The 60948-nt window shown below is 41.6% G+C and overlaps 2 protein-coding genes across 2 annotated transcripts; both read right to left on the reverse strand.

Annotated features, from left to right (window-relative positions):
• Positions 1-24556: 24556 nt before the first annotated feature.
• On the reverse strand, positions 24557-26648 carry LOC311493259 (GTPase IMAP family member 2-like; the record flags this gene model as incomplete). Its single annotated transcript, XM_084551820.1, has 3 exons — positions 24557-25113; positions 25357-25413; positions 26636-26648. 3 exons carry the CDS (start codon positions 26646-26648, stop codon positions 24557-24559), a joined length of 627 nt encoding a protein of 208 aa, XP_084407946.1.
• A 1066-nt stretch (positions 26649-27714) lies between these two features.
• On the reverse strand, positions 27715-56112 carry LOC311493260 (GTPase IMAP family member 8-like; the record flags this gene model as incomplete). Its single annotated transcript, XM_084551821.1, has 8 exons — positions 27715-27725; positions 27842-27898; positions 34125-35279; positions 35648-36274; positions 36606-36662; positions 54081-54245; positions 54323-54399; positions 55949-56112. 8 exons carry the CDS (start codon positions 56110-56112, stop codon positions 27715-27717), a joined length of 2313 nt encoding a protein of 770 aa, XP_084407947.1.
• Between the last annotated feature and the right edge of the window lie 4836 nt (positions 56113-60948).

A 60948-nucleotide genomic window follows, 5' to 3' on the forward strand; every position in this document is an offset into this window, starting at 1 on the left:
TGGAAAACAGATAGGTAAGATAGAGACAGAGACACACGTATAGAAAGAGAGAGACATGAGCGAGGTAGAGATAAATAGAGAGACAAATACTTAACATTTTTATACTTAGTTTTAAGATTGTTTCTCTTGGACAGACGGAACTAGGGCTCACTCAGTTAGAGAGAAGTATCACTGCTTTTCAGTTTATGCTTGATATTTATCCTGATTTTGACCTTGTATTCAGACTATTACGCCACACATATGTCCAGTCCACATTTCTCATCAGCCTCTGTTTCCATCTTTGCCTCACCCAGATCCCACTTCGTGGCTTTATCTCAAGCTCTCATCTCTCTTTCTCCTCTGACATCCAAAGAAGAATGCAAAGGAATCCTGACTTTGAGAATTCAAGATTCAGATTCAGACACTCCTTTGGAAACAACAACACCTATGTCTGAAAGAGAAGTCAAGGGAGACGTCTATGTCAAACTGGAAAACCTCTCTCTGAACAGAGGAGGTTAACTGAGATATAATCTGCCATCAACACTGTCTGAACATCTAAGTCCAAAATATTTTAACCCAGTTCACTCTTTGAATCTTGGATTTCTGGCCATTAATTGGTTAGAGTACCACAACAGTGAAAAACACAGGTCATCACCAAGGTTCATCTCTAACACATTAACGTTCATGTGAGTTACAAATGGGAACCACACGCAGTAATTCTAAATAAAATTCTAAACCCTCCACCAATCATTTAGAGCTGAAGAAGCTGCCTGTCCAGTTGCTTTTAAGAATTGTTTTCAGAGGATCTTCAGACATACCCTCCATTGTTCTCTTTAACAATCTGTTCAAATCGTGTTAACAGCTCTCCAATGTGAAGGTCTTTCAGCCACAAGACTCTGTCTCTACACATCTTGATCATGTCTCTTATGGGTGGATGTTGTCGATACTTTTCCATGAAGCCTGGCTGCTCCTCTCTGGGTGTTGATATCAGAACCAGTGAATGATGAAATGACCGATCACTGAAGAGTTCCAGGACTCTGCAGAGTCTCTGTCTGTGTTCCTCAGTGAAGTCTTCAGGCTGTAGAAGCAGCAGGAACACATGAGGTCCAGGAGCAGAGAGTCTCTCACAGGTTCCTACATGTTCTCTAAGTTTATCTTCACAGATGTTGGGGAGCAGCAGATCTGGAAGCTTGATGACATCTATTACTTTGTCTTTAATCAGTCCACTGACTCTCACACAATGGTCTGGTTCTTCCTCAGTGTTGAACTTGTTCTCTCCCAGGATTAAGTTCCACACTGAACTCCTCTCAGAGCAGCTGTTCCCCAGAAGAACAACCCTCAGCTCAGACACTGAAAAGAAAAAGACTGGATTAACAATGAGTGAGGAGGTCGTCATTCTTTAAGAGGACATTTTGATCTGAAACTCATCATTTCATCCTGAACCTGCAAAGATGTTGAAATAAATAAATAAAGAGTAAATGTGAATCTAGAGCCTAGAAAAGCTGTAATCCTACATGTTAATGTGACCAAGAGGATTTCTGACTCAGTTCACTTTAACTTACTGTAGGGTGGAAGGCGTTCAATGCTGCTGCTGAGCTTCATAGATGACCTACGGAGACCTGCAGGGAGAGAGAACATGTAGATGCATTGACTGATGTATTCATGTGTGAGTTGATGCTTCAGCTTGTTTCTGGTCGTCTCTCTAACTCAGCTGCTCTGTCTGAGACCTTCTTGATTTCATCCACTTCCAAATGTCCCCATCTGTCATGACTGCAGTCAGAGACTTATTTGCTGTGTCACCAACAGCGTCGTCCTCTCCTATACCACCAGCCACTTGTGACTATTACAGAGCCCTCTCTCACCCTAGCATCAGACCAGTTAATCAGTGACTCACCTCACCTGCACTTTGGAAGCCCAGCTCAATGACAATCAACCAGAAACTCAGATCAAAGCTATCAGTCTACAAATGCAATCTCATTCAGACCGACTTCCGACCTTAGTGGTTGAAGATCCCATCATACATGTAAAGCTTCCTTCTGCTATCACATAGTGTCAGTCATATGGGAAAACGTTAAGTTGATTGTGTGGAAAAATGGGATGTACTGACATGTTCATCAACTGAAGCTCTAACAAGAGAAGGAGACTGATTACAAAGACAAGCACTGGTTTTACATATTGCTTCCTGTAGGGAGCTAGAGCAGCTCATGCATTTGGATGCATGACTTGTTTACACAAAGAAAGGATTGAGTAATGTATAACATACACAGAAAATACAGTTGGGGGCCCATTATTAAGAGTTTACAGCGTTTCAGACAATTTATTAAAAATGCTCCCAACTCATGAAATGAAGTCATTCCTGGACAATGACATGTTGTTCCTCTCCGTTTTCCCTCACCCCTCTGACTGCAGTGTTACTGAATATATTGGGTATACATGTTGAGAGAAGATTTAGGAGACACTTCACTTTTACTTACTAGAACGGTATAGTTCAGCTGAACCTGTAGAGAAACATAAAGTAGAATGATTGATTGATTGATTGATGTGAAGTGTGTAATCAGTGTGATAGATACAGTTTTCATATTTTTTATGCTCCTGTCAATATTAAACAGTTAGAAACCAGGAAAAAAGCCCAGCACAAACTTCTCAAACCATCCTGACCAGATATTTATAGATAGGCCACAAGTAATTAAGAAAAGAGGAAGAGGAGAAAAAGCTGAGTGTCTGTAACAGACTGCCACCAGTACAGCACCATCTTTAGATGGACATAACCTGACTCATCCAGTACAGAGACTAATATCAGCTATGTGTTGGATGAGATTAGAGTCAGCAGACATCAATCAAACATTCATCCTTATACGGATTTGATCTGTTTAAGGTGGAGCTGAACCCTGATTCATTTTATACTGAGAGAGTGGATGAGAACAACTGGACAAGACAACAGACACTTACCTGCAGCCTCGTATTGAAGCACTTCACGTTCCATTTCACGTCCTAGAAAAGATTCATAAAGAGAAACTGAATCAATGATGAATTAAACACAACTGCATCAACAACCTGGAATGAAGTCACTGAGGATTTAAGGTGGACTGAAGAGAATCTGTCAGTCATTATCAAGTGAAACTTTCTAACTCACCAGTCAACTTGGAAACATTTCAAGAAAATGTGACTTATTGTCTACAAACTGCTGGAATTCTACATGTTCATAGAAGATTTAGGAGACACTTCACTTTTACTTACTGAGAGATGATCGTAGAGCTGATTCTGTAGAGAAACATAAAGTAGAATGATTGATTGATTGATTGATTGATTGACTGATTGATGTGAAGTGTGTAATCAGTGTGATAGTCAGAACTAAACATCCTGTGATTGTTGGTGTCCACAAGCAGCTCAATAACTGATTTACTTCATCTGTGTCAACATCTAGCAGCTCCACCTCACTACCTGTGATAGTCTGTGTGGACTGAGGCAGACTGCAGGTGGAGACACAGAGTCAGGAGAACCACCTGGACAGAAAGTTACCACTAGAGGACGCTCTCTACACAATGTCTGTCCTCATGTCTAATCAAAGACTAGCTGAAAACAACAAGACAAAGAAAGAGAAGAGCAAGTGTCTAAATGTGAATCTAGAGCCTAGAAAAGCTGTAATCCTACATGTTAATGTGACCAAGAGGATTTCTGACTCAGTTCACTTTAACTTACTGTCAGGTAGCTGATATGGAAAGGTGCTGATGGGCTTCACTGATGAGTCAGAGAGCTCTGCAGGGAGAGAGAACATGTAGATGCATTGACTGATGTATTGATGTGTGAGTTGATGTTTCAGCTTGTAGTCATCTCTCTGGATTCTGTGTGTCTCTCTAACTTCTTGCTTTCATCCACTTCCAGAGCTGTGTTCAGTGACTTAGTTCTAAACTGCAGCTCTACAAATTGAACCGTGGCATCCCTAATACATTGTAGAGCCAAAGCTAGACTAATAACCAGGAAGCAGGCAGTGTTTGATTTGATTCTTTTCTACATTTTATCATTCATGTTAAAGCTAATATTGACTTCTCTTCAGACTTCATGTTGACTTATCAGCCAGTGCTGAATAACCCAGCAGATATCTTGTAGTAGATGGAAGCAGAAGAAAAGTGTTTTCAACGTCTGCTTTGACGTCCCTCATGAACTCTGAGCCCTCAGTGGCTATGACCTGATGTAACAGATGACTGCTTCAGATGCTGGATCAATAATATTATTCTTTAACAGTTAGTCTGTTAACAGAGGAAGTATTGTGGTTGATGGTGCTAGTCAGAGAGGCTGAATCCATTCATACAGTACAGATCACAGCCTGCATACATTGGACCAGTCTGACTCAGTTACTACTGATGGTATGTAGCATTGATCTCATCAGGTTATTGTTGCTTACTGTTCTATGACATCAGAGGATCACATGTGTGGATGTACTAAAGAGAACTAGAACTCTGATCACATGAGGACTCCTCCTTCACTTGAATCAACGTTCTTCAGTTTCCAAGCTTCCTGTATTAGGTCCATGCATGTTCAGCTAGCTTCTACAGAGCATGCTCAGTAGGATCCTTCTCAGTCCAGCTGGTGGAGAGCTTCCAAGACAGAGATTCACCCTAGCTAATACTTTATTAACTCTGACATTATCATTGACCTCAGCTTGATATCACAAACCAGCACCGATATAAGGTGGATTAACAACCTGGAATGAAGTCACTGAGGATTTAAGGTGGACTGAAGAGAATCTGTCAGTCATTATCAAGTTAAACTTTCTAACTCACCAGTCAACTTGGAAACATTTCAAGAAAATGTGACTTATTGTGACTTATTGTCTACAAACTGCTGGAATTCTACAAGTAGAATGATTGGTTGATTGATTGATGTGAAGTGTGTAATCAGTGTGATAGATACAGTTTTCATATTTTTTATGCTTCTGTCAATATTAAACAGTTAGAAACCCGGAAAAAAGCCCAGCACAAACTTCTCAAACCATCCTGTCCAGATATTTATAGATAGGCCACAAGTAATTAAGAAAAGGACTTCTGGTGATGCAGCTGAGTTAGGAAGACATATGCTCCAGTGCTCTTAAGGAAAGTTAGAAATCATTGCCTGCTGTACCTCAAACTTTATACAACTGGTGAAATATGGACTTGAGACCTCGAAGTAAGACCTCTAATGCTGAGAGGAGAGCGATTCCTGCACATCCTTTCCACAACTATCTAGTGACTCTTAAAGGGGAACTACTGTTTTTTTACAACCTGGACCTTATTTCTAGCATAAAATACCATCATTTACTCACCAATATCACTTTTGTTTAATTTGCACGTGTTCAGGAGATAATTAAATCAGCGAATATCCATATAGTGGGGGTGATCAGGACATTGAGACGCATTAACGCATTATCTTCTCCGAAACTCGTTAATTTCGTCAATATTTTATTATGGTACGCTAGTGCTATTCCCCGTTGAGTCCGGAGTTACCTGTTATCATCACCCAGGGTCTGTAGATCAATCTACAGCAGGGCGCTCACCTGCGACGGTCAGCTTGTTTACCCGTAATTTGCTGCTGCTATGGTTCGTCCACAACCTCGGAATCAGAGAAATATTCAGCCATGTTGCAAAAAACTAGCAGTAGTAAATTACAGGTAAACAAGCTGACCTCATGGGTGCAGGCGCCGCTCAGAGACGACATCGTCCAGGTCAGATGACATCATCCGGGGTCTGCAGGTCAATCTACAGAGCCCGGATGATGATAACAAGTAACTCTGGGCTCAACGGGGAACAGCACTAAAGTATCATAACAAAATATTAGTGAAATGAATGAGTTTTGCGGCAGATAATGTGTTATTTAGAGACTGTGTTTCGGTGTCCTGATCACTACCACTATATGGATATACGCTGATCTAAATATCTCCTGAACAAGTGCAAATGAAACAAAGTGATATTGGTGCGTAAACGATGGTATTTTATGCTAGAAATAAGATCCAAGTTGTACAAACAGTAGTTCCCCTTTAAGTGCAACAATATCTCCGCCACATTCCTTTTTTTATTATTATTAACTATTCATTTGTGGTCATTATTGACAAAAGGGAGCTTATTCTATTGTGAGATTGCACTTGAACTTTCATTAACTTCTGGTTAAAGCAGGTGTTACAATGTTTACACTTGAGGTTGTTTATTCTGAGTGAATACAGGTTTATATAGGCTACAAAAGAGCTCTGGGCCCAATAAGGTATTAGTTAGGCATGATAGTTTTAAGGAGCAGTCAACGGAGGTCCTGGTTGGTGATTGTGGATGGTTGATTGATTGATGTGAACATACACAGAAAATACAGTTGGGGGTCCATTATTAAGAGTTTACAGCGTTTCAGACAATTTATTAAAAATGCTCCCAACTCATGAAATAAAAGAGTCTGGCCTGAGTTCATTCCAGGACAATGACATGTTGTCCCTCTCCCTTTACCTTCACCCCTCTGACTGCAGTGTTACTGAATATATTGGGTATACATGTTCATAGAAGAGACACTTTTACTTACTGCGATGGTGTAGTTCAGCTGATTCTGTAGAGAAACATAAAGTAGATTGATTGATTGATTGATTGATTGATGTGAAGTGTGTAATCAGTGTGATAGTCAGAACTAAACATCCTGTGATTGTTGGTGTCCACAAGCAGCTCAATAACTGATTTACTTCATCTGTGTCAACATCTAGCAGCTCCACCTCACTACCTGTGATAGTCTGTGTGGACTGAGGCAGACTGCAGGTGGAGACAGAGAGTCAGGAGAACCACCTGGACAGAAAGTTACCACTAGAGGACGCTCTCTACACAATGTCTGTCCTCATGTCTAATCAAAGACTAGCTGAAAACAACAAGACAAAGAAAGAGAAGAGCAAGTGTCTCTTTTCAGGACAGAGTTGTGATTCTTTGTTGTTATTTATTCAGCAGATGTTTTATGATGGATAAAGGAACCCAACAGAGTTACAGCAAATACAGTGCCACTTGAATGTTTTTGCAACCTACATATCTGCAGCAAAGGATGCAAAACATCAGCAGATTATCACATAAGTTTCACACAATGCCTTGTTGTATTTAAAGAATCAGGGTTTTGTCTCAGTCTGATCTTCACAACACATGTTTGTGGAAGTGTATGATGGCAACGGACAAAGGAGCTTTCTGAGGAGCTCAGAAAAAGAGTTGTTGTTGCTCATCAGGCTGGAAAAGGTTCCAGAACCATCTCTAAAGAGTCTGGAACCCACAAATAATCCACAGTCAGACAGATTGAAGACGACTGTTCGCCTCCACAGGAGTGGTCCACCAACAAAGATCACTCCATAATAGTCTGAGAGGTCCCAGAGGAACCCAGGGGAACTTCTACAGCTAACAGCCTCTCTCACATTGGCTAATGTTAATGTTGATGAATCCATTCAACAACCATGGTGTGATGGACAAAGACACTGCTCTCCAAGAAGAATATTTCTAAACATCATGTGGACAAGACAGAAGACTATTGGGACAATATTTAGTGGACAGATGAGACCAAAGTAGAATAGTTTGGTTTAAATGAGATGAAACAACACTGCATCATTCCAGCATCAGAACCTCATCCCTCCATCAAACATGGGGGTGCTAATGTCCTGGTTTGGGCCTGTTCTGCTGCATCTGGACCAGGACGGCTTGTCATCATTGATGGACCAATGAATTGTGAATTCTACCAGTGAACTCTAAAAGAAAATGTCAGGACATCTGTCCATGAGCTGAATGTGAAGAGAAACTGGGTCATGCAGCAAGACAACGAGAACCAAGAACACAAGTGGTTCTACAAAAGAACGGTTAAAGAAGAACAAGATGAATGTTTAGGAACGGCCAAGTCAAAGTCCTGACCTTAATCCAATAGAAATGTTGTGGAAGGACCTGAAGCAAGCAGTTGATGTGAGGAAACCCACCAACATCTCAGAACTGAAGTGGTTCTGTTCTGAGGAATGGGCTAAAATTCCTCCAAGCTGCTGTAGACCACTGATCAGCAGTTACCAGAAACATTTAGTTACAAGGAGGTCACAGCAGATACTGGAAACAAGGAGGCTTTTAGATATGAACTTACAGCCATTTTCTATTGTCAAGGGCTCGAGAGCAACTGGACAAATTAACAATATAGTTTTCTCCACTGATCTGACTGTAAATGTTACCAAACTCTGTAAACCAAGAGAGAACGAAAAGGAAATTAAAAATGATAGTACTTACCTTTTATTTGAAGGTTCTCAGCCTGCAGTGAGCTGATCGTATCCATTTGGGAACGAGCAAAGGTGTATACTGTGTAGGAGTCAGGTTTGTCCTTAGTGAATCTCATCTGTTCCACAGTCTCCAACAGTTCTGGGATCTGCTGTTTGTTCTTAATGTTGAGAACAAAATATCTTCCTCCGCAACTCTGACAGATCTCCTGGATGTTCTGGTTTTGTTTTAAAAAGTTAACAACATCTGGATGAGTTGGATCTGAATCCACAGTGAACAGAATGATGGTGAAGTCATTGACTCTAGAGCTAAATGTGTTCTGGATGATCTCTAACTCTCCCTTGTCTTCATCAGTGAGGGGACCCACAGGTAGGACCAGGATGAAGGCATGGACGCCCTCAGGATCACAGAGGGAGATACACCTGAATGATTCCTCCATCACTGCCTCCTGAGGTTTTTCATACAAGGCAGGCAGCTCCACCAGGGAAACCCAACGTCCACACACCTCTCCCTGATTCTGAACACACTCTGATGAGTTGGAGACTGAATGAAGCTCTGTCTGACCTAAAATGGCCTTGGCTGCTGAAGTCTTCTCTGATCCTCTCCTCCCACACAGAACCAGGTTTAAAGACGGACAGTTGGTTCCTCTCATGGTTAAACCAGAATCGCGTTCTTCAAATCCACCACACCTCAGATGTTCTCCATTGTTCTCCTTTACTATTTGACCCAAGCGTGTTAACAGCTCTGAACGATCAATATCCCTCCTCTTCAAGTATCTGTATCTACATTTAATGATCAGTTCTTTTAATGGAGGATGCTTCGTGTAGTTTTCTACTGAGCTCTCCTCTCTGGGTGTTGATATCAGAACCAGTGAATGATCAAATGATCGATCACTGAAGAGTTCCAGGACTCTGCTGAGTCTCAGTCTGTGTTCCTCAGTGAAGTCTTCAGGCTGTAGAAGCAGCAGGAACACATGAGGTCCAGGAGCAGAGAGTCTCTCACAGGTTCCTACATGTTCTCTAAGTTCATCTTCAGAGATGTTGGGGAGCAGCAGATCTGGGGTGTTGATGACATCTACTTTTTTGTTATTAAATGTTCCAGTGATTCTCAGACAAGACTCAGGTTCTTGGTTGAACTTGTTCTCTCCCAGGATGAGGTTCCCCACTGAACTCCTCTCAGACCAGCTGCTCCCCAGCAGAACAACCCTCAGCTCAGACACTGAAAGAAGAAAAAGAACTACTATATTATTTATGTCAACATTATAGAGAATCTATTAGTGATCAACTTATCACATGCAGCTTCAGTTTTGTGTTTTAACGTGTGTATATAGTTTCTATAGGAGGTTTAACTGCTTATTTAAATCCTGTAATGTTCACCACCTGAACTGTAAAGTGTATCTCAACATTCTCCACTACCACAGGATCTTAGCAGAATGAATGAAACCGTATCATAAGACTCTATGAACTAATCTAGAGTCAGAATCAGTGTTTTCAGTGTGATATGATCAGATGTTCTATTAACCAATAGAAAAGTTCAGACTCAGTTAAACTCACTGTCAGGTGGAAGAATGTCAAGGCTGCTGCTGCGCTTTAGAGGCTGATCATCTGTGACTGTAAAGACAGACAGAGACACAAAGATTAATTTATAAAATCAGTGAATGAATTTGTTATTCATATATTATTGAGCACAGTAACAATATGAACCTATCTCCTAAATCTTACAGCTACAATATCTTCACTTTTACTTACTGGGATGGTCTATTTCAGCTGATCCTGTAGAGAAACATAAAGTAGAATGATTGATTGATTGATTGATGTGAAGTGTGTAATCAGTGTGATAGTTAGAACTAAACATCCTGTGATTGTTGGTGTCCACAAGCAGCTCAATAACTGTTACTCCACCCATATTCAGTGTAGGATCACTAAACTCATCTTACACATCCACTAGTTCCTGCTTCCTCAGGGTCCAACACAAGTTCTCAGCAGAAGTTACAATGCTGTCATCTCCTATTGTCTCAGTCTAGCTGCAGTCAGCGTACGGGACGATTATCATGCATGCACATCAAAACTATTCACCCTTTTACCTTTTCTTTCCATTAGTTTGCACAATTTATTTAAATAATTAAAAAAAGCTTGCCTGCAGATAGGTGACACTATAATAAGCAAATTTATTTGATTTAAAGCTACAAGCAGTTAGAGCACTAAATACTATAATGTTAAGCTTACGTTTAGTTTGTTGGGACTGCTAGCAGACGCGTCCGTGACGGCAATATCACTGGTATCATCATAATTTAGCTCCCTTGGTGCGGAAAGAGGTACGCAGCGCTTATTCCTATGTGTCAAATGTCTGATTGAATTTTAACAATCATCCCTCTTAAATTTAAAATCTATGTAAATTAATAAATTTTATATTAACTAGTTTAAGCACGGGGATTATACAGAAAATGTTTTATTGATATCTAATGGGAGTTTGCTCACAGATTTTGTTTGTTTGTAGTTCAGTTAACTCATTTTCTTATTTTTTGTATTAATTACTTACTAATTTTGGTCCCCTCTCTGAGTTTTTAATGTCTGCTCTAACACATTAAATACTTTATACAACAGTAAACCTCCTTAAGTAATTCCTAGAATGAAAATGAAAAGAGGCAGGGTTGTGTTCTTTAGCTGTCTTTAAGTACGCTGCTGGTCCAGTTACACAATGACCGTTCAAGTCCTTCTGGAGTCAAAGCTGAAAAGATCCTGAAGGTTTTATCAACTGAAACTTTCTAACTTTCTAAGAAAGTAAGACCTTCAAAATGCTGCTGTGATTAGACAGCTGAACACAAGGAAACTAAACTGACTCCATCAATCACAATCAACCTGTTTAAGGTGGAGCTGAACCCTGATTCATTTTATACTGAGAGAGTGGATGAGAACAACTGGACAAGACAACAGACACTTACCTGTAGCCTCGTATTGAAGCACTTCACGTTCCATTTCACGTCCTGGAAAAGATTCATAAACTGAATCAATGATGAATTCAACACAACTGCATCAACAACCTGTAATGAAGTCACTGAGGATTTAAGGTGGACTGAAGAGAATCTGTCAGTCATTATCAAGTGAAACTTTCTAACTCACCAGTCAACTTGGAAACATTTCAAGAAAATGTGACTTATTGTCTACAAACTGCTGGAATTCTGCATGTTCATAGAAGATTTAGGAGACACTTCACTTTTACTTACTGTGACGTGATCGTTTAGGTGAACCTGTAGAGAAACATAAAGTAGAATGATTGATTGATTGATTGATTGATTGATGTGAAGTGTGTAATCAGTGTGATAGTCAGAACTAAACTGACTGATTTACTTCAACTGTGTCAACATCTAGCAGCTCTCATCTCCAGTCATTTCAGACTGAAACATTTGGTCCAGCCTTTGAGACACATGTTAAACATGAAACACTTAAATAAGTAAATCAATACAACAAATATCAACCAACACTGCAGCTCCTATCAACAGCAGCCAACTACTGAGGCCAGTATATTATTATACCAAGTGGATGGACATTGTTATGAAAATGGATCGTTTAGTAACTCAACCAAAAAAGATAACAGGTATGTTTATGGATGACAGTGGCACTAATAGGCCATCACTCAGTTTAGTTTACACATTTACATTTAACATACAAACATCAATGTGAAGAGCTTAGTACTGAATGATATACGTCACTAGGCCCAGTTTAATATAAAACACTGTTTAATACTATATATACAGTAGGGGCTCCCTGATCCATCTCTCTATCAGTTTGGGGGTCCTTGGTCTAAAACTGACTGGGATCATAGAGGAATGACATTATTAGCTCAGCCCAATGGAGCAATATTCTAACTGATTTAATTAGGGGTCTATGGAAATGAAGTTGCAGGATCCCTGTTGATATTGTTGCGATTTTTATTCTTCTTTGCCTTTGTTTTTTTCTTTTTGCCTAAAAGCGTCCCAGGACAAACTGCAAAGGCGAAAGGCATCAATCCTGGGAACTTGGTAGAAGTCCTAGCATGTCACTTTTCCAAGGTGTCAATACACATGCCTACAGCTAGGTGGCGCTAACCTACACCTATTCCTGTTCTCTTTTCTCTTTCTTCTGTCTGTGCCCGGCTGGCCTTAGGCAGATGGGTCCCTCCATATGAGCTGGGTTCTGCTCAAGACGCATGTCTTTTAACAGTCCCCACAACGCGTCTTCGCTCCATGGGTGACAGGGCCTTCAGTGTGGCAGGTCCTAAACTGTGGAATGACCTGCCGCTCGTGATGCGCCAAAATACATGTATGTCCACTTTTAAAACTCAATTAAAAACACATCTTTTTAGCTTAGCTTACCTGTCAGCCCCCTGATCTCTACTTGCACCGCCTCTTTTATTTTATTTTATTTTCCTTGTTTTTTTATCTGTCCTCGCTTTGTGCTCAGTGTACTGTTGTGTGTGTCTGGGGGTGTTTTGTGTTTTGTGTTTTGTGTTCCTTGCCTATACCTACTTTGTACAGTGTCCTTGGGTACCTTGAAAGGCGCTTCTCTAAATAAAATGTATTATTATTATTATTAAGGTTTCTTTCTGTTAAAAGGGAGTTTTTCCAGCCACCATCACCTTCAGGCTTGCTCTGGGGGTTTCAGGCCAGGTTTGGTAAAGCGTCTTGAGACGATTTGTATTGTTATTGACGCTATATAAATAAAATTGAATTGAATTGAATTCTCTGAACAGAGGAGGTGCACTGAGATTTAATCTGCCATCTGTTTACAATACAGTTTTAACTTCTGTCTCCAAAAAGTTTCAACCTCATTCACACCTTGACACTGGAGCCTCTGACTGACAAGAGTCGTTAGAGCACCATTCATAGGGAAGAGGATGGGGACAAAAGTCCAGTTGCCTTTTTTGGATACAGTTTATATTTACTTATATTACTATTTTTCTTGCGCATCTACTTTTGTACTTACTTTCCCCAGGTGCTGGGGAAAGTCTAAATGCATGTCACAAAAAAAAACATGTTTATTTAATGGATTCTGTTTCAGATTTGAAAATTATGAAGTAAATGTTCTCCTTCATAAGTTTTAAACTTGAATCAGAATCCACAAAATAAACAGTTTTTATTGACAACTGGCGTCTCCCCGCACCTCTACCGTAAGTACTAAAGTAGTCGCGCAAGAAATCTTTAACTACAGCTGGCTTGACTGCAAATGACATAGTTCTGAAATGGCGCCTCTTGTTCTCGTCCTAAAGTTTTACATCTTGTTCTAAAGTTTGACATGAACCTGCAGGAAGAGACAGATCCTCTCATTTCAGGGAGATGTTAGACATTGAACGCACCATCAGACAGAAGCCCAGAAAGCAGTTCTTTAGACTGATACCACTGTGTTCTATTTAAATAAGGCCAGTAGAACTGGTGTGATGGCTGACAGACGGATCATATCACGAGTACAATTAATGATCCATCATGTCAGTGAGTGTCCTCATGTAGCTAGAGCATCATGTTTAACCCTCCACCACCACATCTACCACATACAAGACTTTTACTCACTTGATTCTTTCTCTTTAGTCCAGTTCAACCTTCACAGGAAATTCTTGCTGCAACACAACCATAGAGTGAAAGTGAAAACTAAAAAAAAGGAAGTCTGACGACTCCACACAACAGGAAATGATTTTCGGAAGACAGCGTCCTCTAACTTTACATGATTAGATAATAATACTAATAAATAAAATAAATACGTCTGACTGCAGAAAATGAGAAGAGAAATGAGATTTACAGTAGCTTTAAATGATCTGAAAAGACAAACAAAGCCATGCAGACAGATCTGAAAGGTATTTTAATGTTGGAGCTCCACCTGCTGGACAAAACTGTGAAGGTACGAGAGAAAGGAGGACAGAAGCAGGGAGCTGGTCTCAGACAGACATCAGCACAAATAGGATTAGATTCAGATTCAGATTCAGAAAACTTTATTTGTCCCCGGGGGGCAATTCAAGCTACAAATGAGCAGCATAACATGATAGTACAGACTTAAGGGGCAAAAACCAAAACTAGAACAAATACAAAGTATATACGAGTTACCATGCCATAAATGTTCTATGGTCAGGAATGAAAGGATGCCACATCGTTTGATGGAAATGAAATGATCAAACTACAGAGGGCTGAATTCAAATATTATTTTTTTCACTTTTTCATTGCAGCAACTCAGGATGGTTCTCAGTAGTTTGTATGGACTGCTGCCTGTGCAACCTCCAGGTTACGGCCTCATGCTACCAGCAGTGACACTAGTGACTCTAGCCAAATGTATAACTAGTGGAAAAGTCCTGTTTTTTTTTGTGTGTGCGTGTGTGTGTGTGTGTGGGTGTTAACTTTGTGCACGTTAATTAAATCGGCCTCATATATATATATATATATAAGGTAGGAAGAAATGGAGAGTGCAGAGATTAACATCTATATATTTTAATTCTACTGGAAAATAAATTTAAGCTGAGACGAGAAGAATGTAAAGTACCAGAGACAGATGCAGTGACTGTAGGGAGGAGATCAGTGGGTTTGGTGGGGACGGAGGTTTCTGTCTGTGACGCTGGACGCGATAGAGGGGACGTCCTAACGTTTGCAGAGGGGAACAACAGAGACCCTGAGCACCAGTTTGAGATTTTAATCAAACAAACAAACAGGAGGACGTACCAGTGGATGCAGAGACTGTTGCTGGAGACGGTTTGGTGTGGGAAGATGTTCGTGACGACGGAAGAGCTGCAAGAGAGAACGAATGAAGGAATCTGAAACATCAAGTAGAAGCTGGGAGCAGAGGAGCCACATGTACCAGTGTCAGATGAAGTTGTTGCGTTGGGATCGGGTGGTCTGGGCTGGACGGAGGTTTCTGTCTCTGATGTCGGCCGTGGTGGAGGAGACGGTAGAACTTTTACTGAAGGAAACAACAGAGATTGTAGGTAGAGGTTATTGATGTACAGTGATGATGAAACAAACAAAAGAGAGAGAAACTCTACAAGCCCAGTTGACTTTATTTAGTGTTTTTTGGATATACCATGACCTGGATGACTGAGAACCTCCATGAACATACACTGATCAGCCACAACATTATGACCACAGACAGGAGTAAGATGTAAATAACACTAACACCACAGGACACCCTCAGGAGGCCCATGTCCATTCTCTGATGAGTCACCACTCTTTTGGAGACCTACACAATATTACGAAGGTGGTTTTAATGTTGTGGCTGATCGGTGTATATCAGGTGATGACAGTATCCTGTAGAATAGAATTCCAGGTAATAAACAGAAGGTGATACGTACCAGTTGTGTGGCTGGATGCAGGGCCTGCTGTCGTCAGTGACGGTGGTTCTGGTGGAGACGACGTTGGACACACTGACACGTTCCACACAGGTTCACCCCTCAGAGACAGAGGAGTCTCACAGGTCACGTCCATTTCTCTGTCCAGCAGAGACCTCCTGTGCAGATCTGAGGACAGAACCAGGGTGAGATTTCTAAACGATCCGTAAACACACAGCTTGTGCTCAGTCGTACATTTTTCCAACCTTTTAAGAAGTCGACAGAGTCTGCAGCGCTGCAGGAGCAGTCCCAGGGGTTCCTGTCTAATCTGATCTTGGTGGAGCTGAGAGACCTGAAGACCTGCGGTGAGATCCAAGTCAACCTGTTCTCAGACAAGTCCAGCTAAGCCAGGCCGGTCTGGGACCTGAAACTGTTTGGATCCACGTCTCTGATCTTGTTCTTGTTCAGCATGAGCGTCCTGAGGCCAACGAGTCCGTTCAGCATGGACTCCTTCACCACTTCTATCAGGTTACCAGAGAGGCTGAGCTCACGGAGGACGGCGGGTTCTCCAAACCAGTCTGGGTTCATCTCTGACAGCATGTTCCTGTCTAAATGGAGCGTACTGAGATTGAGGAACAAGCTGAAGGCTGCTTCTGTGATTCCTGTGATTCCAGCGTTGTCGATGATCAGTTTCTCGATGGAGGCCAGGTTGTCACTGTGCAGCACGGTGGAGTTGATCTCTCCCACGTTGCTCAGGATCATCACCATAGTCAAACCGCCTGGCTCAAAATCTTAGAGCAGATAAATGTCAAAGTTTATTTCTAAAGCACATTTAAAAACAACTTTAGTTTACAAAATAGTGCTGTACAAGCAGAACAATTTAAATAAATCAGCCCAGTTTGATCTCAACTGGGCCGGACCAAATAACATAACAGATAATAACCAGATAATGACTCCAGATGTTTTAGAGCAAAGAACAAGTCCTAGTAATGAATTGTCCTTTTACAAAACATTTTATGAACAATCTGAAATGTCTCGAGAAAAATAAATTCAAATTCTGCACATTGCTGCCATCTGCTGTTGATTTCTGTCTCTCAGTTGTCTCTTATAAACAGTTTACAACTCTGACTACAACAGCGCGACTCCTAGTGGACAAATTAGGAATAGGAGGCAGATTTATTTCTAATTGCAGTTATGTCTTCTATGTCATTTTTGCACTTTTTCTCTTCCTCCTTTTTCTCCTTCTTTCCCATCTAATTCTTTCTCATCATTTCCTCTGATTTCCTCTCTCCCTTCATCATCTTCTCCTTGTTCCACATGTTCTCCTCTTCCTCCTTTTTCTTCTTCAAGTCTTCCTTGACAATCTACTTTTCCATCTCCTCATCCTCTTTTGTCTTCCTCCTTCTCATTCTTTCTCATTTCCCCTTTACTCCTTCCTCATCCCTTTACCTCTCCTCCACATTCCCCATCTACTTCTCATCATCATCATCCTCTACTTCCTCCTCCTCCTTCTTCCCATCATCTTCTACTCTCACTCCTCCTTCCCCATTTTCTTCTCCTCCTCCCTCTTCTTCCTCTCATCCTCTTTTCTCTCTTCCTTCTTCCCCATCTACTTCTCCTTTCTCCTCTTCTCTTTTCCCTGTGGCCACATGTTTGACACCCTGCTCTGAGGAGAAGCTGGAATAGATAATGGATGGATGGACTGTTGGAGAGACAAGGTGAAGGCATCCAGCAGCTAATGTGTGACCACTTCCTGTCCCTCTGCTTCCACCTAGTGGTTGAGAATCTCTCACGTGAGGAGTGTGAAACTCATGAACATTGACCTCTGCACCAACCACATCATCAACACTTCTCTGAAAACGTGTTATAAACAGTTTGATACTTGACATCTGCATCATGGTGAATCTTTTGAATTTAATATATAATATTAATTCTCATATCAAATATTTATCGGCAGTTACTCAATATATTCTCATATCCAAAAACTGTTTACAAAAAGGCAACTGGACTAAATAGGAAACTCTGTGAGTAACCAATCAGAAACTTACTTGTTTCTGTTAACAACCAGGAACTTTTCATTAACGCTTAGATACTAACCTGTCGTTGAGGGGGGACCATTTGACCCTGTCCTCTTTCCCTATGAATGGTGCTCTAATGACACATTGTCAGTCAGAGTCTCCAGTCTCAAGGTGTGAATGGGGTTGAAACTTTTTGTTGACAGAAATTAAAACTGTATTGTAAATTGATGGCAGATCAAATCTCAGTCCACCTCCTCTGTTTAGAGAAGCTTTTTCCAATCTGACATAGATGGCTGCCTTTACTCCTCTTTCAAACCATCGGTCTTCTCTGGCTAAGATCCGGACATTGTTATCTTCATTCACAAGAAACAAGTCAAGCAAATTTGAGATGGGTCACCCACAGAGTTTCCTATTTAAACCTCAAACTTCCCACCAGTCCCTTAGAACTGAAGAAGCTACTGTGGTGAGTGGTGAAACGTCTTCTCCAAAAAAAAAAAAAAAAAAAAACGTCTCCAAGTCCAGTTGCCTTTTATTTTTAAAGGCTTTGGATATACCATGACCTGGATGACTGAGAACCTTCACAGACATATCAATATATTCTCAGTCGTCACTCTCATGGTGGATCTATCTGTCTAAGACAAACGGACATGACTGACATTTCACCACTCGCATCAATGTTTTAGTTTTATCTTAGTTTTCAATGTTATAATCAACCTCACAAAACCATCAAGGAGACGTATATGACTGGCTCCAAATTCATCCTGCAGTGGGACAACGACCCCAGGACAAGAGGCACAACTACAGGTGGTTAGTCCTGCTTGGAACAACCTACATGTGAACTGGGTTTTTCTTTGTATGCACTTTGTATTAAATTCAGTTCTACTTTAAGGCATTAAATTGAATTAAATTAAAAGTGTAGTAATGAAAAGAAGTCCTCACGTGATGGGATGTCTGTGCAGATCATAACTGTGTTCTCTAAGACACAAGGACGACTCAAACGCACAAACACCAGCAACAGAGCGAGAGCAGCTTCTCCTGTGAGGGAAGGAAGAACAAACATTCATTAACGTTGCATCGTTCTCTAACTACATATGTCAACAGTGTCAAATTAATAAGAATAGTGTTGAATTGTTTCCTGGGTAAATATGTAAACATATCAACATCTGCATTACAACATCATGATCTGAATGTCTTACCCCTCATGGTGACCGGTCTGATCGATGCAGGATGCACGTCTACAACTTGAGACTGTGGAGTGAGGCTTTAGTTTACCAGATACAACGATGCTGTGGTCACCTTTAAAAACCACCAGGTGTGGAAAAAGAAACAGCGTTGCCGTGGCAGATCTGGAGCTCGCCATGGTTACGAGTGCCGGTTCCAGACGCTGTTCCGGTCGGTTGACAGAGCGCGAGGCAGTTTGCTCCAGGGGAGGCCACGGAGATCTTTTAAATTAGGAATGTGAGCATTTCTTCTCTGGACGGAGGAGATTCCACCGTTTGTTTAAAAAGATTCAGGAGAAAATAAAAATCAAAGCGTGATGTTTTGTCTCACGAATGAACAAATGAAGCCATGAGAAAATAGAAATGAAAATTGTGACTTTTATTCACTTTGAATGTTTTCCGTTTCAGTGTTTCCATTTCAAAATAAATAAATGGCATGGGACCAAAACAAGGTCAAAATCAACATGGATGAAAAGTAGTGTAACAAAAATAAAAAAAAATAAACGGTGAACAAATGCTGATACAGAGACAGAGAGTTAGAGATAGAGACATACAGTAACGGAGAGAGCGACAGAGATATGGACAGATAGAGATGGAGAGATAGAGACAGATAATGTGTCACTTACTATAACATAACGCCCATGGGGATCAGATATGATATGATCAGACGAGAACTGGATGCGTTTGTAAATAAGAATAGCAGCACCCCTGGATTTACTATTGAAAGCTGAATGGAATATTTGCCCAACCCATGGTTTGTGCGTTCTGAAATTATCATTTATACGCAAATGGGTCTCCTGAAGGAAAGCGATGTCAGTCTTAAGTCCCTTGAGGGACACTTTGGATCACTTTATCGGGCCCCCAAGTCCGCTAATGCTCCAACTCACAAGCCAAATACTAGACCCACTCAGTCCTCTCTGAGAGATACTTGGGTTAACCATTAATCACTGGCAAAAGATGAGATACATAGATATTGATAAGAATGGTAGGAAATAAATGAGCATCCTGGTTAGGAACCAGATGAGCATTACGGTAGCATCCACATGAAGTTAACTTTGAGAAAGAAACACAAAAAACCTCCCAGTAGATAAAGAAAAAACACACATTCCTCCAAAAACACATTGGCCACTGTTTAGACCGTAAACCATCCAGGAAGTTTCTTCCTAAGCTCGTCATAATGGAACAAGATGAGCTGCAGGACTGGAGCACACACAACCGGTTTACCATGCAGTAGGTTCTGCCTCCTGATGAACCAAAATAAACACCATATAAACATTTATAACAGTTATTTATGAAAACAATCTGGAGTGACACTGGAAGGCGGGAAAAGGGAAGGACCAGTATTTGTACCAGGCTGAAGATGTAATCACCCAGCTAAAATGTGCCGGCAAAGATAGGAGAGAATCCCTCTTTAGAATAACTAAGTGAATAAAAAAAAGGGAAAGAAAAATACATTTAAAAAAAAAAAGTAGTTTCGGGCCATAAAGTGGTGACTTCAAGCTGTATATAAAGTAAAGAGAATACCCACATGTTAGGAAATTAAGAGTTTCTCTGAAAATTTAAGATAATAGTCCCAAAAGAATCATAAGTTCACCTAGGTCAGTGATCGTTCCAGTCGCTCCCTCCCTCATGAGTGTTTTAGTAAGTGAACTTGCAGGTGATAACTCACAACATGACATAACATATGAAATGGCAATAAAATAAAAATGGGCCCTTTAAAATAATAAGTCTGGTCAGTCAAAAAGTCGATAAAGTCGGTACTGTGATCACAGTCACAATAAAATGTCTCTCAAATCCAATGTCTGGAGATTCCTTAGTATTTACGTGTCCAATGTTCTCATGAATGTTCCTGGGATGAGTGAACGCGTGTGAATGGGTGTGACCGTCCTGGCCGCTGGCACCACCCTACCACCAGGGGAGTATTCGATGAATCGGGTCTCAGTTCCAAGCAGAATCACGCTGGGAGGCTCGCCATCAATTGGATCTCCTGAAGAAGTTCTCACTCTATCCATAAGACCTGACCTGTTTAGTTTACAAACAGGAATTTAATATCTTATCTTATCTGTTTGTTGTACAACTATCACTACAAAGCATAATGTAACACTAAGCATAACATATAGCATAATACTTAATAATTACATATTAAGGCCTTTCATTACACTTCAGTTCAATAACTTTAAATCTCAATCAACTTCTCAATCATTTCAGTAGTATTATACAGTCAGCATACCTTACTGTATTTTACCGTACAGGTTATAAGCTGTAAACCTGCTATATATGTGGCTCTGCTGACATTTGCAATGCCCACTCTCAAGTGAAAATACAAATACATTTAAATAACTCACATCTCTCACAGTAAACTGTTTAAACATTCACGTCTTCAAAAGAATAACACAATAAAATGAACATGTTATGGTATTTCAATACCCTCTTCTCATATTATACTGTTAAGTTGACTAATTAGCAGCATTAAGTTTGCTGATGACACCGCTGTTGTAGGACTAATCTCCCACGACGACGAGGCAGCCTACAGGAGGGAGGTGTCCCACCTGGAGGACTGGTGCAGGGAGGACCACCTCCTGCTGAACGTCAGCAAAACAAAGGAACTGATTGTGGACTTCAGCAGGAAACAGCAGAGGGACTTCCATCCACTTATCATCTGTGGCTCAGAGGTGGAAAGAGTGGACACCTTCAGATACCTGGGAGTGACCATCTCACAGGACCTGTCATGGACTCACCATCTGAACACCACCGTGAAGAAGGCCAGACAGCGTCTCTACCTCCTCAGACGCCTCAGAGACTTTAAGCTCCCTCTCAAGGTGCTCTGGAACTTTTACACCTGCACCATCGAGAGAATCTTATGTGGGAGCATCACCACCTGGATGGGAAATTGTACCAGGCAGGACTTCCTGGCCCTCAAGAGGGTGGTCCGTTCAGCGGAGCGGACCATCAGAACCCCCCTCCCCAACCTGCAGGACATTTACACCAAACATTGCAGGTTAAGGGCCAAGAAGATCCTGAAACAGCCCAGTCACCCTGGACACTCTCTTCTCTCTACTGCCATCAGGCCTGAGGACAAAGACTAAGAGGCTGAAGAAGAGTTTCTATCCACATGTCATCCGCCTGCTCAACTCTGAGCCTTAACTGGACTTAAATACCACTGCACTTTATTCATGTAGCTGCTAAATACTAAATACTGTAAATTTATGTACATATACAACCCCCCCCCCCCCCCCCCCCAAGTTTACCAGTCTATATTTTTATTCTTATTTTTTATTTTTTTATATTCTATTTCTCTATCGCTGTACATTACACTTATATCGCTTACCTTGTGTGCAACTACTGTTTACTGTAGTACTTTTTTTACTACTGGCTGCAGGTACAACAATACATTTCACTGTGCATTGTACTATGTATAACTGTGCATGTGACAAATAAAACCTATCTATCTATCTATCTATCTATCTATCTATCTAACATTACCATTTCGCTTGACATTAGCAGCTAAGCCGCTTAACACAGCATACACGGTTAGCAACGTTAGCACAGCACTGCTGTCTTACCGAGATCGACCGAGGAAAAACCCAAGACTTTCCCACTCCGGACCGTCTCCAGGTAATTCACCGGTGTTTATATTGATTCACTAGCGTGCATAAACTATGCGTTTTAGCAACTATAACCTTAACTTGATAATTCTCTTTCCTTTTTTTCTCATGCTAAGTTCGCTATGAGTTCGTCTCCTTTCTTTCGTTCTTTTCCACACGCATCTAATCGTACAGGTGCGTCTTGATCTATCAATCACGCTCAGCCGGAGGCGGGGCTTGACCAACTCTATATTTTGACTGGCCTGTCATCTCTCGCTCTCTTAGCATAGAAATAGTGCATCTACATTGGCATATTATTACTTTTTACCTGTTTTTTATTCACTGGGTTACACAAGCAGAGGTGTAATTAATATTGATATATGGATTCCATCCAGGTGTGTGCATATGAAGTTCTTATTTCAACTAGTTTTTTCCACAACAGATCAGTTCTGTTCAAGTCATCTGACTCCTGGACGCAGGAAGAAAAGGTGGACAAAAGTAGATAGATAGATACTTTATTTATCATGTCCATTAGCATCATTACATAGAAACGGGAGGAATTACCGTCGGTAAAAAAGATCAAAAAATAAAATAAAACTGAGGTTGAGTGTAATTAATAGTGATTGAGAAACCGAACCTTTCTGAACCACTGAATCAATCTGAAGCAACTGTGTTGAAATGGTTCAGGTGTTTCGAAGCATTTGATAGAATGAGATGTGGCGACATCTGCTGGATAATATTATACATAGCATTCACATGAAACAAGGGGTTGTGAAACAGAAAGTTGTGTCTCCTTAACAATAAAGGATCAGTATGTGCATCTTGAAATGCTTGATTTTTTTTCTTTTATAGAAAATAATAATATACTTGAGTTTGCCATCATATAATACTGTATGTTTTAGATGCTTTTATAGGATTGATAGACATACAAAAATATATTTACAAAATAACTGAAATGCTTGTGCATCTGGGGATGGTGATGGCAGTAGTTGTATATTAGTAGTACATTAGTATATAGTAGTTGTATATCTATATCTATATCTATATCTATATCTATATATATGTATATATATATATATATATATATATATATATATATATATACGTCTATGGTCTCGAGCATAACATCTCTATTAATTAAAAGTATCAAACGTTTGTGAACTAGATCGTGACAAACAATCAGTGAGATTCAAATTTAACACCATGTAGCATGCAGTATGAGCCTCAAATACCACACAACAGATTACAAAGAAGACTGGGTTAATACTGTATACACATTTGTGACCCTCAGCTTGGCAGACTATTAGTGGAGGCTATAATGAGCAAGTGATTAAAAAAGTGAAAACACGTTGTCAATGAAGCAGAAATAAGTAAAAATATACCTGAGACTGGAGCAAGACAAAGTAAATCTACAGCAATTCAGATCAAAAACTGAAATTGAGATAAGAAAAGCTAGGACTTTATCCCAGATAGCAGCACCTCGAGTGAATGTATATGACAAATTTGAAATCATCTAAATCCAGATGCTGCATCATTCCAACCTCAACAAAGCTCTTCCCAGGTCAAGCCTGATGGCTACCCTTTGTCATAGTTTGCTATAACAACCATAAACCCCCTTAAACTGGCTGTGGATTCTGTGCATGCAAAATTAAACCCTATTTTCCATAACAAGTTTGAATTCTGCAGATGAGAGCTAGAGCTTTCACTACAACTACACAAACAAACAAAAATTCCACCATGGAGAGATAAGAAATGTGCAGCAGTGAAGCAAAACCACACTGCTCTGTCTGTCAGCAAGGATGAAGAACATGACACTTCAAGGTGCCCCACATTTGCACCAGACCTTTCATGGTGAAAAGTTATTCTGCCATGAAGATGTGTTGTCCTTTGGAATAAGAAAGTGACACACCACCAAAGATTGCTTATGGCAACACGAGAATTGTATAATATAGATTACATGTCCATAACGCATACTGGCTAAATCAAGAATCTGTGTAGCTTTGTATTTTTAACTTCAGTCCAACTAACTCAAAGATTGTCGGCACTGATTGGTATCGTGTGTCCTGATTGAGCTGGAAAGGAGTCCTGACTTTGAGAATTCAACACTGTCTGAACATCTAAGTCCAAAATATTTTAACCCAGTTCACTCTTTGAATCTTGGATGGATTTTTGGCCATTAATTGGTTAGTTCACCAATCATTTAGAACTGAAGAAGCTAACTGTCCAGTTGCCTTTGTTTTTTTAGAGGATCTTCAGACATGCCCTCCATTGTTCTCTTTAACAATCTGTTCAAATTGTGTTAACAGCTCTCCAATGTGAAGGTCTTTCAGCCACAAGAATCTGTATTTACACATCTTGATCATTTCTTCTATGGGTGGATGTTGTCGATACTTTTCCATGAAGCCTGGCTGCTCCTCTCTGGGTGTTGATATCAGAACCAGTGAATGATCAAATGATCGATCACTGAAGAGTTCCAGGACTCTGCAGAGTCTTTGTCTGTGTTCCTCAGTGAAGTCTTCAGGCTGTAGAAGCAGCAGGAACACATGAGGTCCAGGAGCAGAGAGTCTCACACAGGTTCCTACATGTTCTCTAAGTTTATCTTCAGAGATGTTGGGGAGCAGCAGATCTGGGGTGTTGATGAGAACTATTTCTTTGTCTTTAATGAGTCCACTGACTCTCACACAACGGTCTGGTTCTTCCTCAGTGTTGAACTTGTTCTCTCCCAGGATGAAGTTCCCCACTGAACTCCTCTCAGAGCAGCTGTTCCCCAGAAGAACAACCCTCAGCTCAGACACTGAAAAGAAAAAGACTGAATTAGAAAACACAGTAACACAGAAAATCCACAGTCAAACACTAGAACTGGATTAACAATGAGTGAGGAGGTGGTCATTCTTTAAGAGGACATTTTGATCTGAAACTCATCATTTCATCCTGAACCTGCAAAGATGTTGAAATAAATAAAGTGTAAATGTGAATCTAGAGCCTAGAAAAGCTGTAATCCTACATGTTAATGTGACCAAGAGGATTTCTGACTCAGTTCACTTTAACTTACTGTCAGGTCGAAGGCGTTCAATGCTGCTGCTGAGCTTCATAGATGACCTACGTCGACCTGCAGGGAGAGAGAACATGTAGATGCATTGACTGATGTATTCATGTGTGAGTTGATGTTTCAGCTTGTTTCTGGTAGTCTCTCTAACTCAGCTGCCTTGTCTGAGACCTTCTTGATTCCATCCACTTCCAAATGTCCCCATCTGTCATGACTGCAGTCAGAGACTAATTTGCTGTGTCACCAACAGCGTCGTCTTCTCCTATACCACCAGACACTTGTGACTATTACAGAGGCTTCTCTCACCCTAGCATCAGACCAGGTAATCAATGACTCACCTCACCTGCACTTTGGAAGCCCAGCTCAATGACAATCAACCACAAACTCAGATCAAAGCTATCAGTCTACAAATGTAATCTCATTCAGACCGACTTCTGACCTTAGTGGTTGAAGATCCAATCATACATTTTGTAAAACTTCCTTTTGCGATCACATAGTGTCAGTCATATGGGAAAACGTTAAGTCGATTGTGTGGAAAAATGGGATGTACTGACATGTTCATCAACTGAAGCTCTAACAATAGAAGGAGATTGATTACCAAGACAAGCACAATTTTGCTTACAAAATTTGACATCTGGTTTTACATATTGCTTCCCATTAGGATGCATGACTTGTTTACACAAAGAAAGGATTGAGTAATGTATAACATACACAGAAAATACAGTTGAGGGTCCATTACTAAGAGTTTACAGCGTTTCAGACAATTTATTAAAAGCTCCCAACTCATGAAATGAAGTAATTCCAGGACAATGACACGTTGTCCCGCTCCCTTTTCCCTCCCCGCTCTGACTGCAGTGTTACTGAATATATTAGGTATACATGTTCAGAGAAGATTTAGGACACACTTCACTTTTACTGTGACGTGATCGTTCAGCTGACACTGTACATCCCCAGTTGATGTCAGCAGCTCACCACCCCCACTGAGAACAGTGTGAGCGTGTTGCCGCCTACCACCCCTGAGGCGCCGGACGGTTTGTCAGAACCTCTTCGGAGCCGATCGATAGTCTTCTTCCATAGCCTCACCGAACTCCTCCCACGCCCGAGTTTTTGCCTCAGCGACTGCCCTCGCCGCGGACCGCCTGGCCATCTGGTACCGTTCAGCTGCTTCAGGAGACCCACAGACCAGCCATGCCCTGTCGGGCTCCTTCTTCAGCCTGACAGCTCCCCTCACCTCTGGTGTCCACAAGCAGGTTCAGGGGTTACCGCCGCGACCAGCACCAGTGACCTTGCGGCCGCATCTTGCAACAGCCGCCTCCACAATGGCGGAGCGGAACATGGCCCATTCGGACTCAGTGTCCCCCACCACCCCCGGGACGCGGTTGAAGCTCTGCCGGTGGGAGTTGAAGACCTTCTTGACAGGTTCTTCCACCAGGCGTTCCCAGCAGAACCTCGCTACTCATTTGGGCCTACCAGGTCTGCGTGGCGTCTTCCCCTGCCATCTGATCCAACTCACCACCAGCTGGTGATCAGTTGACAGCTCTGCTCCTTTCTTTACCCGAGTGTCCAGAACATACGGTCGCAGGTCAGATGATACGACTACAAAGTCAATCATCGACCTACAACCTAGGCTGTCATGGTGCCAAGAGCACCAATGAACAACTTTAGGTTCGAACATGGTGTTAGTTATGGACAAACTGACTCGCACAGAAGCCCAATAACTGAACACCACTCGGATTCAGATCAGGCAGGCCGTTACTCCCAATCAGGCTCCTGGAGCTGAACCCTGATTCATTTTATATTGAGAGAGTGGATGAGAACAACTGGACTAGAAAACAGTTACTTACTGAGAGAGAACCTGTCCTCTGTCACATGTTCCAGGTCGTGTCGTAGAAGGAAACAGATTGAAAAAAGAGAATCTGTCAGTCATTATCAAGTGAAACTTTCCAACTCACCAGTCAACTTGGAAACATTTCAAGAAAATGTGACTTATTGTCTACAAACTGTTGGAATTCTACATGTTCATACAAGATTTAGGAGACACTTTACTTTTACTTACTGAGACGTGATAGTGGAGTTGATCCTGTAGAGAAACATAAAGTAGAATGATTGATTGATTGACTGATTGAAGTGTGTAATCAGTGTGATAGTCAGAACTAAACATCCTGTGATTGTTGGTGTCCACAAGCAGCTCAAAAACTGATTTACTTCATCTGTGTCAACATCTAGCAGCTCCACCTCACTACCTGTGATAGTCTGTGTGGACTGAGGCAGACTGCAGGTGGAGACAGAGAGTCAGGAGAACCACCTGGACAGAAAGTTACCACTAGAGGACGCTCTCTACACAATGTCTGTCCTCATGTCTTATCAAAGACTAGCTGAAAACAACAAGACAAAGAAAGAGAAGAGCAAGTGTCTAAATGTGAATCTAGAGCCTAGAAAAGCTGTAATCCTACATGTTAATGTGACCAAGAGGATTCCTGACTTAACTTACTGGAAGGTGGCTGGACATCAATGCTGCTGCTGGGCTTCAGTATTAGGTCAGAGAAGTCTGCAGGGAGAGAGAAAATGTAGATGCATTGACTTATGTATTGATGTGTGAGTTGATGTTTCAGCTTGTAGTCATGTCTCTGGATTCTGTGTGTCTCTCTAACTTCTTGCTTTCATCCACTTCCAGAGCTGTGTTCAGTGACTTAGTTCTAAACTGCAGCTCTACAAACTGAACCGTGGCATCCCTAATACATTGTAGAGCCAAAGCTGGACTAATAGCCGGGAAGCAGGCAGTGTTTGATTTGATTCTTTTCTACATTTTATCATTCATGTTAAAGCTAATATTGACTTCTCTTCAGACTTAATGTTGACTTATCAGCCAGTGCTGAATAACCCAGCAGATTTAGACTTAGACTTAGATAAACTTTATTGATCCACAAGGGAAATTGCTTGGTCACAGTAGCTTAGGTGTACATAGAAAAAACACTTTTAAGAACCTCAGATAAAAAGAAAAAAGAAAGATTAAATTAAATAAAATAGAAATAAAAAATAAGTAGAATAAAATCTAGTAAGATAAAATAGAAATAGTATGAGCAAAAATGTACAAATTAGCATATTAGCATATGAACAAATGTACAAGAAATAGAGAAGGAGAATATAAATTATATATACAGGGTAAGGTGTAAGGTGCAGTAGTGTCCATTAACATTAATAACATTGAGTTATCTGTCACAGAAAGGTGAGTTGTTGTACAGCTGGACAGAAAATGGTATGAATGACATCCTGTAGCGTTCAGTGTGGGAGCGGAGCTGGATCAGTCTGTTGGAGAATGAGCTCCGCTGCCCCTCTATTGTCTGGTGTAGTGGATGTGACGGATTGTCCGTGATAGAGAGCAGTTTGTCCAGTGTCCTCCTGTCCCTCACTGAGACAAACGTCTCCAACTTACTGCCAATCACATGACCAGGCTTTCGGATCAATTTGTCGATCCTACTTATGTCCTTTTTGCTGGTGCTGCTCCCCCAACAAACCACAGCAAAGTACAGGGCATTCGCAACAACAGTCTGGTAGAACATCTCCAGCAACTTGCTGCATACATTGAAAGACCTAAGCTTCCTCAGGAAGTACAGTCTACTCAGTCCCTTCTTGTACACAGCATCACTGTTGTCCCTCCAGTCCAGTCTGCTGTTCATGTGGACTCCCAGGTACTTATAATGGTCCACTACGTCCACCTCCAGGCCCTGGATGGTGATGGGCTCCACTGGTGTCCTCTTCTTCCTGAAGTCAATGACCAGCTCCTTGGTCTTGTCCACATTCAGGAGTAGGTGGTTTGTCTGGGACCACTCCACAAAGTCCGCAATCAGTGTCCTGTACTCCACCTCCTGTCCATCTCTAATACACCCAACCACTGCAGAGTCATCAGAGAACGTCTGCAGGTGGCAGAACCCAGAGCTGTACTGGAAATCAAAGGTGTAGAGAGTGAACAGAAATGGAGACAGGACAGTCCCCTGTGGTGCCCCCACATTACTGACAACAGTATCAGACAGGGAGCCCCCCAGCCGCACAGACTGGGGCCTGTCAGACAAGTAATCAGTAATCCAGGAAACAATGGAAGAGCTGACACCCATCCTGAGCAGCTTCTCACTCATCAGAAAGGGCTGAATGGTGTTAAAAGCACTGGAGAAATCAAAGAACATGATCCTCACAGAGCCCATCCCATCATCCAGGTGAGAGTGAGCACGGTGCAGCAGGTAGATGACAGCATCATCCACACCAACATGAGGCTGATACGCAAACTGAAGAGGGTCCAAGACAGGGGGTGACCAGGGGTCTCAGCTGAGCCAGGACAAGTCTCTCCAGGACCTTCATGACATGTGACGTCAGTGCAACCGGTCTGAAGTCGTTGAGGCCAGATGGGATGAGCTTCTTGGGCACCGGCGCTACACAGGATGTTTTCCATAGCACCGGTATCCTTTCCAGCTTCAGACTCAGGTTGAAGATGAAGTGCAGGACGCCAGACAGCTGTGAAGCGCAAGTCCTCAGGACCCGGGGGTTGACACTATCGAGGCCTGCTGTCTTGCCTTGCCTGACTCTCTCCAGCTGTCTTCTCACCTGGCCAGGCGTCACAGTCATAGGGCTGGTCTTCTCAGTGGGGGTGGGAGTAGATATCTTGTAGTAGATGGAGGCAGAAGAAAAGTGTTTTCAACGTCTGCTTTGACATCCCTCATGAACTCTGAGCCCTCACTGGCTATGACCTGATGGAACAGATGACTGCTTCAGATGCTGGATCAATAATATTATTCTTTAACAGTTAGTCTGTTAACAGAGGAAGTATTGTGGTTGATGGTGCTAGTCAGAGAGGCTGAATCCATTCATACAGTACAGATCACAGCCTGCATACATTGGACCACTCTGACTCAGTTGCTACTGATGGTATGTAGCATTGATCTCATCAGGTTATTGTTGCTTACTGTTCTATGACATCAGAGGATCACATGTGTGGATGTACTAAAGAGAACTAGAACTCTGATCACATGAGGACTCCTCCTTCACTTCAATCAACGTTCTTCAGTTTCTAAGCTTCCTGTATTAGGTCCATGCATGTTCAGCTAGCTTCTATAGAGCATGCTCAGTAGGATCCTTCTCAGTCAAGCTGGTGGAGAGCTTCCAAGACAGAGATTCACCCTAGCTAATACTTTATTAACTTTGACATTATCATTGACCTCAGCTTGATATCACAAACCAGCACCGATATAAGGTGGATTAACAACCTGGAATGAAGTCACTGAGGATTTAAGGTGGACTGAAGAGAATTTGTCAGTCATTATCAAGTGAAACTTTCTAACTCACCAGTCAACTTGGAAACATTTCAAGAAAATGTGACTTATTGTCTACAAACTGCTGGAATTCTACATGTTCATAGAAGATTTAGGAGACACTTCACTTTTACTTACTGGGAAGTAATATGTTAGCTTTCCCTGTAGAGAAACATAAAGTAGAATGATTGATTGATTGATTGATGTGAAGCGTGTAATCAGTGTGATAGATACAGTTTTCATATTTTTTATGCTCCTGTCAATATTAAACAGTTAGAAACCAGGAAAAAAGCCCTGCACAAACTTCTCAAACCATCCTGACCAGATATTTATAGATAGGCCACAAGTAATTAAGAAAAGAGGAAGAGGAGAAAAAGCTGAGTGTCTGTAACAGACTGCCACCAGTACAGCACCATCTTTAGATGGACATAACCTGACTCATCCAGTACAGAGACTAATATCAGCTATGTGTTGGATGAGATTAGAGTCAGCAGACATCAATCAAACATTCATCCATATACTGATTTGATCTGTTTAAGGTGGAGCTGAACCCTGATTCATTTTAGATTGAGAGAGTGGATGAGAACAACTGGACAAGACAACAGTTACTTACTGATAGACATACTGACCCCCCCTGTTACATGTTCCAGGTCATGACGTAGAATGAAACACATTGAAAAAAAGAGAATCTGTCAGTCATTATCAAGTAAAACTTTCTAACTCACCAGTCAACTTGGAAACATTTCAAGAAAATGTGACTTACTGTCTACAAACTGCTGTAATTCTACATGTTCATAGAAGATTTAGGAGACACTTCACTTTTACTTACGTCGACGGGGTTGTTCAGGTAATCCTGTCGAGAAACATAAAGTAGAATCATTGATTGATGTAAAGTGTGTAATTCAATTCAATTCAATTTATTTATATAGCGTCAATAACAATAAAAATTGTCTCAAGACACTTTATAAAACCCGGCCTGAAACCCCCAGAGCAAGCCTGAAGGTAACGGTGGCAAGGAAAAACTTCCTTTTAACAGGAAGAAACCTTGAGCAGAACCCAGCTCATATGGAGGGACCCATCTGCCTAAGGCCAGCCGGGTAGAGAGAGAAGAGAAGAGCAAGATAAACATACATCTGTTATAGATACACATATCTAAAGCATACATGTGGAATCTTATGATACAAACTGATGATGTTACATGACAGTTTGAAAATGTAAGAGGAATCAAAGGTAGGTTAGAGAATTGTTCATTCAGGTAGGAGTGGAAAACTGCAGGACTCCATGAAGACTGGGCAGGCTGATGAGACCACGACAACAGATGTAGTATGGAGCTCCACAGGAAACGCACAACTCCAGGCCAGAGATACTCACAAGATCAGTGTGATGAATACAGTTTTCATATTTTTTTATGCTCCTATCAATATTAAACAGTTAGAAACCAGGAAAAAAGCCCTGCACAAACTTCTCAAACCATCCTGACCAGATATTTATAGATAGGCCACAAGTAATTAAGAAAAGAGGAAGAGGAGAAAAAGCTGAGTGTCTGTAACAGACTGCCACCAGTACAGCACCATCTGTAGATGGACATAACCTGACTCATCCAGTACAGAGACTAATATCAGCTATGTGTTGGATGAGATTAGAGTCAGCAGACATCAATCAAACATTCATCCATATACTGATTTGATCTGTTTAAGGTGGAGCTGAACTCTGATTCATTTTATATTGAGAGAGTGGATGAGAACAACTGGACAAGACAACAGTTACATACTGAGAGAGATACTGCCCTCTGTTACATGTTCCAGGTTGTGTCCTAGAGGGAAACAGATTGAAAAAAAGAGAATCTGTCAGTCATTATCAAGTGAAACTTTCTAACTCACCAGTCAACTTGGAAACATTCATGAAAATGTGACTTATTGTCTACAAACTGCTGGAATTCTACATGTTCATAGAAGATTTAGGAGACACTTCACTTTTACTTACTGGGAGGTCGGCGTCGTTCTGTAGAGAAACAAAGTAAAATGATTGATTGACTGAATGATGTGAAGTGTGTAATCAGTGTGATAGTCAGAACTAAACATCCTGTGATTGTTGGTGTCCACAAGCAGCTCAATAACTGATTTACTTCATCTGTGTCAACATCTAGCAGCTCCACCTCACTACCTGTGATAGTCTGTGTGGACTGAGGCAGACTGCAGGTGGAGACAGAGAGTCAGGAGAACCACCTGGACAGAAAGTTACCACTAGAGGACGCTCTCTACACAATGTCTGTCCTCCTGTCTCATCAAAGAAGAACTGAAAACAACAAGACAAAGAAAGAGAAGAGCAAGTGTCTCTCTTCAGGACAGAGTTGTGATTCTTTGTTGTTATTTTTTCAGCTGATATTTTATGATGGATAAAGGAACCCAACAGAGTTACAGCAAATACAGTACCACTTAAATGTTTTTGCAATCTACACATCTGCAGCAAAGGATGCAAAACATCAGCACATTATCACATATGTTTTACACAATGCCTTGTTGTATTTAGAGAATCAGGGATTTGTCTCAGTCTGATCTTCACAACACGTTTGTAGAAGTGTATGATGGAAACGGACAAAGGAGCTTTCTGAGGAGCTCAGGAAAAGAGTTGTTGTTGCTCATCAGGCTGGAAAAGGTTCCAAAACCATCTCTAAAGAGTTTGGAACCCACAAATAATCCACAGTCCGACAGATTGAAGACGACTGTTCCCCTCCACAGGAGTGGTCCACCAACAAAGATCACTCCATAATAGTCTGAGACGTCCCAAAGGAACCCAGGGGAACTTCTAAGCATCTAAAGGCCTCTCTCACATTGGCTAATGTTAATGTTGATGAATCCACTGAACAATGTCCTGGTTTGGGCCTGTTCTGCTGCATCTGGACCAGGACGGCTTGTCATCATTGATGGACCAGTGAATTCTGAATTCTACCAGTGAACTCTAAAAGAAAACGTCAGGACATCTGTCCATGAGCTGAATGTGAAGAGAAACTGGGTCATGCAGGAAGACAACGAGCCCAAGAACACAAATGGTTCTACAAAAGAACGGTTAAAGAAGAACAAGATGAATGTTTAGGAACGGCCAAGTCAAAGTCCTGACCTTAATTCAATAGAAATGTTGTGGAAGGACCTGAAGCAAGCAGTTGATGTGAGGAAACCCACCAACATCTCAGAACTGAAGTGGTTCTGTTCTGAGGAATGGGCTAAAATTCCTCCAAGCTGCTGTAGACCACTGATCAGCAGTTACCAGAAACATTTAGTTACAAGGAGGTCACAGCAGATACTGGACACATGGAGGCACTTAGATATGAACTTACAGCCATTTTCTATTGTCAAGGGCTCGAGAGCAATTGGACAAATTAACAATATAGCTTCCTCCACTGATCTGACTGTAAATATTCCCAAACTCTGTAAACTGAGAGAGAATGAAAAGGAAATTAAAAATTATAGTGCTTACCTTTTATTTGAAGGGTCTTAGCCTGCAGTGAGCTGATCATATCCATTTGGGAACGAGCAAAGGTGTATACTGTGTAGGAGTCAGGTTTGTCCTTAGTGAATCTCATCTGTTCCACAGTCTCCAACAGTTCTGGGATCTGCTGTTTGTTCTTAATATTGAGAACAAAATATCTTCCTCCGCAGCTCTGACAAATCTCCTGGATGTTCTGGTTTTCTTTTAAAAAGTTAACAACATCTGGATGAGTTGGATTTGAATCCACAGTAAACAGAATCATGGTGAAGTCATTGACTCTAGAGCTGAATGTGTTCTGGATGATCTCTAACTCTCTCTTGTCTTCATCAGTGAGGGGACCCACAGGTAGGACCAGGATGAAGGCATGGACGCCCTCAGGATCATAGAGGGAGATACACCTGAATGATTCCTCCATCACTGGCCCCTTAGGTTTTCCATACAAGGCAGGCAGCTCCACCAGGGAAACCCAATGCCCACACACCTCTCCCTGATTCTGAACACACTCTGATGAGTTGGAGACTGAATGAAGCTCTGTCTGACCTAAAATGGCCTTGGCTGCTGAAGTCTTCTCTGATCCTCTCCTCCCACACAGAACCAGGTTTAACTTTGGTTTGATGGTCTCTTCAGTGAAGGTGAGGAAGGTTCCTCTGGTTACATCAACAATCTTCTCAATGTCCTCCATTAACTGCTTGTGATCCTCTTTGGACATGTTGTACTGTCTCCCTCCACAGTCTCTAAGGAGTCCATGAACAGAGAGACTCCTCTGATCCTCATGTATGATGACCACCATTGAATATTTAAAGACATCTGGTCCAAACAATCTCAGAATGAACTTCAGAGTTTCTCTTTCCTCCTCAGTGAAATCAGAAGGCTTCACTAACAGCAGCAGAACATTTGGTCCAGGAGGACAGAGACTCACACAGCTCCTCATCTCTTCTCTCACTGATTTCACAGGAAGACTGAAGACATCTGGAGTTTTCACCACAGTCACTGATTTTCCTCTCCACTCTCCACAAGAGGTCACACAGTGTCTGGTTGATGAACGTTTATGGTGTTGAAAACCTTGATGTCCGATGATGAAGTTGCCAAGTTTTGTCTTCTTGTCCTCACTTTTCCCCAACAGGACAATCCTGAAAGCGGACGCTGTAAAATAACAGAGACAAGGACACAATGATGATTGCTGATTATGTTTATGAGTGCTGAAATCACTGGAGAATTACAATTGACTGTTCATCACATTGTTCAGTGAGAAGTCATTATATCTGTATAACATTTACATTTAAATATAACAGATCAGAGATACTAAACAATGAAGGATTTCCTTCTATTTCTTTTCAGTGGTGAATAATTGTTGGATCTATTCATTTATAAGATACAACCAAACATCTGTCTTCAAACACATGATGTGATGAATCTACTTACCGTGAGGTGAAGTGTTTCTCCCTGATCAATCATTTTCAGCTCTAAATCAATAAAAAATAATGTTTTTATTTCCTGGTTCATTCTCTTACCAGCTTTAACTGGAGCTGTGATAGAAGTTGATGTTTCCTTGTGTTGTGTCTGATGATCTCCTGGTGGAGCAGCTGATGCGTCTTCAAATGCTTCATACTCCAGATGTTCTCCATTGTTCTCCTTTACTATTTGACCCACGCGTGTTAACAGCTCTGAACGATCAATATCCCTCCTCTTCAAGTATCTGTATCTACATTTTATGATCAGTTCTTTTAATGGAGGACGCTTCATGTAGTTTTCTACTAAGATCTCCTCTCTGGGTGTTGATATCAGAACCAGTGAATGATCAAATGATCGATCACTGAAGAGTTCCAGGACTCTGCAGAGTCTCTGTCTGTGTTCCTCAGTGAAGTCTTCAGGCTGTAGAACCAGCAGGAACACATGAGGTCCAGGATCAGAGAGGCTCACACAGGTTCCTACATGTTCTCTAAGTTCATCTTCAGAGATGTTGGGGAGCAGCAGATCTGGGGTGTTGATGACGTCTACTTTTTTGTTATCAAATGTTCCAGTGATTCTTAGACAGGACTCAGGTTCTTGGTTGAACTTGTTCTCTCCCAGGATGAGGTTCCTCACTGAACTCCTCTCAGACCAGCTGCTCCCCAGCAGAACAACCCTCAGCTCAGACGCTGTGGAAGAAAAAGAACAACTATATTATTTATGTCAACATTATAGAGAATCTATTAGTGATCAACTTATCACATGCTTCAGTTCTGTGTTTTAATGTGTGTATATATTTTCTATAGGGGGTTTAACTGCTTATTTAAATCCTGTAATGTTCCCCACCTGAACTGTAAAGTGTATCTCAACATTCTCCACTACCACAGGATCTTAGCAGAATGAATGAAACTGTATCATAAGACTCTATGAACTAATCTAGAGCCAGAATCAGTGTTTTCAGTGTGATATGATCAGATGTTCTATTAACCAACAGAAAAGTTCAGACTCAGTTAAACTCACTGTCAGGTGGAAGAATCTGATAGCTGCTGCTGCACTTTGGAGGCTGATCATCTGTGACTGTAAAGACAGACAGAGACACAGAAGTTAACTTACAAACATCAGAATCAGATCTCCGCTCACACAAAGAGGAACTGTTAAGGTTTAGGTTAGAACGTCTTGTCCAGCCACAGTCATTCAGCTGATGTTATTCTACTAACTCAGATTCACACTCCACCTTTAATGAAAGGTTCACTCCTCCTCCTCTGTAAGATGGGACCAACTCCCAAGTGACAACAAGTCTTTGGGAATAAGGTCAGCTCCTCAACCTCCACAGAGAGACAGAGACAGCAGTAGCTTGAACTCCCACCTTTCTGAAACAGACTCTGAGATATGTGGTTTATCCTCGAAGGTATTCTGTCCCATGTTCTTCTCAGACACAAATCACTCATCTTTGCTCATCCCTCTGAAAAGAGGACAAGACCAGATCAGGACTGTCCACCATGCTGTTCAACAACAGGTGATCGCAGGAGATCGCTTTGGAAACTATTGTCAATCCTAAATCTAATGGGAAACCACTGCACCAGCCAGCAGAAACACCAAAGCATCACACAGACCCACTGCTTCTAAACAACACCACTACAACAGCTTGAAGGGGGGTGACAAAGGGCAGCACAGGGACACTAAGTGTAACCGCCATGTCCACCATGTGCGCCACCATTCCTACAACAGTAGTAGTACACAACCTCTTTCAGAAATTCTGGACATGGAACACAACCAACCTGGAGCTTTTTCAAATGATGATCACAGCATCTCTGACCAGAGCTCATGGTGCTGATATGAATCCATATGACAGTGACCCTGAGTATCTCTCTGCCTCTGGCTAGAAGGAGCGTTACAGCCCTGAGTCACCTTTTAAAAGGAATTTAAAACACAAGAGCACCAGAACCTGCTACTGAGGTCCATACCTAACTGCACAGGCCACCTGTACTGACAGCCTAATAGATGCTAACTCAGCTAATTCAGCAGTGATGGGATTAACAGCGTTATTTTTTTCAGTAACGGGTAATCTGACTAATTACTATTTCCATCGTTATAACGCCGTTACCGACAATTAAATGCACCAGCAATCACATCACATCGCCGCCATATTGGCAGGAAAGCGCACTTTGCTCATTACTACTCGGTTGACAACTGCGAGCAACTAACTAACTTGACCTTGTACCAGTTACATCCAAATGTGGTCGACAGCTGTTGTGCCCCAGGATGTCAGAATAGTCTAGGACAAGTAAAGGGGAAACTGTTTTAAATGATTCCCAAAGATCCTGCAAGATGGTAGATGTGGATTACTGCAATAAAACACTCAAGAAGCAGGAACGAGAAAACGGAGCAGTGGGATCCCTCAAGAAACGTGTTTGTCTTGTGTAGCGATCACTTTTTATCAGGTACAGAATCCAGTGTTTTCCAAGTGTAATGTCTTGTTTATTTAGTTTTTAACACCATGTCCAACAGATTTCTGTTCATTAAGGCAAGTTAGGCTAATGTTTATAACATGGATGATATAGGTGTGTCGCTCATTCAGCACTAAAACTACTCACAATGAGAAAGAAATTCAGGATTAAACAGTTACTTGTTATTGTAGTTGTGTTACTGTCATGAACCTCCTCAGTTTTCCTGACAATAAGGCGGTGTTAACAAAAAAGTAACAGAGCTCTATTGAAGACATCTGACTTGGCTCTCAGACGACAGCCAGCCACAAGCAGGAGCTGCAAAAAATACAATTCTTAGACATATTTAAACTTCAAAAAAACAAAGAAACGCAAAAGTTACTTTCCCTGGTTTTTGGGAGAAGTAACTAGTAACTATAACTAATTTTTAAAAGTAATGTGCCCAACACTGTAATTCAGGATATCTTAGTCTCGTGCAGTCACATAGGTTTACCTGGGTTTGCTAGCAACCGTAGCAATCGATTTATTCTCAACTCAATAATAGGCACACTCTGTACTATTAGTTGAGAAAGTCTTATTGGACTCAGCCACTATCCACCTTTGCGAGTACGTTTGGACGTACCTTAAGATCACAACTGCAATACACTGACATCAAGACACAAACCCTGCTACAGCCACTGAGATTTAATGTTTTGGAAAATGAGATGTTACCTCCTGCAGCAAACCTGCCTGGAGGACTAAACTGTAACGTCTTCAAAACTACAAACGCTGTTTAACATCCCAGTAATAGTTTTATCATGTCTGGTGCCCAGTTGCTTAATGAACTGCCCAGATGTTACAAACTTTAATGGACTAATGAATGAACTCATCTGTGGATGACACGTGTACAAAAAATCTTTAAAGGTCTTTGATAGAAAACCAATGTCATTTCACGTTGGTAACATCTTAAAAAAGCACAACTCACTGAGCCTTGAGAGTTTAAAAAATCTTAAATTTGCTTGTTTGATGTACAAGGTGTTACATGGACTTGCCCCATCTCCCATGTCTGACTTTCTTAAAAAAAACGGCGGTCTCAAGACCAGGGCCTCCTCTAGAGGGGACTGAGATCCCACACAGAAAAAAAAAAACATTGGACAAAATGCTCTTTCTGTAAAGACCAATAAGATCTGGAACAGTCTTCCACTCTACATAAGGGAGTGTCCCACTTTACAAACCTTCAAAAATCACCTCAAGCAGTGGTTGAAAGCAAACCAGTCTTGTAACCACAGACTTTTATCTTCTTAGTAATGTACTGTCTTATGGTGTGTTCTTATTGTAATCTATTGTCCTGTCCCATGTCTTAGGACATAGGGACTGCGGATGCAAATGATTCACTGGGATATCGTTTGAGTGTTTTTTGCACCTTGCAACTTTGTAAGAGGCTAACAGTGCTTTTTTATTTACTGATGTCGCGCTCACAAAATGACCAGCCTGTTAGCGATACCCCCAGTCAGCTCTCTGTGTTCTTCTTCTACTGTTTTGAACAGGCAGCCTGTTGATTAGTTTGAGCTCTGCTGTCATCTAGTGCAGTGTTTTTCAACCACTGTGCCGTGGCACACTAGTGTGCCATGAGAGATCGTTAGGTGTGCCGTGGGAAATTATCCAGTTTCACCTAATTGATCTAAAAAACATTTTTGAAAACGAATTAATTATTATCTGCAAATAATATGCTTATATGCTTATATATTTTCAAGTGTCTGTGTATATATATCTGTCTGTGTGTGTGTGTGTGTGTGTGTTATGGCATGCCGTTCAGGAAATTAATCTTTGAATATATTGAATGAAACTCTGAATATATGGAATGAAACTTTCAATATATGGAATGAACCTTTGAATATATGGAATGAAACTTTCAATATATGGAATGAACCTTTGAATATACTGAATAAAAGTTGACTGACATCAGACTTCACGGCAGTGCCTGCGGCCATCTTGTTTAGCTTGTGGATGCTGCAGCAAAAAGTGACAACGAGTCGTTGCGGCAATATTAAACAACGAGGACATGATAAACACACTGGCGAATGCGTGTACGGGCCAAAATCCTCGCGATACCCCTGCCCAATACCCTGCCCGTTCTTCTAACGAAGAAGTTCGCTCCTTTTTGCAGTCCGCTGTGTGAGTAACGTGCCCAAAGCTGACAATGTGTCGCCGATCATCAAATACGTTCAATACTAAACTAAATATTCAGCCTGCATTGGTCTATGAATGTGGGTGATTCTTTTTGCATCTAAACAATATGAAGAGCTTCTCTTTCAGTTCACGAAATCCTTGTAGCCGCAGGAGCTTCTCCAGTCCCGGAGAAGAGCCGCGTCAGAGCGCAGTGCCGTTACGCACAGCCATTCACTGTGTTTTACCTTCATTAAATCACCTAAAAACTATATCAAGCTAACCATACAGACCTACATACAGACCTCTACACACAGCAGAGTGTTCCGTTAATAGCTCTGCCACGATTAAAAAGAAAGACTTTTTTCTTTGTGTTTATTTGATTATTTGATTCCTATTCAAGACACTTTGACAAGAATGACTTTATATTGTTACTATAGGATACAGAGTTTCATTTTTTTTTAAAATATATTTTCAGCTGGTGGTGTGCCTTGTGATTTTTTCAATGAAAAAAAAAAATGTACCTTGACTCAAAAAAGGTTGAAAAACACTGATCTAGTGACTGGAGGCTTGTTTATCGTTCAAGCATGAATAAAGACAGTAATACTGAAAGTCCTCCCTGCCTCTCATGCCCCCACTGACACCTCTCCCACTATATATATGTGCAATAGCTGACTTGTATATTATTATCTCTTGTGCAATCTGTTCTCTAGTTTTTTCCCTGATACATGTGCAATAGTCCATCAGTGCAATATTCCCAATAGTCTCTCTCTCCCTCTCTCTCCCTCTGTCTCTCTCTGTCTCTCCCTCTCCCCCTCACCCCCACCCCACATTCCTAGAACCAGTCTAACCAGTCTACTATTATTACTCTGTCACCAGTTGCCCTCTCACCTTCATACTTGTTTATTGTAATATTACAGTTGCATAGTGCTTCTATATTTTGTATTTATATTTTTTTGTTGTATAGTGATTTCTATATTTATACTTCTTTTTTTTTAACTAAACTGTTGACTCTGTGAGAGCCCTGCACAAGAATTCCAATGTGCCTGGACTGTTGGCTTATGCACAAATGGCCTAATAAAGAACCTTGAACCTTGAACCTTGATTTGAGAAGTACTGAGTTACACACTGACCGTTGTTGGGATCTGAACCTGGTGGTGCATAATCAGGTAACCACATGGCTGCTTTTGTCTTGGGAACAAAGGAGCCCTGGAAAAACCCCAGTATCCCACAATCCTCCAGGTGTGAAAAACTGACCAAGCAGTTCACTGGCTGACAGTGGCATGTGACCTATGAGGTCATCAGGTCATATAAAATGCACCGTTTGGCCTTTCTCTTACTCTCTTATTCTCTTACCTCTTCTCCTCCACTCCACACCTCCCCGGTGGAGACCCCCAGCTGCTAAGCTGCAGCTGGGCGCCAGGTAGTCTGCTAACAAAGAGCAACTACTTGCAGGCCTGTTCTCCATACAGCAGCGAAGCGAGTTCCTGCTGAGGAATCTACACCAGCTCTTTAGCCAACAAACCAAAGGTTTTGCAGGCTAAACTCTCAAAGGACAGGAGCCACACGGCTAGTTAGCACCGAGCTGCTAACAAGCCACTTCAAAGGACTTCAAGGAGCGGCCAGTTTCCCTCCGTTTGCCATCAGGAAAACACAGCAAGGACTTCAACTTTTCCCGGTTTGGCTTTCCATCAGGAACTGCCAGCTAAAGGAGCAACACACCAGAAATTGACTTTCCACCAAATCTGGTAGTATGACCTGGGCCTAGTTAAGCTAAGCAAAGCATAGAACTTAAACTTTGATTTGATGTGATATTTGTTTTATTGAGTGTTTAGTATAGTGATTTGATGTTAGTTTAGATTATGCAACACATAGACTCAGGGTCTCTTGCATGCTAAACTAACCATCCTTTCTCTAACCTGGCACCTCTTATCACATTCCACCAAGGCATTTGGCCAGCACACGGCACATGAGTGTCCCCACTCAGCAGCCATCTTGTTTCCTTTGTGTTCAAGACCTCAAGGCCCAGCGGCCATCTTGACACGCCCACAACCGGCGGCCATCTTGGCACGCCCACAACCGGCGGCCATCTTGACACGCCCACAACCGGCGGCCATCTTGACACGCCCACAACCGGCGGCCATTTTGGCTCACACACACACACACACACACACACACACACACCTGTATTGAGTACACTGTAGTTAGCTTGTATGTTAATTTTATTCTTGTTAATAAATGTCTTTTAAACATACCTGTCTGTTTAATATTGCACAAGAGTGAATGTTGCCAACCTCTACACTGTCAAGAACTCCAAATTCCTTCAACTGTAACTAGTTGTTAACGTGGTAATTTTGGTTATAGTTATTAAGTTAATTATTAATCAGAAATCTATATTGACAATTTAGTATAATTTATGAGACTGTTTTGATTAATTGGCTATCTTTTCCCTTCCTAGAAGGGTGGTGCCCCGAGGTGATCTAGTAATTCAGATCCAATTATTTAATAATAAATAATTATTTTTGATAATTATTAATTATTCATGATAGCCAAACCCCAATACTGAGTGCCTTAGTACCAGGCCCAACAAATGGTGCCCCGTGTGAGGCAGAGTACTGTTGGCAATTATTCATAATTGTGCAATATTAATTTCAGCATAATTTTGGCCAAAGCCAAAAATATTTTTGAACAATTTTTAGACTTGCCAGTCTTAACGTTCAATCCCACTAGTCTACCACAGGAGTAGATGTCCAGTTGTACTTACAAACAGGTGCAGTGTGGTGATAATTTATGAAATTCATAAATTGATAAATTATTAATAATGCGTTATTAATAACTACCGTTTTCAGTCCCATTGTACTACATTAAGAGTTGCTTTTGCTGCTAGCTGATACAAGTTGAACCTACTTTTCGTAGTAAGAATTTCTGCATTCGAATACCACGTATTCATGCAATCCTGTCAAGCTGTTTCCTGTTAATTTAAGTGTTCCCCTGTTGAATTAAACCACAGCGTGCCACCGGCCCTGTGTGAAAGAACTTGTGCCAGCTGTTACTGCCATGCATTTCAGCCTAAGTAAGATAAGGAGTCTGAGATAGAGCCACAGCGTGCTACCAGCCCTGTGAAATATAAGTTATATATTTAGCTGTTACTGCCATGCATTCCAGCCCAAGTTAACTTTAAGAATCACGTCTCTAACTGTTACTGCCCTGCATTTCAGTTATTGCATTTTGAGTTTTGGTGAGTAAATTTGCATTTACTGTGTTACCAAATTTGTTGTGCCCACTAGAGCCACTAGATGGTGCCATAGCTACCTTTCTAGCCTCTCTCTTAGAAGCTACTTAGCATAGCATTGCTAACCCCATTGCTTTGTTGTTGTTGTTTTTGACACCTCCATCCCACATAACAATGGAGAACCCCTGTGTAGAGCAATTCATTTCCTCCCTTGCACAGAGCCTAAACCCAGGCTACCCTGAATTCATTAACAAGTTGAATTTCAGTGAGTGCAGGGATGAGATAGATTCTTTACTGAAGGACAGGTGTGATGCACAGACTGCATCCAAGGGCCCATTGTTAAGATGTTTGCTTCTGAACTTCCACAGGCAATCCAGCCTTGCCTCTCAGAGCAAAGCAGCCTTAGAAAAGGAGGTAGAGTCCCTTAAAGCGCAAACGGCTTGTCTCCTCCATGAGGTACAAATGGCCAATAATAAAGCTATGCGCTACTTATCAGACTTGCACTCGGCAGAGTCGGACCTTTGTGCACACAAAGAAGAATTATTAAGGCTTAAATCGGGTTGTCTTTCCCCACCGCCGTCATTAAGCCAATGTGATTCTGGTTACTCCGATTCACACTCCTCCTGTAGTGAAAGGTTAACGTCCCCTACAGTTAGAAAATGGGAACAATTTCCAGCTGACCCTAAGTTGCTGGGAATGGAGTCAGGTCCTCAACCTCCTCTGAGAGACCGAGGTAACAATTACCTGACGTCCCATCTCTCTGACATAGACCGTGAAGAGATTTGTAGTTTATCCTCCAGAAGATATTCTGCCCAATCTTCTTTTCAGCCTATGATGTATGACACTCCCATCCGTGCCCATCTCTCCGAAGGGGGGACTACAACACCACAGGTTTGCCCAGCCCCCGCCTTTCCACCAGAGATAATTGTTGCATGTGATGCACCTGCCCAGACACCACAGTGTCCCCGCTTTAAAGTGCTTGAGTTCCTTGCCAAGGACATTGAACATTTTGATCCAGACAGCAGTGATCATAACGTTGACAATTACGTTAGGGATTTAGACCACGCCCTAATTGATTTGCCCCATGCAACCCAAAGGGAGAAAGTTAAACTTGTATGGAAAACAAGCTCTAAAGCTGTCCATAAGTTTATCCAGTCACAACCTCCCACAGTCAGAGATGACTACACAGAGCTCCGTCAAGCACTACTAGAAGAATTCTCTTCTACTGCTGATGAGATTGACTCAATGGTTGCAGCCCTCCAAATCAAACATACCCGTCATGAGCATCCTAGAGATTATTACAAACGTTTGAGACATGTGTACTTTCAGGGCAAGAATGCACCAGGCTTAGAAGAGAACTCCACCTTCAAGTCCTTATTCTTGCAGAACCTTCACCCATGTGTGCGCACTCACGTTGTACTCATGACACGCCAAGGTGACCCCTCGATGCAGGACATCAGGAAGATGACACAGGTGGCTTGGGAAACTGTCGTCACTTCCAAAGCAAGAGGGAAGACTGTTGAGCCCTCTAGCTCAAACACCAAGGCATCATCCCGGTCTACCACCTTTAAACATCACCCTCACAACAGACCAAAGGGGGGTGATAAAGGGCCACACAGGGACACTGAGCGTAACCGCCATGTCCGCCAACTTCCCCGAGATAGGCATTCACACAGTCGAAGCTGTAGAAAGCCTTACTCTGAAATTATGGCCCAGCAATATGATCAACCAATAGACTGCTCAGATGATGATCGCAGCATCTCTGAGTGCAGTTTAGATGATCATAATTCAGCAGACAGTGACAATGCCTCTGAATACCTCTGTGCCTCTGGCTACACGGAGCGTTACAGCCCTGAGCCACTAGTTCATAAAAACTTAAGGCAACACAAATTCAGAGTTCCTTCCTCAAGGAAATAATAACACAGTCCATCCCTGTACTGCCAGTATGTAGGAAGTACTTTACTTTCTTTGCAGTTAAGTAGGCAAACTTGTGATTTGTTAGCAACAGCAGCAAACTCCATAGTTTTCAACTCACTAATAGTCACACCTGCCACTATTAGCTGAGAAAAGCCTAAATTCTGGTTGGACCCAGACCCACTGTCTAACTTTGCAATTACACCTGAACCAACTCCTTGGTAGTATTTTGCAATTTATACATGTCCTTATTCAACACAAATTTTAGGACACATTTAGACAATGATACAGCCATTGACAACCAAGATTTTAAAATGTGATGACATCCTTCCGCAGCAACATTTGCATGAAGGACAAAATTGTTATTTCTGTTAAGATCAGACCGAGTACTGCATTGAATTATAATTATTCTAATAGGATCCAATGAGTGAACCACAAAACTCTTGGACATTTGGAAATGGTTTTATCATTGTAGGTGCCACTCTCTTTCTGCATCTTATCCTAACAATTTACATCACTGACATTCTTCTCTTTCTCACTAACACTGTTAGTAACTGTCAATGTGCTTATGTGTATTTCAGTTTTTCACCTGATGATTTTGTTTGCTTAGCTAAGATAGTTAGCGTTTACCACAGCCCAGTTGGTTAACCGACTGCCCAGATGTCATTACCATGAATGAACTTTTCCAACTTGGATTATACACGGACACTTGTGCTCTCACGACCACACATCGAGTGAGATCGTGAGACCAAAGGGGGGAATGTTGGGATCTGAACCTGGTGGTGCATAATCAGGTAACCACATGGCTGCTTTTGTCTTGGGAACAAAGGAGCCCTGGAAAAACCCCAGTATCCCACAATCCTCCAGGTGTGAAAAACTGACCAAGCAGTTCACTGGCTGACAGTGGCATGTGACCTATGAGGTCATCAGGTCATATAAAATGCACCGTTTGGCCTTTCTCTTACTCTCTTATTCTCTTACCTCTTCTCCTCCACTCCACACCTCCCCGGTGGAGACCCCCAGCTGCTAAGCTGCAGCTGGGCGCCAGGTAGTCTGCTAACAAAGAGCAACTACTTGCAGGCCTGTTCTCCATACAGCAGCGAAGCGAGTTCCTGCTGAGGAATCTACACCAGCTCTTTAGCCAACAAACCAAAGGTTTTGCAGGCTAAACTCTCAAAGGACAGGAGCCACACGGCTAGTTAGCACCGAGCTGCTAACAAGCCACTTCAAAGGACTTCAAGGAGCGGCCAGTTTCCCTCCGTTTGCCATCAGGAAAACACAGCAAGGACTTCAACTTTTCCCGGTTTGGCTTTCCATCAGGAACTGCCAGCTAAAGGAGCAACACACCAGAAATTGACTTTCCACCAAATCTGGTAGTATGACCTGGGCCTAGTTAAGCTAAGCAAAGCATAGAACTTAAACTTTGATTTGATGTGATATTTGTTTTATTGAGTGTTTAGTATAGTGATTTGATGTTAGTTTAGATTATGCAACACATAGACTCAGGGTCTCTTGCATGCTAAACTAACCATCCTTTCTCTAACCTGGCACCTCTTATCACATTCCACCAAGGCATTTGGCCAGCACACGGCACATGAGTGTCCCCACTCAGCAGCCATCTTGTTTCCTTTGTGTTCAAGACCTCAAGGCCCAGCGGCCATCTTGACACGCCCACAACCGGCGGCCATCTTGGCACGCCCACAACCGGCGGCCATCTTGACACGCCCACAACCGGCGGCCATCTTGACACGCCCACAACCGGCGGCCATTTTGGCTCACACACAACCAGCGGCCATTTTGGCTCACACACACACACACACACACACACACACACACACCTGTATTGAGTACACTGTAGTTAGCTTGTATGTTAATTTTATTCTTGTTAATAAATGTCTTTTAAACATACCTGTCTGTTTAATATTGCACAAGAGTGAATGTTGCCAACCTCTACACTGTCAAGAACTCCAAATTCCTTCAACTGTAACTAGTTGTTAACGTGGTAATTTTGGTTATAGTTATTAAGTTAATTATTAATCAGAAATCTATATTGACAATTTAGTATAATTTATGAGACTGTTTTGATTAATTGGCTATCTTTTCCCTTCCTAGAAGGGTGGTGCCCCGAGGTGATCTAGTAATTCAGATCCAATTATTTAATAATAAATAATTATTTTTGATAATTATTAATTATTCATGATAGCCAAACCCCAATACTGAGTGCCTTAGTACCAGGCCCAACACCGTTCAAGTCCTTCTGGAGTCAAAGCTGAAAAGATCCTGAAAGTTTTATCAACTGAAACTTTCTAACTCACCAGTCAACTTGGAAACACTGAAATAAAAGAACGTAAGACCTTTAAATGCTGCTGTGATTAGACAGCTGAACACAAGGAAACTAAACTGACTCCATCAATCATCATCAACCTGTTTAAGGTGGAGCTGAACCATGATTCATTTTAGACGGAGAGATTGGATGAGAACAACTGGACAAGACAACAGACACTTACCTGCAGCCTCGTATTGAAGCACTTCATGTTCCATTTCACGTCCTAGAAAAGATTCATCAAACAGAAAGAGAAACTGAATCAATGATGAATTCAACACAACTGCATCAACAACCTGGAATGAAGTGACAGTGGCACTAATAGGCCATCACTCAGTTTAGTTTCCACATTTACATTTAACATAAAAACATCAATGTGAAGAGCTTAGTACTGAATGATATACGTCACTAGGCCCAGTTTAATATAAAACACTGTTTAATACAGTAGGGGGTCCCTGATCCATCTCTCTATCAGTTTGGGGGCCCTTGGACTAAAACTGACTGGGATCATAGAGAAATGACATTATTAGCTCAGCCCAATGGAGCAATATTCTAACTGATTTGATTTTATCATTATTACTTTCCAGTAGGGATGCACCGAAATGAAAATTCTTGGCCAAAACCGAAAACCGAAAATGAAGACCCCGGGGGCGAAAACCGAAACCGAAACACCGAAAGAAATTATTGTGGCGATTAGTAGTAACATTGCATTTATGGCTATGACTGTGTACTAACCTCACTAAAATCAAGGCATTGCAATTTCATAAATTAATATTAATGTTTCAAAGAATAAATAAATGTTATGAAAATATTTATTTAGCACATTCCAACAATGCACTATATAAAATAAAATAAAATTCAAAATAAAATGTTTAACTTGACTCCACTCATGTGTGATAATGGAGCAGAAGCTATTGCAGCTGGAAATCAGCAGATCCACTGTGTAGTTAGACTGAGCATATTTGTTTTTATTTTTATTAAGAAAAATTGGTGCACGGCACCTTCAGAAAAATAGCGCCGTCCCTTTAAGAAAGACGGTATAGTATAGTATATATAATTTATAGTATAGTCTTAATTGAAGTTGCACGGCTGTGGCTGTGTGCCGCTGAACAGGCATGTCGCAATAAAAAGTGAAAAAACAAAACAAAAAGATGAACGTTTGTCTTGCCGTTTGTTTTGGAGGTGCAGTAGATAAATGATTAGACTAACATCTAAAACATTTATTTTTTCCTGATGGCACGTGACAGGGGAGATTCTATAGGTAGGGTCAGAGCTTTAGGGGTGCTGAGCACCCCCAACAAAGACTGGAAAGACAATAATAAATGAGAGAGCACATCGTCCTTTAATGTCAAACTACTGTGTCACAAAGCTATCATTTGGTTTAAAAAATAAAGAAAAGAAATTGCATTTTAGCAATATATATATATATATATATATATATATATATATATATATATACATATATAGGCAGTATTAGTCTTAAAGTTTGGCTTTATTAACATATATGCATGTGGAGGGGGCGTGGTGCATCAGCCGCAGGAGAGAGGTATGGAGAGGGCTCATGAGAGCAGCACCAGGTGAGAGTGATTGGCACACCTGCATCCAGTTAGTCTAATCACTCTCTCCTTTTAAACACAGTAGCGTGCTGGACCTGGAGATCAGATGAGACACGGCACAAAGAAAGACACTCTTGGCGTTGGCAGAGGAGACTATGCCTGCAAGGACACCTGCAGATGTGTAAATGTGTCGTGGTTTCAAAATAAAGAACTACAAATGTCATTGCAGTCTAACTCTCTGCTGCAAGAACCCACAGTGGCATCAGACAACACCACAATGCACAAACCAAAAGCTTAATATAAACTGTGGACAGTGGTTGATTGACAACCTGCACTATTAGCTTACCAGAGAGAGAGAAACGTCAGCTAGTAAACTCCTACTGAACAATAACAACAACATTTCCTCGTTAAAATATTAAGTTTAAACCACATGTTTTCTTCGATTGTGCTATTTGTTTTGGCATCGTATCATAGACAAACCATTTTAAAATAAAACAACCATTTTTTTTTTTCTTCAACTCTTATTTTTTGGGGTGCTGGGACAAAGTTTAGGGGTGCTTGAGCACCCCTAAAAATGGGCTAGTCACGCCCATGGCACGCGATCAACCCGCACTACCTTCGCGATCGACGTACTGTCCACCCCTGCCTTGGCATCATCACTTTCTTGCTTGGATGTTTGGATTGCAGGTGAGAAATTAAACCCCACATGAAGAAATTCTTTGCAGATGCACCCCTCTTGAAAATTAAAACACGTTTTGCAAATTGCTATCAGTTGGTCTTTATATAATATTTATATAATACTTTATACTGAAATATGTCCACAAGGCAGACATGCACGTGCTGGCTGCAGTTGTTGCTTGCATCATTACAACATCCTGTTTCGGCGATAAAATGCACTTTTGGGTCATTTTTGGCCGAAGAATTTCGGTGGCCGAACTTTCCACTGTACATACACTCCATCCTCCCTGGTGTAGCAGATTGAGATGAGATGGATTCTCAGCACATGTCAGAGTCAGATCACATCCTCATTCCCTGCTCTCATTAAATGATCGCGGTCACGTGAACAGAAACCCACTCAAACCAGTATCAGTTGAATTTTTCTCACGTGTCTACTTTTGAGTGTGTGTCTCAAAAAACACACACAACAGAATGTATTGACTGTGTTTCTGCGAACGATGACTCACGTAACTGCAGTTGAAAACGCGTCTGTTGTTCAAGTCCTAAAGTTTTACATCTTGTTCTAGTTCTAAAGTCTGACATGAACCTGCAGGAAGAGACAGATCCTCTGATTTCAGGTAGATTTCAGACATTGAACGCACCATCAGACAGAAGCCCAGAAAGCAGTTCTTTAGACTGATACCACTGTGTTCTATTTAAATAAGGCCAGTAGAGCTGGTGTGATGCTGACAGACGGATCATATCACGAGTACAATTAATGATCCATCATGTCAGTGAGTGTCCTCATGTAGCTAGAGCATCATGTTTAACCCTCCACCACCACATCTACCACATACAAGACTTTTACTCACTTGATTCTTTCTCTTTAGTCCAGGTCAACCTTCACAGGAAATTCTTGCTGCAACACAACCATCGAGGGAAGGTGAAACTGAAAATAGACAGACTCCACCCAACAGGAAATGATTTTCGGAAGACAGCGTCCTCTAACTTTACATGATTAGATAATGAATAAAAGAAATACGTCTGACTGTAGATAATTTGAAGAGAAATGAGATTTATAGTAGATTTAAATGATCTGAAAAGACAAACAAAGCCATGTATATCCAACAAAGGTTCAAAAAAGGCAACCATGACCTGGATGACTGAGAACCTTCACAGACAAACAAAGCCATGCAGACAGATCTGAAAGGTGTTTTAATGTTGGAGCTCCACCGGCTGGACAAAACTGTGAAGGTACGAGAGAGAGGAGGACAGAAGCAGGGAGCTCAGGTACAGAAAGTACAGACTCTGAAATGTACTTAGACAGACTTTATTTGTCATTTTGATTTCCATCAAAAAGAAATTTCGGTACAATGGCTCTTAGTACAGCAGGAATATTTAACAGAAACAGAAACAGTATGTACAACAGAAACGGTATGTACAATTTCCAGGAACGTATATACATAATATAATAAATATAAATATAAATATCTAAGAAGCTTGAAATGTAGATAAATATTATTGCACATTCTTAATTACATGGTAATGGGAGTGGGTGGAGGGGGGTACTGTTTATAGTGTGTTGAGCAGTCTTATGGCATATGGGATGAAACTGTTTTTGAACCTGACTGTTCTGCTCTGTAGGCTGCGAAACCTCCTTCCAGAGGCCAGCAGTGAGAACAGTCCATGTTGGGGGTAAGTAAAAAGTAAAATGATTTTGCCATAAATGAAACAATTAATCCGTTGATAATTTTGCAAAATGAAAATGTTCTAGCAAAATATTCTAGACTGAATTGACCAGATGTCCTGCATGAGCATCTGGATAATTTTTAATAATAAACTGAGGTAAACCGCTAGCTAGTGTTAGCTATACTATCAAAACGATGTGTTTCCATAACATTGCTAACGTTGTAAACTAGCTTCCAAAAAATCCTCATAAAGCTAATGATAGCAACAGAAACCACACCATACCTCAATTTGTTTTTTTTCACATTGGACCAATAGTTCTCAAATAGTGGGGTCAGGTGGACTTTCAGTATTACTGTCATCTCATTGTTGCCTCTCTAGTTCACCTAATTCCATTAACACCAAAGCAGCTGAAACTGAAACTGACTAACAACCCCTTTTACTACTGAACTGACAGGATCAATATCCCAGAAGTTGAATGAACTTGATGCTATACTCTGGTTAACAAGTGTTCCTTTTAATTTATTTGAGCAGTGATTTTAAATTTGGTCATTTTTATGCAATATTCTGCATATTTATGCAGTGAGTGAGTGCTACTTTGTGTGTGTTAATTAAATCGGCCTCATAATATACAAGGAAGGAAGAAATGGAGAGTGCAGTGGTGGTTCTACATTGAATTACGCCCCGGGCGAGACCGCCTCCAAGCGCTTTTCTTTTTCTGTCCATCTCTGTTTATTTGACACTCGACAATCAACAGATTTCCATCCTCCAACGCTGTCACTCACGACCAGAAGTCAAGACTAAACTAATTCACCTTGGTGGCCACATAATCATTTTGTATTACCTATTTTTATTTGGCCATTTCACACAATTCATAAATACAAAAACGTGCAGAACTTATAGGCCTGTATTTATAATATTATGAATGAAATGTGCGTTACATGGAAGAAAGTCAAGGTGTGACTGACTTTATCCCTTTATACAGTGGATTACCCCCCCCCCCCCCCGGAGGTGAACGGAGGTGAACTGTCCCCCGCGTCTCCCTCCCCATTCCCTTTCTCACACACACCTTCTACGGCACCTTCTCAGCAGCAAGGGCGCCTGCAGCTGCAGGGGGCGCCAATTTGCCAGTTCCCCACACAGATATGACAGTTAATAGAAAACCATGTAGCTGCGCAGATGTATTTGTTTATTTATTTTTTTTCCAAGTGCTCGTGCCGCCCCCCTTGTGTCATGAAAAAATGCCGCCCCGGGCGGCAGCCCAGTTCGCCCGTGCCTAAAACCGCTACTGGGAGAGGGCATAGATTATCACCTATATATTTTAATTCTACTGGAAAATAAATTTAAACTGAGACGAGAAGAATCTAAAGTACCAGAGACAGATGCAGTGACTGTAGGGAGGAGATCAGGTGGTCTGGGCTGGACGGAGGTTTCTGTCTCTGATGTCGGCCGTGGAGGCGACGGTAGAACTTTTACTGAAAGGAACAACAGAGATTGTAGGTAGAGGTTACTGATGTACAGTGATGATGAAACAAACAAAAGAGAGAAACTCTACAAGCCCAGTTGACTTTATTTAGTGTTTTTTGGATATACCATGACCTGGATGACTGAGAACCTCCACAGACATACACTGATCAGCCACAACATTAAAACCACTGACAGGAGAAGTAAATAACATTTAAACCATCTTGTGACAGTTCAATGTTCTGCTGGGAAACTTCTGGACCTGGCATTCATTCATGTGGATGTTACTTAGACATGTAGCACCCACCTAGACCAGACCAGGCACCCCCACCCCATAGCAATGACACTCCTTGATGGCAGCAGCCATCCATGCATCTCTTCGTCATCCGTCTTGCTTTAAGAATTCAATATGTCTCTCTGAGCTGATTGAGAGTAGCTTGTAATCCTGAATGTACCACGTCTCTGTGGGCTCTTTTGATCAAAAGTTCTGGAAACCTATCATTACCTGGTAGGATGTATGGATGCTTCTGGGAATAAGACCAGTCTGCTTCCTGTAATCTGCCTCCCACTCGCATAAGTCCACTCGCACCTTGCAATTACGTGATGTGTCGATGCATTTTAGTTTGTCTCTTCGAATATCCACAATTGGTTCTGTGCGCTCGGACAATTTATGATCAGCCATACCTCAAAACACACAGCTACCGTTATCATTTGGACTCGTGGAAAGCTGCAGCTGAAGCCGTAGAGCCCATATTTGGCCTTCTTATTCTGCGCTCCTTCTCGAGGCCAGCATTTCTTTCCTCGGGCTGATATCCTCCTTTCTTTTGGGTGAGATTTGTCATTGATACAAGGAGGACTCATATTTAGTAATTTATTCATATGTGCATTTATCACCAGGTCCTTGTGGCCAAATTGTATCATAATTATCATCAGATAATGCAAAGCCTGCTACTGCACTCGCAGCGGTACCCGTTAAAAATGACCTTAAGTAACTAAAGGTGATCGGTGTATGTTGAGTGATGACAGTATCCTGTAGAATAGAATTCCAGGTAATAAACAGAAGGTGATACGTACCAGTTGTGCGGCTGGATGCAGGGCCTGCTGTCGTCACTGACGGTGGTTCTGGTGGAGGCGACGTTGGACACACTGACACGTTCCACACAGGTTCACCCCTCAGAGACGGAGGAGTCTCACAGGTCACGTCCATTTCTCTGTCCAGCAGAGACCTATTGTGCAGATCTGAGGACAGAACCAGGGTGAGATTTCTAAACGATCCGTAAACACACAGCTTGTCCTCAGTCGTACATTTTTCAAACCTTTTAAGAAGTCGACAGAGTCTCCAGCGCTGCAGGAGCAGTCCCAGGGGTTCCTGTCTAATCTGATCTTGGTGGAGCTGAGAGACGTGAGACCAGCGGTGAGACCCGAGTCATCCTGTTCTCAGACAAGTCCAGCTCAGCCAGGCCGGTCTGGGACCTGAAACACAACAGTGCGACTCCTAGTGGACAAAGTAGGAATAGGAGGCAGGTTTAGTTATAATTGGAGGTAATGTCTTCTATCTAATTTTCAGTCTTTCTCCTCCTCTTTTCCTCTCTCCCTTCATCTTCTTCTTCCTTTTCTTCCAGTCCTCCTTGATCACCTACTTTTCCATCTCCTCATCCTCTTTTCTGTCTTCCTCTTTCTCCTTCTTCCTCATTTCCACTTTCCTTCCTCCTTTTATCTCTGTCCTTCCTTTTCCACCTTCTCATCGTCTTCCTCTACTTCCTTCTTCCTCCTCCATCTTCTTCTACTCTTACTCCTCCTTCCCCATTTTCTTCTCCTCCTCTTCCTCCTCCCTCTCCTTCTCCCTTCTTTCTCATTTTCACCATCCTCCTTCTCCTCATCAATTTCAAGTTCCGTTTTCCACCGTGGGCCACATGTTTGACACCCTGCTCTGAGGAGAAGCTGTAATAGATAATGGATGTATGGACTTATGGGAGATACAAGGTGAAATCATGTCCCTCTGCTTCCACCTAGTGGTTGAGAATCTCTCATGTTCTCTGAGTTTGCATGTTCTCCCTGTGTCTGCGTGGGTTCTCTCCAGGTTCTCCAGCTTCCTCCCACCGTCCAAAGACATGCTGGTTAGGTTCATTGGTGATTCTAAACTGGCCGTAGGTGTGAGTGTCTCTCTGTGTTAGCCCTGAGATAGACTGGAGACCTGTCCAGGGTGGACCCCGCCTCTCCGCCTCGATTAGATAGACTCTCCATCTAATCTGACTGAGCTTGAGCTGCTCTGCAAAGAAGAATGGGCAAAAACTTCAGTCTCTAGATGTGGAAAGCTGGTAGAGACATACCCTAAAAGACCTGCAGCTGTAATTGCAGCAAAAGGTGGTTCCACAAAGTATTGACTGAGGGGCGCTGAATACTTTTGCAAGCCACTGTATCTGTCTAAGACAAACGAACATGACTGACATTTCACCACTGGCATCAATGTTTTAGTTTTATCTTAGTCTTTGATGTTTTAATCAACCAGACAATGAGCCCAGGACAAGAGACACAACTACAGGTGGTTAGTCCTGCTTGGAACAACCTACATGTGAACCTTTTTTTTTTGTATGCACTTTGTATTAAGTTAACTGTTAAATTCAGTTCTACTTTAAGGCACTAAGTTGAATTAAATTAAAAGTGTAGTAATGAAAAGAAATCCTCACGTGATGGGATGTCTCTGCAGATCATAACTGTGTTCTCTAAGACACAAGGACGACTCAAACGCACAAACGCCAGCAACAGAGCGAGAGCAGCTTCTCCTGTGAGGGAAGGAAGAACAAACATTCATTAATGTTGCATCGTTCTCTAACTACATGTCGACAGTGTCAAATTAATAAGAATAGTGTTTAATTGTTTCCTGGGTAAATATGTAAACATATCAACATCTGCATTACAACATCATGATCTGAATGTCTTACCCCTCATGGTGACCGGTCTGATCGATGCAGGATGCACGTCTACAACTTGAGACTGTGGAGTGAGGCTTTAGTTTACCAGATACAACGATGCTGTGGTCACCTTTAAAAACCACCAGGTGTGGAAAAAGAAACAGCGTTGCCGTGGCAGATCTGGAGCTCGCCATGGTTACCAGTGCCGGTTCCAGGCGCTGTTCCGGTCGGTTGACAGAGCGCGAGGCAGTTTGCTCCAGGGGAGGCCACGGAGATCTTTTAAATTAGGAATGTGAGCATTTCTTCTCTGGACGGAGAAGATTCCACCGTTTGTTTTAAAAGATTCAGGAGAAAACAAAAAATCAAAGCGTGATGTTTTGTCTCACGAATGTGTAACAGGGTAGATCTGTATCAGGCATTTTGTGAGCACATGGTGCATGTGTGTGTGTGTTGGGGTGTGTAAGAGTGGGTGTGGCTTCCACATGTGGGTGTGTGCAGTGATCCTAGGTGATGGGTTGATCTGATACAGGTGTGCTGGGTGTGACCTTGTCACAGCCAGCTTAACTACCACCAGTGCATTCACCATTCAGTCTCTCTCTTTGTCTGCTGGTGCCAGGTATTGTGTGTTTAAGCTCCCTATTAGTAGTTTGGTGATGTTTCTTAATGAGTCTCTCTCTTTGTCTGCTGGTGTCAGTGGGGTGTGTGTGACGTGGTAACGGAGTCTTCTCCTGAGAACGGTGGGTCGGAGCAAGAAAGTGCCGGCAACAGCACAGCACAGCGCAGCGTAGAGCAGCAGCAGTAGCCAAGGTGTAGTGCCGACGGAGCCACCTGGTACAGCAGCCAACCCCGCCGGATACAAAGTACCAGCCCTGGTGATTGTACGGTTTTGCCTCACACCAGAACCCACACCCGGGACACCCAGCCAGAGAACTTGTAGCCCTCTTTTAATTAGTCAGCCCCAGATGTCGCTCCATGACTTTTAATTATATTTTTAGAACTGCAAATAAAGATATATTTTTATGATCTGGTCTGGTTGTGTCTTGCCCATCAATAACTGGTTGGTCAAATTGGCATTTTGAACCTCTTTACAAATGAACAAATGAAGCCATGAGAAAATAGAAATGAAAATTGTGACTTTTATTCACTTTGAAAATTTATTCTGTTTCAGTGTTTCCATTTTAAAATAAATAAATGGCATGGGACCAAAACAAGGTCAAAATCAACATGGATGAAAAGTAGTGTAACAAAAAGAAAAACAAAATAAACAAATGCTGATACAATCTTTGAGCTAACATAAAAAATACACTCTTATACAATTAAAGATCTAACCACCGCCACCGCGTCCCAAACACCAAAATGCAGCAAATGACAAATCAAGTATATCCTGTCGTGTTTGGAGACAGCAGTAGTATCATTATCAGTTCGAATCGTCAGGATTAAATCTTAGCGTTTGGTTTAGTCTCCACGCTTTTCACGGAGCGCACAAACAGCAGTGTTTCCTTTTCTTGTATTTAAAAAGTAAAATAATCCCCCAACAAACAGGACTTCTGGTTGTTCTTGAGGCCAAAAAATGGTTTCTTTTTTAAAAAACAAAGCACTTTGATTTCTGGAAAAAGGGACAGAGAAGAGAGAGACGATGTGGCAGTGCTTTTTACATGAGGAGGTGAAACAGAGGTAAGGAAAATGTTGCTCGTGGCCGGAGGTAAAAAATAAGACCTCTGCCTCAACACAGATAGATGAAAACTATTCTATAGAAATTATACTTGGAAAACAGATAGGTAAGATAGAGACAGAGACACACATATAGAAAGAGAGAGAGATGAGCGAGGTAGAGATAAATAGAGAGACAAATACTTAACATTTTTATACTTAGTTTTAAGATTGTTTCTCTTGGACAGACGGAACTAGGGCTCACTCAGTTAGAGAGAAGTATCACTGCTTTTCAGTTTATGCTTGATATTTATCCTGATTTGGACCTTGTATTCAGACTATTACGCCACACATATGTCCAGTCCACATTTCTCATCAGCCTCTGTTTCCATCTTTGCCTCACCCAGATCCCACTTCGTGGCTTTATCTCAAGCTCTCATCTCTCTTTCTCCTCTGACATCCAAAGAAGAATGCAAAGGAATCCTGACTTTGAGAATTCAAGATTCAGATTCAGACACTCCTTTGGAAACAACAACACCTATGTCTGAAAGAGAAGTCAAGGGAGACGTCTATGTCAAACTGGAAAACCTCTCTCTGAACAGAGGAGGTTAACTGAGATATAATCTGTCATCAACACTGTCTGAACATCTAAGTCCAAAATATTTTAACCCAGTTCACTCTTTGAATCTTGGATTTCTGGCCATTAATTGGTTAGAGTACCACAACAGTGAAAAACACAGGTCATCACCAAGGTTCATCTCTAACACATTAACAGTCATGTGAGTTACAAATGGGAACCACACGCAGTAATTCTAAATAAAATTCTAAACCCTCCACCAATCATTTAGAGCTGAAGAAGCTGCCTGTCCAGTTGCTTTTAAGAATTGTTTTCAGAGGATCTTCAGACATACCCTCCATTGTTCTCTTTAACAATCTGTTCAAATCGTGTTAACAGCTCTCCAATGTGAAGGTCTTTCAGCCACAAGACTCTGTCTCTACACATCTTGATCATTTCTTCTATGGGTGGATGTTGTCGATACTTTTCCATGAAGCCTGGCTGCTCCTCTCTGGGTGTTGATATCAGAACCAGTGAATGATCAAATGATCGATCACTGAAGAGTTCCAGGACTCTGCAGAGTCTCTGTCTGTGTTCCTCAGTGAAGTCTTCAGGCTGTAGAAGCAGCAGGAACACATGAGGTCCAGGAGCAGAGAGTCTCTCACAGGTTCCTACATGTTCTCTAAGTTTATCTTTAGAGATGTTGGGGAGCAGCAGATCTGGAAGCTTGATGACATCTATTACTTTGTCTTTAATCAGTCCACTGACTCTCACACAATGGTCTGGTTCTTCCTCAATGTTGAACTTGTTCTCTCCCAGGATTAAGTTCCACACTGAACTCCTCTCAGAGCAGCCGTTCCCCAGAAGAACAACCCTCAGCTCAGACACTGAAAAGAAAAACACTGAATTAGAAAACACAGTAACACAGAGAATCCACAGTGAAACACTAGAACTGGATTAACAATGAGTGAGGAGGTCGTCATTCTTTAAGAGGACATTTTGATCTGAAACTCATCATTTCATCCTGAACCTGCAAAGATGTTGAAATAAATAAATAAAGAGTAAATGTGAATCTAGAGCCTAGAAAAGCTGTAATCCTACATGTTAATGTGACCAAGAGGATTTCTGACTCAGTTCACTTTAACTTACTGTCAGGTGGAAGGCGTTCAATGCTGCTGCTGAGCTTCATAGATGACCTACGGAGACCTGCAGGGAGAGAGAACATGTAGATGCATTGACTGATGTATTCATGTGTGAGTTGATGCTTCAGCTTGTTTCTGGTAGTCTCTCTAACTCAGCTGCTCTGTCTGAGACCTTCTTGATTTCATCCACTTCCAAATGTCCCCATGTGTCATGACTGCAGTCAGAGACTAATTTGCTGTGTCACCAACAGCGTTGTCTTCTCCTATACCACCAGCCACTTGTGACTATTACAGAGGCTTCTCTCACCCTAGCATCAGACCAGTTAATCAGTGACTCACCTCACCTGCACTTTGGAAGCCCAGCTCAATGACAATCAACCACAAACTCAGATCAAAGCTATCAGTCTACAAATGCAATCTCATTTAGACCGACTTCCAACCTTAGTGGCTGAAGATCCCATCATACATGTAAAGCTTCCTTCTGCTATCACATAGTGTCAGTCATATGGGAAAACGTTAAGTCAATTGTGTGGAAAAATGGGATGTAGTGACATGTTCATCAACTGAAGCTCTAACAAGAGAAGGAGACTGATTACGAAGACAAGCACTGGTTTTACATATTGCTTCCTGTAGGGAGCTAGAGCAGCTCATGCATTTGGATGCATGACTTGTTTACACAAAGAAAGGATTGAGTAATGTATAACATACACAGAAAATACAGTTGGGGGCCCATTATTAAGAGTTTACAGCGATTCAGACAATTTATTAAAAATGCTCCCAACTCATAAAATGAAGTCATTCCAGGACAATGACATGTTGTTCCTCTCCGTTTTCCCTCACCCCTCTGACTGCAGTGTTACTGAATATATTGGGTATACATGTTGAGAGAAGATTTAGGAGACACTTCACTTTTACTTACTAGAACGGTATAGTTCAGCTGAACCTGTAGAGAAACATAAAGTAGAATGATTGATTGATTGATTGATGTGAAGTGTGTAATCAGTGTGATAGATACAGTTTTCATATTTTTTACGCTCCTGTCAATATTAAACAGTTAGAAACCAGGAAAAAAGCCCAGCACAAACTTCTCAAACCATCCTTTCCAGATATTTATAGATAGGCCACAAGTAATTAAGAAAAGAGGAAGAGGAGAAAAAGCTGAGTGTCTGTAACAGACTGCCACCAGTACAGCACCATCTGTAGATGGACATAACCTGACTCATCCAGTACAGAGACTAATATCAGCTATGTGTTGGATGAGATTAGAGTCAGCAGACATCAATCAAACATTCATCCATATACTGATTTGATCTGTTTAAGGTGGAGCTGAACCCTGATTCATTTTATACTGAGAGAGTGGATGAGAACAACTGGACAAGACAACAGACACTTACCTGCAGCCTCGTATTGAAGCACTTCATGTTCCATTTCACGTCCTAGAAAAGATTCATAAAGAGAAACTGAATCAATGATGAATTAAACACAACTGCATCAACAACCTGGAATGAAGTCACTGAGGATTTAAGGTGGACTGAAGAGAATCTGTCAGTCATTATCAAGTGAAACTGTCTAACTCACCAGTCAACTTGGAAACATTTCAAGAAAATGTGACTTATTGTCTACAAACTGCTGGAATTCTACATGTTCATAGAAGATTTAGGAGACACTTCACTTTTACTTAC

This window comes from Chelon labrosus (genome assembly GCF_963514085.1).
Source record: "Chelon labrosus genome assembly, chromosome: 9".
Classification (NCBI taxonomy): Eukaryota; Metazoa; Chordata; class Actinopteri; order Mugiliformes; family Mugilidae; genus Chelon; species Chelon labrosus.